General features: G+C 45.8%; 3 protein-coding genes and 1 long non-coding RNA gene across 7 annotated transcripts; 1 reads left to right on the forward strand and 3 right to left on the reverse strand.

The window, feature by feature from the left end:
• Positions 1 to 2,684: 2,684 nt before the first annotated feature.
• LOC115205598 (coagulation factor VIII-like) lies at positions 2,685 to 36,613 on the reverse strand. The gene is made up of 26 exons (XM_029771741.1): positions 36,264 to 36,613; positions 35,924 to 36,024; positions 35,087 to 35,209; positions 30,256 to 30,468; positions 29,042 to 29,218; positions 28,815 to 28,918; positions 28,506 to 28,626; positions 28,023 to 28,284; positions 23,416 to 23,581; positions 23,243 to 23,330; positions 22,720 to 22,937; positions 22,061 to 22,211; positions 21,733 to 21,942; positions 20,321 to 21,536; positions 19,259 to 19,424; positions 18,704 to 18,934; positions 18,289 to 18,517; positions 17,935 to 18,117; positions 17,617 to 17,733; positions 15,707 to 15,778; positions 15,212 to 15,297; positions 14,846 to 15,007; positions 14,372 to 14,516; positions 13,911 to 14,059; positions 3,612 to 3,794; positions 2,685 to 3,358 (listed from the first exon to the last, which is right to left on the reverse strand). The coding sequence occupies exons 1-26, from the start codon at positions 36,425 to 36,427 to the stop codon at positions 3,203 to 3,205; spliced, it is 5,193 nt and encodes a 1,730-aa protein (XP_029627601.1). The 5' UTR covers positions 36,428 to 36,613; the 3' UTR covers positions 2,685 to 3,202.
• On the reverse strand, positions 27,050 to 28,015 carry LOC115205600 (uncharacterized). Its single transcript, XR_003880643.1, has 2 exons — positions 27,605 to 28,015; positions 27,050 to 27,573 (listed from the first exon to the last, which is right to left on the reverse strand). It is a non-coding gene; the product is annotated as an uncharacterized LOC115205600 (long non-coding RNA).
• Positions 36,614 to 36,912: 299 nt separating the features above from the next.
• On the reverse strand, positions 36,913 to 49,150 carry LOC115205599 (MORC family CW-type zinc finger protein 3). Of its 4 annotated transcripts, none has more exons than XM_029771745.1 (16): positions 49,041 to 49,150; positions 48,837 to 48,909; positions 46,279 to 46,411; positions 45,629 to 45,849; positions 45,209 to 45,356; positions 44,621 to 44,783; positions 44,210 to 44,338; positions 43,856 to 43,975; positions 43,440 to 43,543; positions 43,182 to 43,319; positions 42,839 to 42,955; positions 42,402 to 42,479; positions 39,387 to 39,806; positions 38,233 to 38,749; positions 37,845 to 38,014; positions 36,913 to 37,722 (listed from the first exon to the last, which is right to left on the reverse strand). In XM_029771745.1, the coding sequence occupies exons 1-16, from the start codon at positions 49,077 to 49,079 to the stop codon at positions 37,563 to 37,565; spliced, it is 2,730 nt and encodes a 909-aa protein (XP_029627605.1). In that variant the 5' UTR covers positions 49,080 to 49,150; the 3' UTR covers positions 36,913 to 37,562. The 4 variants fall into 4 exon arrangements, with proteins under 4 accessions (XP_029627605.1, XP_029627604.1, XP_029627603.1 ...); XM_029771744.1 differs by having other exon boundaries at positions 38,233 to 38,752; XM_029771743.1 differs by having other exon boundaries at positions 39,342 to 39,806.
• Positions 49,151 to 54,430: 5,280 nt separating this feature from the next.
• LOC115205601 (synaptonemal complex central element protein 3-like) lies at positions 54,431 to 55,211 on the forward strand. The gene is made up of 2 exons (XM_029771746.1): positions 54,431 to 54,546; positions 54,821 to 55,211. The coding sequence occupies exons 1-2, from the start codon at positions 54,438 to 54,440 to the stop codon at positions 54,997 to 54,999; spliced, it is 288 nt and encodes a 95-aa protein (XP_029627606.1). The 5' UTR covers positions 54,431 to 54,437; the 3' UTR covers positions 55,000 to 55,211.
• The last annotated feature ends 11,888 nt before the right edge of the window (positions 55,212 to 67,099 follow it).

Consider the following 67,099-nt stretch of genomic DNA (forward strand, 5'->3'; position numbering starts at 1 on the left):
ATATAGCCAATTGAAATTTTGCACTAGTGAGTTTGAGCATTTCATTTAGGATGCCATCAGGTCCGCAGGCTTTTTTAAATTTGAGAGCCTGAAGTTTCTTATAGAGCTCCTGGTCAGTAATTGGGGAGTCCAATGGGTTTTGATTGTCCTTTATAGCTTTTTCTAATCCATTCAACTTCTCATGGATTTGGCGTTGTTCTGCGTTTGTGTCAATTTGAACGGTGTTGTAGAGTGTTTTGAAATGGGTTGTCCATATGTCACCATTTTGTATTGCTAATTCCTCTTGTTTAGATTTTTTTAGTTTTTTCCAATTTTGCCAAAAGTTGTTTGTGTTTATGGACTCCTCAATTAGTGTCAGCTGCTTGCTGTTGTACTGTGCTCTCTCTCTCTCTCCCTCTCTCTCATATACACACACTGCTCTCTCTCTCTCTCTCCCTCTCTCTCATATACACACACTGCTCTCTCTCTCTCTCCCTCTCTCTCATATACACACACTGCTCTCTCTCTCTCTCTCCCTCTCTCTCATATACACACACTGCTCTCTCTCTCTCCTAACTGCTCTCTTCTCTCCCCTCTCTCTCATATACACACACTGCTCTCTCTCTCTCTCCCTCTCTCTCATACACACACACACTGCTCTCTCTCTCTCTCCATCTCTCTCATATACACACACTGCTCTCTCTCTCTCTCCCTCTCTCTCATATACACACACTGCTCTCTCTCTCTCTCCATCTCTCTCATATACACACAGCTCTCTCTCTCTCTCTCTCTCATATACACACATGCTATCTCTCTCTCCCATCTCTCTCATATACACACACTGCTCTCTCTCTCTCCATCTCTCTCATATACACACACTGCTCTCTCTCTCTCTCTCCCTCTCTCATATACACACACTGCTCTCTCTCTCTCTCTCTCCCTCTCTCATATACACACACTGCTCTCTCTCTCTCTCTCTCCATCTCTCTCATATACACACACTGCTCTCTCTCTCTCTCCATCTCTCTCATATACACACACATGCTCTCTCTCTCTCCATCTCTCTCATATACACACACTGCTCTCTCTCTCTCTCCATCTCTCTCATATACACACACTGCTCTCTCTCTCTCCATCTCATATACACACACTGCTCTCTCTCTCTCCCTCTCTCTCATATACACACACTGCTCTCTCTCTCTCTCCATCTCATATACACACACTGCTCTCCCTCTCCCCCCCTCTCTCTCATATACACACACTGCTCTCTCTCTCTCTCCCATCTCATATACACCCACCTCTCTCCTCTCTCTCTCTCTCTCTCTCTCATATACACACACTGCTCTCTCTCTCTCTCTCCTCTCTCTCATATACACACACTGCTCTCTCTCTCTCTCCCTCTCTCTCATATACACACACTGCTCTCTCTCTCTCCCTCTCTCTCATATACACACACTGCTCTCTATCTCTCTCTCCCATCTCATATACACACACTGCTCTCTCTCTCTCTCTCTCCCTCTCTCTCATATACACACACTGCTCTCTCTCTCTCTCCATCTCTCTCATATACACACACTGCTCTCTCTCTCTCTCCCCTCTCTCTCATATACACACACTGCTCTCTCTCTCTCTCCCTCTCTCTCATATACACACACTGCTCTCTCTCTCTCTCCATCTCTCTCATATACACACACTGCTCTCTCTCTCTCTCCATCTCTCTCATATACACACACTGCTCTCTATCTCTCTCCCTCTCTCTCATATACACACACTGCTCTCTCTCTCTCTCCATCTCTCTCATATACACACACTGCTCTCTCTCTCTCTCCATCTCTCTCATATACACACACTGCTCTCTCTCTCTCTCCATCTCTCTCATATACACACAGTGCTCTCTCTCTCTCTCCATCTCTCTCATATACACACACTGCTCTCTCTCTCTCTCCATCTCATATACACACACTGCTCTCTCTCTCTCTCCCTCTCTCTCATATACACACACTGCTCTCTCTCTCTCTCCCTCTCTCTCATATACACACACTGCTCTCTCTCTCTCTCCATCTCATATACACACACTGCTCTCTCTCTCTCTCCATCTCTCTCATATACACACACTGCTCTCTATCTCTCTCTCCATCTCATATACACACACTGCTCTCTCTCTCTCTCTCCATCTCATATACACACACTGCTCTCTCTCTCTCTCCCTCTCTCTCATATACACACACTGCTCTCTCTCTCTCTCCATCTCATATACACACACTGCTCTCTCTCTCTCTCCATCTCATATACACACACTGCTCTCTCTCTCTCTCCCTCTCTCTCATATACACACACTGCTCTCTCTCTCTCTCTCTCATATACACACACTGCTCTCCATCTCATATACACACACTGCTGTCTTCCTCTCTCCGTGTCTGTTTTTATACCAAATCAATCGCACTTGCCAATGGCTTGAGAGACTGTGAGAAGTGGATAAGACTGAATAACAGTCTGGAGAGACAGGAATGAGGTAAAGGAATGTGAAACAACCCTCCCTAATCATAGAGAAACACCGAGCCACTGCCAATATCCCCCTTCCTGGAGCAAAGACAAAACTGCTTCCTGTCACGGAAGGGAGATGGTGAACAGGACATGATGAGAAAGCATGGGAGGATGTGTGTGCATGCAGGGGAGTGTCGCAACACTGACCTCTGGGACCAGGCTTGATATAATTCACATTTTTATTTAACAATATAAACTCTATCCCTCTCCCCTCAGTGCATATGATACATTGCATATACATACAGTACTGTACAGATTACTGTAGTCACAGTCACATCCAGATAGAAATAATTGTTATACTGTACTATTTACATGTATTTGATCACATCTGGAATGTCTGAAGTCATAGTGTTTGTAGTAGTATATATTGTACATGAGACAAACCGTCTGTGAGAGTCAGTCTTCATAAACTGACGTAATGTGTTATACTGTTGATAGTGGAGTGACCAGACCTAAGAGCTGTTCTCAGTTCATCAATAGACACTTACTACAACAGCATATCATATATGACTCTGATCCTGGCAAAACAAACCTTTTAAACTTCACTCACTCTGTTCATCCATCAATGACATGACTATTTCATGATCATCACGTCACTGCTATGCTCATTAAATAGAAGAGACAAAGGTGAGGTGGGCCTGAGTGTGGAGCTGCACAGTGAGGCCCCCTGCCCTGTCTCTCAGTGTCTCTGCTGGGTGTCACAGCCCATGAACTCCAGGCGCAGGGCTATGTCGTTGACCCAGCCTTTGGGGTGGATCCGTATGAAGCGGGCAAACAGAGGAGGATCAAAGAGGTTCAGCATCTCCTCATCTGGCTCACTGTTCCCCAAGAACATCTGGGAGGAAGAAGGAGGCAGAGTCAAACAGAGCTGGCTCACAAAACCCAGTTCGTAAACTCGAAAAGTTAAAGATGTTACAGCGTTGTCACTGTTTGTGCTCTTTACAAAATCAGATTTCGTAAATCTGCTTTGGTGGCATTTTCTCTGAGGTTTCGGATTACATTTTCCCCTACATGCTAAGGAAGGTGTGTGTGTACTGAAATGTAGCCTGTGATAAATCTGATGATAATGAGTGATGTGTGTGTGATACCTTCTCTCTTTGCGTTCCCTCGTCAAACACGTTGGACCAGGAGTGGCCGTTGTCGCTAATGGTTACGGAGAACTCTGTCACCACCATCTGAGTCAGAATAGACCACGCCCCTTGAGTGACGACCCCTGTGATGCGTTTCATAACCAGGAAGTCCACCTGCAGCCACTCATGGGGGTTATTGGCCTGGAGGAGGAGGGAGGAAGGGGGAGGGTTATAGGAGGTGTAATACAGTAATATAAACCCTGTGCACAGCGTTTTATATTTAACCTTTATTTAACCTTTATTTAAATAGGCAAGTCAGTTAGGAACAAATTGTTATTTACAATGACGGCCTACCCCGGCCAAACCCTAACGCCGGACGATGCTGGGCCAATTGTGCGCCGCCCTATGGGACTCCCAATCACGGCCAGTTGTAATACAGCCCAGGATACAACCAGGGTCTGTAGTGACGCCTCCAGCACTGAGATGCAGTGTCTTAGACTGCTGCGCCTCTCAGGAGCCCTGCAGCTAGATCCAGATGCTGGTTAACACTGTGCACAGCAGAGCAGCTAGGTCCAGATGCTGGTTAACACGGTGCACAGCAGTGCAGCTAGATCCAGATGCTGGTTAACACGGTGCACAGCAGAGCAGCTAGGTCCAGATGCTGGTTAACACGGTGCACAGCAGTGCAGCTAGATCCAGATGCTGGTTAACACGGTGCACAGCAGAGCAGCTAGGTCCAGATGCTGGTTAACACGGTGCACAGCAGTGCAGCTAGGTCCAGATGCTGGTTAACACTGTGCACAGCAGAGCAGCTAGGTCCAGATGCTGGTTAACACTGTGCACAGCAGAGCAGCTAGGTCCAGATGCTGGTTAACACGGTGCACAGCAGTGCAGCTAGGTCCAGATGCTGGTTAACACTGTGCACAGCAGAGCAGCTAGGTCCAGATGCTGGTTAACACTGTGCACAGCAGAGCAGCTAGGTCCAGATGCTGGTTAACACTGTGCACAGCAGTGCAGCTAGGTCCAGATGCTGGTTAACACTGTGCACAGCAGAGCAGCTAGGTCCAGATGCTGGTTAACACTGTGCACAGCAGTGCAGCTAGGTCCAGATGCTGGTTAACACTGTGCACAGCAGAGCAGCTAGGTCCAGATGCTGGTTAACACTGTGCACAGCAGTGCAGCTAGGTCCAGATGCTGGTTAACACTGTGCACAGCAGAGCAGCTAGGTCCAGATGCTGGTTAACACTGTGCACAGCAGTGCAGCTAGGTCCAGATGCTGGTTAACACTGTGCACAGCAGTGCAGCTAGGTCCAGATGCTGGTTAACACTGTGCACAGCAGAGCAGCTAGGTCCAGATGCTGGTTAACACTGTGCACAGCAGAGCAGCTAGGTCCAGATGCTGGTTAACACTGTGCACAGCAGTGCAGCTAGGTCCAGATGCTGGTTAACACTGTGCACAGCAGAGCAGCTAGGTCCAGATGCTGGTTAACACTGTGCACAGCAGTGCAGCTAGGTCCAGATGCTGGTTAACACTGTGCACAGCAGAGCAGCTAGGTCCAGATGCTGGTTAACACTGTGCACAGCAGAGCAGCTAGGTCCAGATGCTGGTTAACACTGTGCACAGCAGTGCAGCTAGGTCCAGATGCTGGTTAACACTGTGCACAGCAGAGCAGCTAGGTCCAGATGCTGGTTTTGTCAGGAACAAGTATTTAAAAACAAGAATTAAAACAATTGAAACAAAGGATGGCGGTCAATAGAGACTGGGAGACTGACACTGGAACAGAAAAACCCTAACTTACAACACTTCCACCGCAGCATGTGACCATGACAAACAATTGTATCTCTTGATTGATTCCTAGAGTGTCTTCCAGGGAAAGAACATAAAGGTCACTCTCGCAATATACATTTATCACAGATTCTACATGATTTCTCCACCTATCTTTGACTATTCTGTTCCAGAGAACACTTGACACAGTTGACCTTTATCTAGCAATCACAAGTGTTGCTCATATCCTACCAACCCTTAAAAGAAACACACCAATCTGATAAGATGGCAAATCACCATTGTTCAGTGTTTTCTGAGCAAGGCAGTAAATGTGATTAGCTAAAGAACGAGAGATATAATGGAGAGGCCCATGAGAGAGAGTGAGAGAGCGAGTGAGAGAGTCCAAGAACACCTACCTGGAGGTGACAGCATTTCCTCCCCAATATGCCCTGCTCGACACAACTATGACAAAACAACCAACAAAAACAGGTCACGACTCCTGCAGATCTGTCGCACGCTGAGTCTGTACATAGTCACTGATAGGCTTTGAGGGGACTTCTATGGTAGGTACACCTACAGCTCATCTCTTGGCAGTTGTACTGTAGATTCGTTTATCACAGACCTCAACCCAGAGTCTCTCAGAACGTTCACAGTCAACCCACTGACTCCCCTATCAGATCACAGCAAAATCACAATCTACTTGTGACAGGTCAATATTCAATTATGAGGCATCTAAAGCCGAATAAACTGCATACTATTAAGAAACGGTATAGATGGAAAGAAAGTAGTGTAGAAACCATACCAGAAAACTATTGGCAACAAATCCAATTACAATTAGACAACTTGCTGGACAAAACGTTTCACTGTAATAGTGAAGGTGTAAACTTGGCAGTAGAAAGCCTAAACTGTATATCTGATGAATAATGCAAAAATCTAAGAAAGACATTAAGAAAACTATCCAACCAAAAACATAGAGACCCAGAAAACCTGAGCCTACACCTTCACTATGGTGAATCACTAAAACAATACAGAAATACAGTACCAGTCAAAAGTTTCACACACAACTACTCCAGGGCTTTTCTCTATTTTGACTATTTTCTACATTGTAGAATAATAGTGAAGACATCAAAACTATGAAATAACACATATGGCATCATTTAGTAACCAAAAAAGTGTTAAACAAATCAAAATATATTTGAGATTCTTCAAAGTAGCCACCCTATGCCTTGATGACAGCAAAGTCCATATTATGGCAAGAACAGCTGAAATAAGCAAAGAGAAACGACAGTCCATCATTACTTTAAGACATGAAGGTCAGTCAATACTGAACATTTCAAGAACTTTGAACGTGTCTTCATGTGCAGTCGCAAAAACCATCAAGCGCTATGATGAAACTGACTCTCATGAGGACCGACACAGGAAAGGAAGACCTCTGCTGCAGAGGATAAGTTCATTAGAGTTACCAGCCTCAGAAATTGTAGCCAAAATAAATGCTTCACAGAGTTCAAGCAGACACATCTCAACATAAACTGTTCAGAGGAGACTATGTGAATCAGGCCTTCATGGTTGAATTGCTGCAAAGAAACCACAACTAAAGGACACTAATAAGAAGAAGAGACTTGCTTGGGCCAAGAAACATGAAATACAGTACCAGTCAAAAGCTACTTTGAAGAATCTAAAATATATTTGGATTTGTTTATGTCAAGGTTGTCTTCGTCTTCTGACGATAGTGCGAAATCGTCATCGGAAAAGGTAGACCAATACGCAGCAGGTACGTGCATGCTCATTTTGACTTTTATTTAACTATCAAAAGAACACTCCAAAACAACAAAACACGAAAACGAACGAACAACAAACAGTCTGGCAAAGCCTAGGGCTGAACACAGAACAATCACCCCCAAATCACAAACACACCCTTATATATGGGACTCTCAATCAAAGGCAGATAGACAACACCTGCCTTCAACTGAGAGTCCCAACCCCAATTAACCAACATAGAAACACACTCACCAGATTAGACATAGAAATACATAAACATAGACAACTATGAAATAACATATATGGAATCATGTAGTAACCAAAAAAGTGTTAAACTGTCACGTCCTGGCCAGTATATAAGGTTAATTGTTTTGTAGTTTGGTCAGGGCGTGACAGAGGGTATTTGTTTTATGTGGTTCAGGGTGGTGTGTTTGTTCAAAGGGGGGTTTGATTTAGTATTTCCGGGGTTTTGGTTTATAGTCTATGTTTATGTATTTCTATGTCTAATCTGGTGAGTGTGTTTCTATGTTGGTTAATTGGGGTTGGGACTCTCAGTTGAAGGCAGGTGTTGTCTATCTGCCTTTGATTGAGAGTCCCATATATAAGGGTGTGTTTGTGATTTGGGGGTGATTGTTCTGTGTTCAGCCCTAGGCTTTGCCAGACTGTTTGTTGTTCGTTCGTTTTCGTGTTTTGTTGTTTTGGAGTGTTCTTTTGATAGTTAAATAAAAGTCAAAATGAGCATACACGTACCTGCTGCATTTTGGTCCTCTTTCACCGACGACAACCGTGACAGAATCACCCACCACTCAAGGACCAAGCAGCAGAGGAAGGAGCAGACGGCGTTCGAGTTGGACTGGCGGGAGAAGTGGACTTGGGAAGAAATTCTGGACGGGGCCGGACCTTGGCATCAGGCTGGGGATTATCAGCGCCCGCAGTGGGAAATTGAGGCAGCCAAGGCGGAGAGGCGATGGTACGAGGCCAGAGACGCGCTGAGGGAGAAGCACGAGAGGCACCCCCAAGAATTTCTTTTGGGGGGGCACACGGGTAGTTTGGCTAGGCGAAGGAAGAGCCGGAAGCCAGCTACCCGTGGTTATATGGAGGAGCGTATGAGGTGGGGAGCGCCATGTTTTGCTGAGAAGCGCACTCTCACCCATACGCACGCACAGTCCGGTGCGAGTTATTCCAGCCTCTCGCAGGTGCCGTGCTAGAGCGGGCATCCAGCCTGGTAGGAGGATGCCTGCGCAGCGCATCTGGTCGCCGGTACCCCTCCGAGGACCAGGCTACCCAACTCCCGCTCTACGCACGGCTACCATCAGGCCCCTGCACAGCCCAGTCTGCCCTGTACGAGCACTCCGCTCGTACAGGGTTACTAGTTCCATCCAGCCAAGGCGGGTTGTGCAGGAGGTAAGATCTAGACCGGCTGTGCGCCTCCATAGCCCTGGGTTTCCAGCTCCTGTCTCTCGTGCGGACCCGGAAGTGCGTCCACCCAGTCCGACTCGTCCTGTTCCCGCTCCCCGCACTAAACGGCAAGTGCGTAAACCCAGCCTCGCCAGTCAACAGTCGTCGGAGCTGCCCGCCAGTCAACAGTCGTCGGAGCTGCCCGCCAGTCAACAGTCGTCGGAGCTGCCCGCCAGTCAACAGTCGTCGGAGCTGCCCGCCAGTCAACAGTCGTCGGAGCTGCCCGCCAGTCAACAGTCGTCGGAGCTGCCCGCCAGTCAACAGTTGCTGGAGTGGTCAGACTGCGCTGAACTGCCGGAGTGGTCAGACTGCGCTGAACTGCCGGAGTGGTCAGACTGCGCTGAACTGCCGGAGTGGCCAGACTGCGCTGAACTGCCGGAGTGGCCAGACTGCGCTGAACTGCCGGAGTGGCCAGACTGCGCTGAACTGCCGGAGTGGCCAGACTGCGCTGAACTGCCGGAGTGGCCAGGCTGCCCTGAACTGCCGGAGTGGCCAGGCTGCGCTGAACTGCCGGAGTGGCCAGGCTGCGCTGAACTGCCGGAGTGGCCAGGCTGCGCTGAACTGCCGGAGTGGCCAGGCTGCGCTGAACTGCCGGAGTGGCCAGGCTGCCCTGAACTGCCGGAGTGGCCAGGCTGCCCTGAACTGCCGGAGTGGCCAGGCTGCCCTGAACTGCCGGAGTGGCCAGGCTGCCCTGAACTGCCGGAGTGGCCAGGCTGCCCTGAACTGCCGGAGTGGCCAGGCTGCCCTGAACTGCCGGAGTGGCCAGGCTGCCCTGAACTGCCGGAGTGGCCAGGCTGCCCTGAACTGCCGGAGTGGCCAGGCTGCCCTGAACTGCCGGAGTGGCCAGGCTGCCCTGAACTGCCGGAGTGGCCAGGCTGCCCTGAACTGCCGGAGTGGCCAGGCTGCCCTGAACTGCCGGAGTGGCCAGGCTGCCCTGAACTGCCGGAGTGGCCAGGCTGCCCTGAACTGCCGGAGTGGCCAGGCTGCCCTGAACTGCCGGAGTGGCCAGGCTGCCCTGAACTGCCGGAGTGGCCAGGCTGCCCTGAACTGCCGGAGTGGCCAGGCTGCCCTGAACTGCCGGAGTGGCCAGGCTGCCCTGAACTGCCGGAGTGGCCAGGCTGCCCTGAACTGCCGGAGTGGCCAGGCTGCCCTGAACTGCCGGAGTGGCCAGGCTGCCCTGAACTGCCGGAGTGGCCAGGCTGCCCTGAACTGCCGGAGTGGCCAGGCTGCCCTGAACTGCCGGAGTGGCCAGGCTGCCCTGAACTGCCGGAGTGGCCAGGCTGCCCAGACTGTCCCGAGTGGCCAGGCTGCCCAGACTGTCCCGAGTGGCCAGGCTGCCCAGACTGTCCCGAGTGGCCAGACTGCCCAGACTGTCCCGAGTGGCCAGACTGTCCCGAGTGGCCAGACTGTCCCGAGTGGCCAGACTGTCCCGAGTGGCCAGACTGCCCAGACTGTCCCGAGTGGCCAGACTGCCCAGACTGTCCCGAGTGGCCAGACTGCCCAGACTGTCCCGAGTGGCCAGACTGCCCAGACTGTCCCGACTGCCCAGACTGTCCCGAGTGGCCAGACTGTCCCGAGTGGCCAGACTGTCCCGAGTTGCCAGACTGTCCCGAGTTGCCAGACTGCCCAGACTGCCCAGACTGCCCCGAGCTGCCAGACTGCCCAGACTGCCCCGAGCTGCCAGACTGCCCAGACTGTCCCGTGCCGCCAGACTGCCCAGACTGTCCCGAGCTGCCAGACTGCCCAGACTGTCCCGAGCTGCCAGACTGCCCAGACTGTCCCGAGCTGCCAGACTGCCCAGACTGCCCAGACTGTCCCGAGCTGCCAGACTGCCCAGACTGCCCAGACTGTCCCGAGCTGCCAGACTGCCCAGACAGCCTGGAACGGCCTGAGCCGGAGCCACCTCCAAAAATAGGTGGGTTGGGGAGGGGGGGTGTAGCACAGTGCCGTCGTTGACGGCAGCCACCCTCCCTTCCCTCCCTTTAGTAAGGGGGAATTTTTCTTTTGGGTATTGTTTGGGGGTATTTTTTTTTTGTTAAGGTGCTTCCGGGGTAGCACCTTTAAGGGGGGGGTACTGTCACGTCCTGGCCAGTATATAAGGTTAATTTCTTCCCAAGTCCACTTCTCCCGCCAGTCCAACTCGAACGCCGTCTGCTCCTTCCTCTGCTGCTTGGTCCTTGAGTGGTGGGTGATTCTGTCACGGTTGTCGTCGGTGAAAGAGGACCAAAATGCAGCAGGTACGTGTATGCTCATTTTGACTTTTATTTAACTATCAAAAGAACACTCCAAAACAACAAAACACGAAAACGAACGAACAACAAACAGTCTGGCAAAGCCTAGGGCTGAACACAGAACAATCACCCCCAAATCACAAACACACCCTTATATATGGGACTCTCAATCAAAGGCAGATAGACAACACCTGCCTTCAACTGAGAGTCCCAACCCCAATTAACCAACATAGAAACACACTCACCAGATTAGACATAGAAATACATAAACAGACTATAAACCAAAACCCCGGAAATACTAAATCAAACCCCCCTTTGAACAAACACACCACCCTGAACCACATAAAACAAATACCCTCTGTCACGCCCTGACCAAACTACAAAACAATTAACCTTATATACTGGCCAGGACATGACAGTTTAACACTTTTTTGGTTACTACATGATTCCATATATGTTATTTCATAGTTGTGATGTCTTCACTATTATTCTACAGTTTAGAAAATAGTAAAAATACATTTTAAAAACTTGAATGAGTAGGTGTGTCCAAACTTTTGACTGGTACTGTACATTATGGAAAAAGAAGGAACCGGACGTCAGAAATCAGCTCAATGTAATTGAAGAATCTTTAGAATCTAACCACTTCTGGGAAAATTGGAACACACTAAACCAACAACAACACAAAAAGCTACCTATCCAAAATGGAAATGTACGGATAAACCACACCTTTTCAGCTCTATAACAAAGAAAAAACAGCAAAAACGTATTAAAGACTACCAGAACCCACTGGATTCTCCAATTACATTGAATGAACTACAGGACAAAATAAAAACCCTCCAACCCAAAAAGGCCTGTGGTGTTGATGGTATTCTAAATAAAATGATAAAATATACACATCACAAATTCCAATTGGCTATACATAAACGCTTTAACATCATCCTCAGCTCAGACATCTTCTCCAATATTTGGAACCAAGGACCCAATCCATAAAAGTGGAGACAAATTTGACCCCAATAATTACCGTGGAATCTGGGTCAAAACCAATCTCTGAAAAATCCTATGCATTATCATTAACAGCAGACTCTAACATGTCCTCAGTGAAAACAATGTACTGAGCAAATGTTAAAATGGATGCAGTCTGCAGCACACCGGCCTCACCGTACTGGACTCAGAAATCAAATGTGTACTGTTTGCAGATGATCTGGTGCTTCTGTCCCCAACCCAGGAGGGGCTACAGCAGCACCTAGATCTTCTGCACAGATTCTGCCACACCTGGGCCCTGTCAGACCTGGGCCCTGACAGACCTGGGCCCTGACAGACCTGGGCCCTGTCAGACTTGGGCCCTGACAGTAAATCTCAGTGAGACAAAAATAATGGTGTTCCAAAAAAGATCCAGTAGCCCGAACAACAAATACAAATTCTATCTAGACACTGTTGCCCTAGAGCACACAAATATTTACACCTACCTCAGCCTAAACATCAACACCACAGGTGACTTCCACAAGGCTGTGAACGATCTAAGAGACAAGGCAAGAAGGGCCTTCTACGCCATCAAAAGGAACATGAACCTCGACATACCAATTAGGATCTGGCTAAAAATACTTGAATCAGTTATAAAACCCATTGCCCATTATGGTTGTGAGGTCTGGGGTCCGCTCACCAACCAATAATTAAAAAAATATGATAAACATCCAATTGATACTCTGCATGCAGAATTCAGCAAAAATATACTTTGTGTAGAACACAAACCCCCAAACAATGCAGATCAGAATTAGGACTATACTACCTCGTTATGAAAATCCAGAAAAAAGCTGTTAAATCCTTCAACCACCTAAAAGCAAGCGATGCCCACACATTCCACCACAAAGCCCTCACCTACAGAGAGATTAACCTAGAGAAGAGTCCCCTCACAAACACAGACCCCACAGAGCCTCAGAACAGCAACACAATTAGACACAACCAAATTATGAGAAAGCAAAAAGTTAACTATTTAACACTGGAAAGAATCAACCCAAAAACAGAACAAATTAGAACGCTATCTGTCTCTAAACAGAGAGTACACAGTGGCAGAATACCTGAGTCTGTTATTAAATGTGTATGCTTATTGTTTTTCATTAAAACCTACAGATAATATTCTGACCATATGAACACATTTATTTTAGGCCATATAAAGAACAGCTATGCATGATGTCATGAAAAGGATCTAACAGAAACATTGTTTCACATTCTTTAATAAAAGACTCATTCAGAAACAGGCTGTAGAGCTGGCTTCACAGTTTCCCTGCCAAATAGGCCTACAAGGAAACTCAATGTATCTCGACAACATTGAGTGCGTGAGGGGGTCTGTGCGCGGTGTAGTACCTTCCACAAAAAGTCTCTCTACAAAAACAGAGAAGACAGGCTATGTGCACACTGCCCACAAAATGTGGTTGAAACTTAGCTGCACTTCCTAACCTCCTGCCAAATGTACGACCACATTAGAGACACATATTTCCCACAGATTACACAGATCCACAAAGAATTAGAAAACAAATCAAAAATTGTTAAATTGATAAACTCCCATTTCTAATGGGTGAAATACAACAGTGTTCCATCACAGCAGCAATATGTGTGACCTGTTACCATGTGAAAAGAGCAACCAGTGAAGAACAAACACTACTGTAAATACCACCAATATTTATCTGTTTATTTATCTTCCCATAGTATTCGTACCACAAATATTTGCAAAGTGTTAAAACATCAATAGGATATGAACTTTCCACTAGCCTTTTGAAGAAGGCAACATAGCTAATATAACTGATAATATCTGGTATATAACTGATAATATAATACATGAAATGTCTACCTTTTTTAAACCTTCCAACATTTACTGTTAAATTCTTCTCACTTTGTTTATTGTTTATTTCTCTTGCTTTGGCAATGTAAACACATTTCCCAATAAAGACACTTTGAATTGAATTGAATTGAGAGAGAGAGAGAGACTTGACACATCATGGAAAAATAGAAGTGCCGGTAACAGAGGGAGGTGACGGTGTGTGTGGATTGACTTTGGGTGTGTGTTTCTTGTGAGCTTCTGTGTTGTTGTATATGTGTGTGCGTGTGTACCTTGGGGCGCCATGCATTGGCGCTGCCATCCTGGTGGAGGCGTGCGAGGGCGGGGCTCCAGGAGAGCCTCCAAGTCTGCAGAAAGGAGGAGGCTCTGAAGCTGCTGTCTGGAACCAACCTCCTCTGGAGACCCAGGGGGAAGGAGCAGCCTGAGAGACACACACACACACACACACACACACACACACACACACACACAGACATTTTTATTTTCCTTCTTCCTTCTCTCAGGGATTCTATTCACCAGCACCTGAGATCTATCCGTCCCTGCACCGCCTCCCTTCCCCCGGCCCCTGACCCCCGGCCCCTGACCCCGATCACGAACTACCTGATGATGTACCTCTCAACCTCTCAACCTTAGCTACATCACATCATCTAATCACAACATACACCACCACTAAATGTGATCTGAGCTGTTACAAACTATTACAAAGGTGTTCCTAACTGCCACAGGGACTCACTGTTGACGTCACAGCCCAGCAGCTCCATGCGAAGAGCAGGGTTCCTCTGGATGGTGACAGGCTGCAGTCTGATGTAGCGACCCAGGATGGGGGGAGACAGATGGTTCTCCTTCACCTTGGAGCCATCCAGGTTACCGTTAAATATCTGAAATAAACAGAAGTTCTATCATTAACAGTAAGTACAACAGGTAGCATGGTAGTATGGGGGATGTACATGTTAAATGAGCCTTTAAGAGAGATAACAGGAGGTTGAAACAGAACATACAATGTAAGAGTACAGGACACCACAGTATTGCATAGAATTAACCTGAAATATTTTAGGCATTGATGACATTTACAGTAACAAAAAGATAAGTGCACCTGCTCTCTCTGACTGCTGGTTTGTATGGTAAACAATTAAGCTCATGATTTGTGGTTACAGTACTAGCCAGTAGGTACTATTTCAGATGGTTAAGGTACATGTAAGGTACTGACGTAGGCTGGCGTGGTACTGTTCCCCCTGTAGTTAGTCCAGGTCTCCTGGTCTAGGCTGTAGGAGAGGGTGAAGTACATGATGAAGTAGTCCTTCAGGCCCAGAGAGGCTCTTGCACCCTGGGTCTGGATCCCATGGATCAGTGTGGGTCTTTGGAGGTCCACCTGCATATAAGACACAACAGGAGACCAGGGTTGGGGCCAGTTCCATTTCAATTCAGTCAATTCAGGAAGTGAACTGAAATCCCAATTCCAATTTTTCTCATGAGTAAAAAAATCTATTGATTGAATCGAAATTGGGCAGCTAAATCAGAGGGCCTTTCAATCTACAAGATCTTTCATAGGAGAACAGGAATTTTATTGTTGAACCTGGATCCATGATTTCTGATCCGCGCCCATCCAGGCGTTGACAGAACCAGATAGCTCCAGCCTCGCCAGCCTGGCCTCCCAGTTACCTGGAAAACACATATATGCATTCAATCACACTGGCTAACTGTATGCAGGCCTAACACAGAGGAAAGTTTTCATAAACAGTAAGTCACTGATTCATCACGGCAACATGTCTCCATTCTAGAGGCTTACTTATGCGTTTACTGTGTACAAGCCTACTTTCTGCCGTGAAATAACTTCATAATTAGTAATAATAATTTATTGGATTTACATAACGCTTTTCCATGTGCTCAAAGTGCCTTTACATAGTAAGGAGGGAAACTCACCTATTCTACCACCAATGTGAAACACCCTAAGGTAATGAATGGCAACCTTTTTTCTGTCAAAACGCTCACCACACATCAGCTATAATGTTTGAGAGGTTTGTAGTAACATTCTTGTGGTTACATTCTTGCATTGCTGAAGCTTGCTTACCTATGTGGTCTGATGCAGTGATCTGGGAATTGTCTATTCTTCCTGACCTCAACCCCAGAGGCTGGATGCATCCTGCCAGGCAATCACAGGAAATTACATTTTATTATTTATATTGTCCACATTTCACAAAAGAATAGCCAACAATGCCATTCTAAGACATTTCAAAGAACATATTTCACACTTCTGTCTCAGTCTACTGAGTAACGCTGTTGTGAGGTAACTATGTGTGGTACCTACATAGATTGGGAGTTGTGGTACCTACATAAGTTGGGAGTTGTGGTACCTACATGAGTTGTGGTATCTACATAAGTTGGGAGATGTGGTATCTACATAAGTTGGGAGATGTGGTACCTACATAAGTTGGGAGTTGTGGTACCTACATAAGTTGGGAGTTGTGGTACCTACATAAGTTGGGAGATGTGGTATCTACATAAGTTGGGAGATGTGGTACCTACATAAGTTGGGAGTTGTGGTATCTACATAAGTTGGGAGTTGTGGTACTTACATAAGTTGGGAGTTGTGGTACCTACATAAGTTGGGAGTTGTGGTATCTACATAAGTTGGGAGTTGTGGTACCTACATAGATTGGGAGTTGTGGTACCTACATAAGTTGGGAGATGTGGTACCTACATAAGTTGGGAGTTGTGGTATCTACATAAGTTGGGAGTTGTGGTACCTACATAAGTTGGGAGATGTGGTACCTACATAAGTTGGGAGATGTGGTACCTACATAAATTGGGAGTTGTGGTATCTACATAAGTTGGGAGTTGTGGTACCTACATAAGTTGGGAGATGTCGTACCTACATTAGTTAGGAGATGTGGTACCTACATAAGTTGGGAGATGTGGTACCTACATTAGTTAGGAGATGTGGTACCTACATACGTTGGGAGATGTGGTACCTACATTAGTTAGGAGATGTGGTATCTACATAAGTTGGGTGTTGTGGTACCTACATAAGTTGGGAGTTGTGGTACCTACATAAGTTGGGAGATGTGGTATCTACATAAGTTGGGAGTTGTGGTGTCTACATAAGTTGGGAGTTGTGGTATCTACATAAGTTGGGTGTTGTGGTACCTACATAAGTTGGGAGTTGTGGTACCTACATAGATTGGGAGTTGTGGTACCTACATATGTTGGGAGTTGTGGTACCTACATAAGTTGGGAGATGTGGTATCTACATAAGTTGGGAGTTGTGGTACCTACATAAGTTGGGAGTTGTGGTACCTACATAGATTGGGAGTTGTGGTACCTACATAAGTTGGGAGTTGTGGTATCTACATAAGTTGGGAGTTGTGGTATCTACATAAGTTGGGAGTTGTGTTATCTACATAAGTTGGGAGATGTGGTACCTACATAAGTTGGGAGTTGTGGTATCTACATAAGTTGGGAGATGTGGTACCTACATAAGTTGGGAGTTGTGGTACCTACATAAGTTGGGAGTTGTGGTATCTACATAAGTTGGGAGTTGTGGTACCTACATAAGTTGGGAGTTGTGGTACCTACATAAGTTGGGAGTTGTGATATCTACATAAGTTGGGAGTTGTGGTACCTACATAAGTTGGGAGTTGTGGTACCTACATAAGTTGGGAGTTGTGGTACCTACATAAGTTGGGAGATGTGGTACCTACATAAGTTGGGAGATGTGGTATCTACATAAGTTGGGAGTTGTGGTACCTACATAAGTTGGGAGATGTGGTACCTACATAAGTTGGGAGTTGTGGTACCTACATAAGTTGGGAGATGTGGTACCTACATAAGTTGGGAGATGTGGTATCTACATAAGTTGGGAGTTGTGGTACCTACGTAAGTTGGGAGATGTGGTACCTACATAAGTTGGGAGTTGTGGTACCTACATAAGTTGGGATTTGTGGTTCCTACATGGGTTGTGAGGTGTGGTAGGCTACTTACGTGGGTTGTAGACCAGTAGTTTAGCCCTCATGCCGGCCAGCTGGTGCTCTCCTAGTGTACACTCCACCATCCAGGTCCCCACCGTGGCCGGTCTCATCTCTACTGTTCCAAACACACCTGGAGAGGTGGGCAGAGACCAAGGTGGGACAGTTGACATTCTTGATTGACTATTATTTTATTGTGTGGGCATGTGTATGTATGTTTGTGTGTGTGTGTGTTAACTGTGGTTGTGTGTGTGTGTGGTAACTGTGGCTGTGTGTGTGTGTGTGTGTGTGTGTGTGTGTGTGTGTGTGTGTGTGTGTGTGTGTGTGTGTTTACCAGGATAGAGGTTGTACACCCCCATGCGATGCTCTTGCTCCTTGTGAATGCTGAAGGGCAGACCGTGGAAGTGGGCGGTGTGATACTCCCCGTCGCCCCCAACGTTCAGCAGGTGCCACCTGACTTGCTGGTGCTGGGCTACAGTCAGACCAGGAAGTGTCTCTGCCACGTAGCCGTTTATGGCTAAGGTAACATGGAAAGATTTTCCAGATAAATGAATCTCAAACACAAACAATCGATCAGATATGAGTATGAACCTAAACAAACAGAGAAATTCACTAGAAATCTATTTTTATTAATTTATTATGAAACTATTATTGACATTAGGAGGGAGTCTGAATAACTCTACTGTACCTGCAAACTTGTTGCTGAGCTGAAACCAGGGGTCATCTTTCTGGGCCTGGCAGGGCGGGGTGCAGTACTGACGGATGTTCTCGTCCAGGTACCAGCTCTTGGTCTCGTCGAAGGTGTGGAAGAGGAGGGCGTACTCCTGTAGGTTGGGCTGTAGGTTCAGTTGGGGGTGGAGGGTGCCTGGTTTACAGATTACTAAGGGGCCAATCAGACCAGAGTGGAGGTCCTTCTCCTGTTGCAGGGGTGAGAACAGAACACAAAGCCACACAGTCAAATACACACGCCAGAACAATAAGTGCATGCAGGGAAAAGCATGTCACAACACTGATAAGCTATCTAAGGAAAATAAAATACACTTATGAGGCCTAACTATGAGCTAGCTTTGTAATATACAGTAAGTGTTGACAGTGACACTTGCCTTATTCTGTGTAGAGTAGTAGGCCCCGGCCTTACAGTCAAACTCTGCAGCGGTGGGCCCCTGCTTCCTGGTGATCCTCCAGGTGTAGACCCTGACCTCCCCAGGCTGGACTGCCTCCCCAGGGATCCCCGCCACCCTGTCCCCGGAGGATTGACCATCACCCTGGCTCTTATCATACACCCCATGGAGGTGCAGGGAGTAGGGCCTGGACGCCATGTTCTTGAAGGTCACCTGTCAAGATCAAGATAAGGATCAAGATCAGGATCAAGATTAAAAACAGGATCAAGATTAAGATCAGGTCAATGTTTAACAGCAGAACACACACAGAATCTGATATCTGAGTAGATGCCATGAAAATATTATTGCAGTGAATTCAGGGGGTAATGCAACCGGGATTCAAACCAGGGTTCCTGCAACTGTCCAGATCCTTAGCCATTACACCAAGAACTCCGAAACACCTTGACGAGGTTAGTAGTAGTTGAGCTAAGGCCACTAAAATATGAATTGATTTGAAACATCTGTGAATTAATAAGATGATCATTGATCTCCACTCACGGTAAGGAGGTCGTTGACCTCAGCTTTAATGATAGGGCCCATGAGTCCCAGATGTTCTTGCAGCTCTCCTCTGGTGACGGGAATCTGGAAGTCTCTTTCACTGTAGGCCCTGAACACCACCTTCTTATATTCCGCCAGGAACTTCCTCATTCCCCTACGCCTCTCTCTGGGGAGGGAACAGTTGAAAGTTGATTAGCTGATCAATACCCTGATAAAAGACAGCTTGCTGTTGATCAATACCCTGATAAAATACAGCTTGCCGTTGATCGATACCCTGATAAAAGACAGCTTGCCGTTGATCGATACCCTGATAAAAGACAGCTTGCCATTGATCAATACCCTGATAAAATACAGCTTGCCGTTGATCAATACCCTGATAAAAGACAGCTTGCCGTTGATCGATACCCTGATAAAAGACAGCTTGCCGTTGATCAATACCCTGATAAAATACAGCTTGCCGTTGATCAATACCCTGATAAAAGACAGCTTGCCGTTGATCGATACCCTGATAAAGACAGCTTGCCGTTGATCAATACCCTGATAAAATACAGCTTGCCGTTGATCGATACCCTGATAAAAGACAGCTTGCCGTTGATCGATACCCTGATAAAAGACAGCTTGCCGTTGATCAATACCCTGATAAAATACAGCTTGCCGTTGATCGATACCCTGATAAAAGACAGCTTGCCGTTGATCAATACCCTGATAAAATACAGCTTGCAGTTGAAACGTTGGTAAATAAATGATTGCATTGGAGCTACTAGAGAGCAGCTTTTCCTTTACTTTTAAACTGAGCTGATCAATCAGAAACAGGATTTTTTAGAAACCTATCAAAAATGAATAGTCAAACAGATGGGGCCAGATGTTATTTCTTTGTAAAATATTCTGTAACAAGTGTTGTTTTTGTGCTCAATGGTGGATCTATTCATAATTATTTAAGAGATATTAAGCCTAGTTCTAGACTAAAAAGCATATTCAATTGAGATTCTTCATTGAAAGTGCTCCCCAAAGACTAAGCATAAGTGTCCAAGAAACCAGATGCTTACAAAAGCCAAACACTACCTTGTTTTTATGAGCTGATGTGGTTTCCTGATCCCATAGTCCCATGTGATCTCCTGTGCAGCGATGTAGTAGCTGCGGTATTGTCCATCAGTGGTCCTCAGGTCCAGGTTTTCCTCTGTCCCTATGTAGGCTGTCCCAGTGTCTTCCTCACTATAGTCATCATACTCCAAAGACACTGCGTTCCTGGGAGCTGTCTCGTTGTCTTTGGAGACATTGGAGAAGTCTAGATCCAACAAATCCAGTAGAGGGGTGTCCGGCTCTGTGTGAGTGTTATTGCTTAGGGGATGCGCATACCCAGCTTTCTGCTCCTCCCTCTGCTGCTGCACCTTCAGCTGATCCGGGAGAGCTTCCAAAGTTTTGTTCAGGGGGTCCAGATCCATCCATCCGTCTAACTCCAAGAGTAGAGGGTCCTTATCTGCGTGATTGGTGGTTAGGGGATGTGAATCTCGATCCAGCTCCCCCTTTTGCCTCTCCCTCTGCTCCTGCACCTTTAAGAACCCCTCACCCTGCGCCTCCTGCTCCTCCTGCTGATCCAACACCTCCACCTTCTGCTCCTCTCTCTGCTCCTGCTCTAGTTCCTCCCCATACACCCGACCCTTCCACTCCTTCAGCACCTCCTCCTCACAGTTCTCCACCAGCTTGTTGCGCTCTCCATTCTCTCCACCCTCCAACCCGGCCTGGCGTCTCTGTCTCCCGTTCCCCCCCTGCTCCCCACCCAGGTCCCCTCCCTCCTGGTTCTCTGAAGCTTTCCACTCCCCGTCCTTCTCCAGTTGCTCCAGAACATCTGTGGGGATCCCTCCCTGGGAAAGCAGGTTGGCCTCCTCGTCAGTAGACGACACCGTCACATACCTGACCTCACAGATTGACCTCTGATCCCCTGCCTTAAATGTGACATTGTTATCAGACCCGTGGTCCCCTGATTCTCCGATGGCGACTTCGTTATCTGTGTCATTTCCTGTTTGCGGTGTTGTTGTGTTCTGGTTTAAGCCAGGTTGCTTCCTGCAGACTCTGACAGCTACGGTCCTGTTCTGTGGCTGGGGGTGGAGGGATCTGGGTTTGAAGAAGTGGTCTACGTAGTCAGGCAGGACGTCCTCCAGGCCATACTCTACGTCTTCATTGTCCACCAGCAGTTCAACGTTACAAGACAGGACAGAGTAGCGGGCGCTCATGCCACGGCTTTTCAGACTGCCGTCGAATGCACTGATCTCCCACTCACCTGAGGATGAAAAAAACATCAGCTCACAACGCTCCAGAAAACACCTCTCAGGTCAGGGTCAGGTTTTAGTAGGACGCACCGTAGTGAAAACCTGTGTTCTTAATGGACCTGTAGCACCTCCCTGTTTAAAATATGTTCTTCCATTTGATGCCTACTGAATACAACTGCAGTAGGATCATTTGACCTTTGACCTTACCGATTAGCTCGGTCTCCATGGTAACGGTCTCCCCGGACATTGGGAAGAGTGTGAGGACGGACTCGTACACGTTGTCCTTCATGAAGGGGTTTCCTGTGAAGTAGACGGACAAGAAGTCGCTCTGCGTCCCCACGTTGGCCAGGTGCCAGAAGGTCACGTCATCCTTACACACCTGGACCTTCTGCCCGTTGAACATAATCCCGTTCACGTCTGTAAACAAAAACGAGATCAAGATAAAAAACATAGCACACAAAAAGGGTGACAGAGCAGACATTTGTCACCACTTTCATCAAGAACCAAGAGAACCAGGCATGAAAACCTCACTTACTGTAGATGACATTGGAGTTGTAGAAGTCAGGGTCTGTAGGGTTGACCGTGGAGGGGTCTTTGCTGTACTTCTGAATGTTGTCATTGATGTACCAACTCTTGTTCTCATCAAACACAGCAAACATCAACTGCTTCACTTTATCTGGGCCCACCTGCAAGTTGGACATCTTAGGTTATGATAACCACAACATCTCACACTGCCACAAACAACAACAACATGATATGTCATATTGGGCCAGTTTCAGGGACATATCTCTATTCTTCATTGAAAGTTATTTTTATTCCAAGACTAGACTTAATCTGTGTCTGAAAAACCAACCCTATGTGTCATCTACTTTGCACTTTCTTCCACTACAAATCTACTATTCCAGTGTTTTACTTGCTATATTGTATTTACTTTGCCACCATGGCCTTTTTTTGCCTTTACCTCCCTTATCTCACCTCATTTGCTCACATTGTATATATACTTATTTTTGTACTGTATTATTGACTGTATATTTGTTTTACTCCATGTGTAACTCTGTGTTGTTGTATGTGTTGAACTGCTTTGCTTTATCTTGGCCAGGTCGCAATTGTAAATGAGAACTTGTTCTCAACTTGTCTACCTGGTTAAATAAAGGTGAAAAAAAACAAAAAAAAACATTAAGTGTCGATTCTCACCAGCCGCCCCCTGGTGTCCATGGAGTCCTTCTTGCAGATGAGGAGGGGTCCTACGAGGCCAGTGGCCAGATCTCTCTCAGGGTTGATGGTACTCTGGTACAGACGGGTCAGACACTGGGGGTCTCCCTCCAGGGGCCCATCCTCTGCTGTTAGCTTCCACACATACCCATATGTCCCGTTGGGGGGTACAGCCAGGGAGCGTAGGTCCTTTTCACCCTCTATACACACACACACACACACACACACACACACACACACACACACACACACACACACACACACACACACAGGGGGGGACAGGGATGACTAATGATTTAGGAATGACTAAGAGACTAAGAGATTTTATTAGTCTAACAGAATGATTATTACACTAATAAAACTTTTTATGAGTTTCTCCAGACCTCAACATATAAACACACCGGATATGATGACTATTCCATAAAAGATTTAGTTATGATTCCAAACCTAAATGCATAGTCAGTAATATTATCTTGATTCATCTTATCATAATGCCAGTTCTTACCGTTCCCTGTTTTCCTCAGTGGAAAAATCCTGGTGAGGCCGTTTGGATACATGTTGAAAGGACGACTTGCCAGGTTCTTGAACACTATCTGAAGAAACAATTAGAATGATCTTTGCTATCTATTCAGATACATCTTTTTTGTTTGTTTGTTTTGTTGATTGTGGTACACACACCTGGAAGTGTTCGTCCACCTGTCCTCTGAGCAGTGGTCCCAGCAGTCTTTTAACAGGTGATTTCCTCTTGGTGAAGGTCTGGTCAGTGTATTCTACATATACCACTTTCTTATATTCATGACCCAGCTGATGAGGACCCCTGGGGAAGTATTCCGATAACAGTTGACTGGAACACAGAGACAGTAGTATCAGTATTTTTAGGATCATGAACTCTTTCCCTTTCCTGTCCTAGTCTTTTTCTGGCTATACACACTCTCTCTGACCCTCTCCATTTCTCCGTCCTCCTTCCCATCTGAACTCTTATTTTCCATTTCACTCCCACTCTTCCTTTCTCTCACCCCCCCCCCTCCCTCTCTGTCGCCCCTTTACCCTTTTTCCTACCTGTCACCCTGGCTGAGGTGGGGTTTTGTACCTGTCACCCTGGCTGAGGTGGGGTTTCCTACCTGTCACCCTGGCTGAGGTGGGGTTTCCTACCTGTGACCCTGGCTGAGGTGGGGTTTCCTACCTGTCACCCTGGCTGAGGTGGGGTTTCGTACCTGTCACCCTGGCTGAGGTGGGGTTTCCTACCTGTCACCCTGGCTGAGGTGGGGTTTTGTACCTGTCACCCTGGCTGAGGTGGGGTTTCCTACCTGTCACCCTGGCTGAGGTGGGGTTTCGTACCTGTCTCGCTCACTGAGGTGGGGTTTTGTGATAATGTTTTTTTTGAATTGTTTATAATTTATTTTGTACATAATGTTGCTGCTATCATCTCTTATGACCGAAAAGAGCTGCTGGACATCAGAACAGTGATTACTCACCTTGAACTGGACAAAGATTTTTTATTTAATGAGTCCGACGTGAAGGATATACTGCTTTGTCGAGACAAGGCCCAAATCCCCATAATTCGCATGAAGAAAAGACGGAGAAAAAGGGGGTGGAAGGCGGGGTGTAAGAGTTCGCCGACGAGTAGGTAAACCACCACTACCCTCCGTATTCTTGGCCAACATGCAATCATTGGAAAACAAACTGGAAAACCTACAATTAAGACTATCCTACCAATGAGACATAAAAAAACTGTATAGTATAGAGCTGGCTGGCTTTTCCGTGCATCGGCAGGACAGAGCAGCTACGTCTGGTAAAACGAGGGATGGGGGCGTGTCTATTTGTCAATAACTGCTGGTGCGCGATGTCTAATATTAAAGAAGTGTCGAGGTATTGCTTGCCTGAGGTAGAATACCTCATGATAAGCTGTAGACCACACTATCTAACAAAAGAGTTCTCATCTATATTATTCATAGCCGTCTATTTACCACCGCAAACCGATGCGGGCACTAAAACCACACTCAACGAGCTGTGTAAGGCCATAAGCAAACAAGAAAATGTTCATCCAGAAGCGGTGCTCCTAGTGGCCGGGGACTTTAATGCAGGCAAACTTAAATCTGTTTTACCTAATTTCTACCGGCATGTCACATGTGCAACCAGAGGAAAAACATTCTAGACCACCTTTACTCCACACACAGAGACGCATGCTCTCTCACCCCCTCCATTTGGCAAATCTGACCATAAGTCTATCGTCCTGATTCCTGCTTACAAGCAAAAATTAAAGCAGTAAGTTACAGTGACTCCCTCAATACGGAAGTGGTCAGATGACGCAGATGCGACGCCACAGCACTGTTTTGCTACCACAGACTGGAATATGTTCCAGGATTCATCCAATGGCATTGACGAGTGTACTACCTCAGTCACCGGCTTCATCAATAAGTGCATCAACGAAGTCGTCGCCACAGTGACCGTACGTACATATCCCAACCAGAAGCCATGGATTACATGCAACATCCGCACCGAGCTAAAGGCTAGAGCTGCCGCTTTCAAGGAGTGGGACACTAATATAAGAAATCCAGTCAGGCCCTCAGAAGAACCATCAAACAGGCAAAGCGTCAATACAGGAGTAAGATTGAATCCTACTACACCGGCTCTGACGCTCGTCAGATGTGGCAAGGCTTGAAAACTATTATGGACCACAAAGGGAAATCAAGCCGATAGCTGCCCAGTGATGCGAGCCTACCAGATGGGCTAAATGCCTTTTATGCTCGCTTCGAGGCAAGAAACACTGAAGCATGCATGAGAGCACCAGCTATTCCAGACAACTGTGTGATTACGCTCTCCATAGCCGATGTGAGCAGGACCTTAAAACAGGTGAACATTTACAAAGCCGCGGGGCCAGACAGATTACCAGGACGTGTATTCAAAACATGCGCAGTGTCTTCACTGATGGCTCACATCAACACCATCATGCCGGAAACCCTAGACCCACTCCAATTAGCTCACCGCCCCAACAGATCCACAGATGACGCAATCTCAATCGCACTCCACACTGCCCTTTCACACATGGACAAAAGGAACACCTATGTGAGAATGCTGTTCATTCACTACAGCTCAGCGTTCAACACCATATTACCCACAAAGCTCATCACTAAGCTAAGGACCCTGAGACTAAACACCTCCCTCTGCAACTGGATCCTGGACTTGGGTTGGCAAGGGTAGGCAACAACAAATCTGCCATACTGATCCTCAACACTGGGGCCCCTCAGGGGTGCATGCTTAGTCCCCTCCTGTACTCCCTGTCACACACAACTGCGTGGCCAAGCACGCCTCCAACATCACCATTAAGTTTACTGACGACACCACAGTGGTAGGCCTGATCACCAACAACGATGAAACAGCCTATAGGGAGGAAGTCAGAGACCTGGCAGTGTGGTGCCAGGATAACAACCTCTCCCTCAACGTGATCAAGACAAAGGAGTTGATCGTGAACTATAGGAAAAGGAGGGCTGAACAGGCCCCCATTAACATAGATGGGGCTGAAGTGGAGCAGATCGAGAGTTTCAAGTTCCTTGGTGTCCACATCACCAACGAACTACCATGGTCCAAACACACCAAGACAGTTTTGATGAGGGCACGACAACACCTTTTCCCCCTTAGGAGACTGAAAAGATTAGGCATGGGTCCCCAGATCCTCAAAAAGTTCTAAAGCTGCACCATTGAGAGCGTCCTGACCGGTTGCCTGGTATGGCAACTGCTCGGAATCTGACCATAAGGCGCTACAGAGGGTAGTGTGTATGGCCCAGTACATCACTGGAGCCAAGCTTCCTGACATCCAGGACCCATATACTAGGCAGTGTCAGAGACAGGCCCAAACAATTGTCAAAGACTCCAGTCGCCCAAGTCATAGACTGTTCTCTCTGCTACCGCATGGCAAGCGGTAGCGGAGCGCCAAGTCTAGGACCAAAAGACTCCTTAATTAACAGCTTCTACCCCCAATTTTATTACATTTTTTTACTTTCGTTTATTTAGTAAATATTTTCTTAACTCTATTTCTTGAACTGCATTGTTGGTTCAGGGCTTGTAAGTAAGCGGTAATACCTGTTGTATTCGGCGCATGTAACAAATACAATTTTATTTGTACCTGTCTCCCTCACTGAGGTGGGGTTTTGTACCTGGCTCCATAACTGAGGTGGGGTTTCGTACCTGTCTCCTTAATTAAATGAGGTGCGGTATTGTACCTGTCTCCCTCACTGAGGTGGGGTTTTGTACCTGCCTCCTTATCTGAGGTGGGGTTTTGTACCTGTCTCCTTAACTGAGGTGGGATTTCGTACCTGTCTCCATAACTGAGGTGGGGTTTTGTACCTGTCTCCTTAACTGAGGTGGGGTTTTGTACCTGTCTCCTTAACTGAGGTGGGGTTTCATACCTGTCTCTCTCACTGAGGTGGGGTTTCGTACCTGTCTCCTTAACTGAGGTGGGGTTTCGTACCTGTCTCCTTAACTGAGGTGGGGTTTTGTACCTGCCTCCTTAACTGAGGTGGGGTTTCATACCTGTCTCTCTCACTGAGGTGGGGTTTCGTACCTGCCTCCTTAACTGAGGTGGGGTTTCGTACCTGCCTCCTTAACTGAGGTGAGGTTTCGTACCTGCCTCCTTAACTGAGGTGAGGTTTCGTACCTGTGTCTCTCACTGAGGTGGTGTTTCGTACCTGTCTCCTTAACTGAGGTGGGGTTTCGTACCTGCCTCCATAACTGAGGTGAGGTTTCGTACCTGTCTCCATAACTGAGGTGAGGTTTCGTACCTGTCTCTCTCACTGAGTTGGGGTTTTGCACCTGTCTCCTTAAAGTGGGGTTTTGTACCTGTCTCCTTAACTGAGTTGGGGTTTTGTACCTGTCTCCTTAACTGAGTTGGGGTTTTGTACCTGTCTCCTTAACTGAGTTGGGGTTTTGTACCTGTCTCCTTAACTGAGGTGGGGTTTCATACCTGTCTCTCTCACTGAGGTGGGGTTTCGTACCTGTCTCTCTCACTGAGGTGGTGTTTCGTACCTGTCTCCTTAACTGAGGTGGGGTTTCGTACCTGCCTCCATAACTGAGGTGAGGTTTCGTACCTGTCTCTCTCACTGAGTTGGGGTTTTGTACCTGGCTCCTTAAAGTGGGGTTTTGTACCTGTCTCCTTAACTGAGGTGGGGTTTTGTACCTGTCTCCTTAAAGTGGGGTTTTGTACCTGTCTCCTTAACTGAGTTGGGGTTTTGTACCTGTCTCCTTAAAGTGGGGTTTTGTACCTGTCTCCTTAAAGTGGGGTTTTGTACCTGTCTCCCTGGCTGAGGTGGGGTGCGTAATCCCAACTGATCTCCTCAGCAGCAATGTAATGGACCCAGACTTTGCTCTTCCCCCCTCGGGAGCGCCCCACAGCCCGACTTTTCACAGGCTTAAACACAAATGTCTCAAACATGTCATCTCCATATTCATAGTCCTCCTCATTCTCAGACTGCTGGACTTGACGCACGTCAGGGCCGGGCACCGTCACAGGCTCTGGGCAGTCCTCCACCTCAAAGACTGCACTCATGCCCGCTGGAACAAAGTTATACAAAGACATCTTATAGCACCTCATAAGACACCTTATGCCTTATGAACACCTTAGAGCACATTCTCAACAACATAATTATTCATGCAACTCTGGCTCAAATGTATAAGTCTCACTCTGTTACCTTACACAGGAGTGTCAAATCAAATTGGGATCTTTCAAATTGATCAAAACTTTATTTCACAACTTTGAGAGAACATACTCTTACCGTGGCGGTGTGCTTGGATCTGACAGCTGATGAGGAACTTCCCCTGAGTGCTGGGCTTCATCTCCGCTGTGGTGAAGGTCATAGGGGTCATCTCCACAGTAACCTTACGGTGGGCCATCACCTGGAATGACAAGGGTAGAGTTAGGCTCAGACTGAAATGCTGCTGAACTGGTTACACATTCTTACAAATGACTTATAACAACTTAATTGGCAAAACATTCTGAAAAGGAAAATCTTGGTTGACCATTAGTAATGATTTGTTGACCGTTTTAAGTAAGCCCTGATTTAAACTTGAATTATCTGATGTACCTGTAGACTGTGATCCTGAAACAGCATGGAGTGGATCTCTGGAGCCGTTTCCATTCCAATGAGATGCCAGAACACATGATCTCGTCCCTGGCACATCGTCAGACCTAAACACATACCAAACAACCAACCCACACAAAAACATATTTTTGAGTTTTCTATTTGAACATACTTGACAACAAGACTGAACTTTTGACTCTATACAGTAACATGCTAAAGTAGCTCCTGACCTGGTAAAGTTGAGTTGACGTATCCATTGATAGTGTGGTACTGTTTTCTCGCATTGGCCTTCTTAAATCTTTCCCGGAAACTCCCCACCTCTCCGTACCAGCTCTTACTCTCATCAAAAACAGCAAAGAGCAGAATAAACTCTCTGCTTTTCCGAACTCCATTATCTGTAAATGCAGCTGGGAGAACCCAAGGGAAGCAGAGAATACAGGTAACACATTAGTTGATTGCTCTGAATATCACAGGGTACATTTGGTGAATTGACGCATTTGGTGAATTGACGCATTTGGTGAAATTACTCATTTGGTGAATTGACGCATTTGGTGAAATTATGCATTTGGTGAAATTATGCATTTGGTGAAATTATGCATTTGGTGAATTGATGCATTTGGTGAAGTTATGCATTTGGTGAAATTACTCATTTGTTCAAATTACTTATTTGGTCAGATTACTCATTTGTTTAATAGTCAGGCCATGTGGTAGTCTGGGTATTAAGCTTCAAAATGTGCAGTAAACTATTGACAATCCCTACTTAGTAAGGCGTTTATGTGATTCAGACCTCCTTCTATTCACATAGCCTTTCCATTAGGATAGGATATGATCACTGTATGACTGAGAGCAGAGCACATAATAAGTCCCAGTCAGCTATGAGTCCAGCAGCCACATTCGTTTCCTCCTTTACCAGGCAAATATGTGTCACAGTGGGTCTGACTGTACTGTAAGGGGAGTGTGATACGTAGAGAGAAAGTTGTGGAAGGTGTGTGGGATCAACATAGCAGGAATAAAGTTGTGGTGTATCTGGCCGTAAGGTGTGAGGGATCAACATAGCAGGAATAAAGTTGTGGTGTATCTGACCGTAAGGTGTGAGGGAGTAACATAGCAGGAATAAAGTTGTGGTGTATCTGGCCGTAAGGTGTGAGGGAGTAACATAGCAGGAATAAAGTTGTGGTGTATCTGACCGTAAGGTGTGAGGGAGTAACATAGCAGGAATAAAGTTGTGGTGTATCTGACCGTAAGGTGTGAGGGAGTAACATAGCAGGAATAAAGTTGTGGTGTATCTGGCCGTAAGGTGTGAGGGAGTAACATAGCAGGAATAAAGTTGTGGTGTATCTGACCGTAAGGTGTGAGGGATCAACATAGCAGGAATAAAGTTGTGGTGTATCTGGCCGTAAGGTGTGAGGGAGTAACATAGCAGGAATAAAGTTGTGTCTCTAACTTGATTTGCAGATGAGCAGAGCCCCGATGAGCCCAGAGTTGAAGTCCTGTACAGTGTCCACCTGGGAGGAGTAGGAGTAGGTGAGGCATTCTGGGTCTCCCACGGTCGGACCGTCTTTAGGGTTGATGTCCCAGACGTACTTGTAGTATCCTCCTGGAGCAACAGCATCATCCTCCTTCTCCTGGCTAGACGTGGCGTCATCGTATCCGGCCCCTAGAGAGAAAGAGATATATTGCTAGGAATGTACATGTGTACACACAGAGACTGACATAGCAGATACATGCTCGCGGGCACACACACATTGGATACATTTGGCGCCAGAGAGGATGGCTGCTGTTTTATTGGCTCTTAACCAAACGTGCTGTTTTGTTCGTTTTTTTGCATTGTTTGTAATTTATTTTGTACATAATGTCCGTCTCTTATGACCGAAAAGAGCTTCTGGATATCAGAACAGTGATTACTCACCTCAAATTGAACAAATACATTTTCAAGGAGCGGGACTCTAACCCGGAAGCTTATAAGAAATCCTGTTATTCCCTCCGACGAACCATCAAACAGGCAAAGCGTCTACAGGACTAAGATTGAATCGTACTACACCGGCTCCAACGCTCGTCAGATGTGGCAGAGCTTGAAAACTATTACAGACTATAAAGGGCAGCACAGCTGAGAGCTGCCCAGTGACACAAGCCTACCAGACAAGCTCAAAAATTTCTATGCTTGCTTCGAGGCAAGTAACACTAAAATATGCATGAGAGTGTCAGCTGTTTCGGACGACTGTGTGATCACGCTCTCCGTAGCCGATGCGAGTAAGACCGGCCAGACGGATTGCCAGGACGTGTACTCCGAGCATGCGCTGACCAACTGGCAAGTGTCTTCACTGACATTTTCAACCTCTCACTGATCGAGTCTGTAATACCAACATGTTTCAAGCAGACCACCATAGTCCCTGTGCCCAAGAACACTGAGGTAACCTGCCTAAATGACTGTAGCACTCACGTCTGTAGACATTAAATGAAAGGCTGGTCATGGCTCACATCAACACCATTATCCCAGAAACCCTAGACCCACTCCAATTTGCATACCGCCCCAACAGATCCACAGATGATGCAATCTCTATTGCAGTCCGCGCTGCTCTTTCACACCTGGATAAAAGGAACACCTATGTGAGAATGCTATTCATTGACTACAGCTCAGTGTTCAACACCATAGTGCCCTCAAAGCTCATCACTAAGCTAAGGACCCTGGGACTAAACACCTCCCTCTGAAACTGGATCCTGGACTTCCTGACGGGCTGCCCCAGGTGGTAAGGGTAGGTAACAACACATCCGCCACGCTGATCCTCAACACGGGGGCCCCTCAGGGGTGCGTGCTCATCCGATGACATAACAGTGGTAGGCCTGATCACTGACAACGACGAGACAGCCTATAGGGAAGAGGTCAAAGACCTGGCCGTGTGGTGCAAGGACAACAACCTCTCCCTCAAAGTGATCAAGACAAGGAGATGATTGTGGACTACAGGAAAAGGAGGACCGAGCACGCCCCCATTCTCATCGACGGGCTGTAGTGAAGCAGGTTGAGAGCTTCAAGTTCCTAGTCATCCACATCACCAACAAACTAACATGGTCCAAACACACCAAGACAATCGTCAAATTGGCACGACAAAACCTATTCCCCCTCAGGTGACTGAAAACATTTGCCATGGGTCCTCAGCTCCTCAAAAGGTTCTACAGCTGCACCATCGAGAACATCCTGATGGGTTGCATCACTGCCTGGTATGGCAACTGTTCGGCCTCCAACCGCAAGGCACTACAGAGGGTAGAGCGTGCGGCCCAGTACATCACTGGGGCCAAGCTTCCTGCCATCCAGGACCTCTATACCAGACGGTGTCAGAGGAAGGCCCTAAAAATTGTTAAAGACTCCAGCTACCATAGTCATAGACTGTTCTCTCTGCTACTGCACGGCAAGCGGTGCCGAAACGCCAAGTCTTGGTCCAAGAGGCTTCTAAACAGCTTCTACCCCCAAGCCATAAGACTCCTGAACATCTAATCAAATGGCTACCCAGCCCCTTCTACCCCCCCCCCCCCTCTACACTGCTGATACTCTCTGTTATTATCTATGCATGGTCACTTTAATAACTCTACCTACATGTACATATTACCTCAATTACCTTGACACCGGTGCCCCCACACATCAAATCAAATCAAATGTATTTGTCACATACACATGGTTAGCAGGTGTTAATGCAAGTGTAGCGAAATGCTTGTGCTTCTAGTTCCGACATTGACTCTGTACTGGTACACCCTGTATATAGCCTCGCTATTGTAATTTTCCTGTTGCTCTTTAATTATTTGTTACTTTTTTCTCTTGCATTTTCTTAAAACTGCATTGCTGGTTAAGGGCTTGAAAGTAAGCATTTCACTGTAAGGTCTACACCTGTTTTATTCGGAGCATTTGGCAAATAAAATATGATTTGATACACACACACACACACACACACACACACACACACACACACACACACACACACACACACACACACACACACACACACACACACACACACACACACACACACTTAATTCAAGTGTACAACAATGGGGAAGCCCGTTATTGGGTTCAGTATACTTTATAACACTAGTTCTAGGATGTGACAGTGGCTTACAATTTGCGGTAAGTTAGTAGAAAGACACACAGATTTAGTATTTACGGTAAGTTAGTAGATAGACACACAGATTTAGTATTTACGGTAAGTTAGTAGATAGACACACAGATTTAGTATTTACGGTAAGTTAGTAGAAAGACACACAGATATAGTATTTACGGCAAGTTAGTAGATAGACACACAGATTTAGTATTTACGGTAAGTTAGTAGATAGACGCACAGATTTAGTATTTACGGTAAGTTAGTAGATAGACGCACAGATTTAGTATTTACGGTAAGTTAGTAGATAGACACACAGATTTAGTATTTACGGTAAGTTAGTAGATAGACGCACAGATTTAGTATTTACGGTAAGTTAGTAGGTAGACACGCAGATTTAGTATTTACGGGAAGTTAGTAGGTAGACATAAAGACATTACCCTCAGACTGTTTCCAGTAGTAAGTTAGTAGGTAGACATAAAGACATTACCCTCAGACTGTTTCCAGTAGTAAGTTAGTAGGTAGACATAAAGACATTACCCTCAGACTGTTTCCAGTAGTAAATTAGTAGGTAGGCATAAAGACATTACCCTCAGACTGTTTCCAGTAGTAAGTTAGTAGGTAGACATAAAGACATTACCCTCAGACTGTTTCCAGTAGTAAGTTTGTAGGTAGACATAAAGACATTACCCTCAGACTGTTTCCAGTAGTAAGTTAGTAGGTAGGCATAAAGACATTACCCTCAGACTGTTTCCAGTAATAAGTTAGTAGGTAGGCATAAAGACATTACCCTCAGACTGTTTCCAGTAGTAAGTTAGTAGGTAGGCATAAAGACATTACCCTCAGACTGTTTCCAGTAGTAAGTTAGTAGGTAGACATAAAGACATTACCCGCAGACTGTTTCCAGTAATAAGCTAGTAGGTAGACATAAAGACATTACCCTCAGACTGTTTCCAGTAATAAGTTAGTAGGTAGACATAAAGACATTACCCTCAGACTGTTTCCAGTAATAAGTTAGTAGGTAGACATAAAGACATTACCCTCAGACTGTTTCCAGTAATAAGCTAGTAGGTAGACATAAAGACATTACCCGCAGACTGTTTCCAGTAATAAGCTAGTAGGTAGACATAAAGACATTACCCGCAGACTGTTTCCAGTAATAAGTTAGTAGGTAGACATAAAGACATTACCCTCAGACTGTTTCCAGTAGTAAGTTAGTAGGTAGACATAAAGACATTACCCTCAGACTGTTTCCAGTAGTAAGCTAGTAGGTAGACATAAAGACATTACCCTCAGACTGTTTCCAGTAATAAGTTAGTAGGTAGACATAAAGACATTACCCTCAGACTGTTTCCAGTAATAAGTTAGTAGGTAGACATAAAGACATTACCCTCAGACTGTTTCCAGTAATAAGCTAGTAGGTAGACATAAAGACATTACCCTCAGACTGTTTCCAGTAATAAGTTAGTATGTAGACATAAAGACATTACCCTCAGACTGTTTCCAGTAATAAGTTAGTAGGTAGACATAAAGACATTACCCTCAGACTGTTTCCAGTAATAAGTTAGTAGGTAGACATAAAGACATTACCCTCAGACTGTTTCCAGTAATAAGTTAGTAGGTAGACATAAAGACATTACCCTCAGGCTGTTTCCAGTAATAAGTTAGTAGGTAGGCATAAAGACATTACCCTCAGACTGTTTCCAGTAATAAGTTAGTAGGTAGGCATAAAGACATTACCCTCAGACTGTTTCCAGTAGTAAGTTAGTAGGTAGGCATAAAGACATTACCCTCAGACTGTTTCCAGTAATAAGCTAGTAGGTAGACATAAAGACATTACCCGCAGACTGTTTCCAGTAATAAGTTAGTAGGTAGACATAAAGACATTACCCTCAGACTGTTTCCAGTAATAAGCTAGTAGGTAGGCATAAAGACATTACCCTCAGACTGTTTCCAGTAATAAGTTAGTAGGTAGGCATAAAGACATTACCCTCAGACTGTTTCCAGTAGTAAGTTAGTAGGTAGGCATAAAGACATTACCCTCAGACTGTTTCCAGTAATAAGCTAGTAGGTAGACATAAAGACATTACCCTCAAACTGTTTCCAGTAATAAGTTAGTAGGTAGACATAAAGACATTACCCTCAGACTGTTTCCAGTAATAAGTTAGTAGGTAGACATATAGACATTACCCTCAGACTGTTTCCAGTAGCTGACCCCCACAGGGCTGATACTGTAGGGCTGGGACGCCAGGTTCTTAAAGTGCACCACCACCCTGTCACTGGCCTGGGCATGGATCACCGGACCCTGGATACCTGCAACACAAAGCACTCTGTTTCTCTCTCTCTCTCTCTCTCTCTCTGTGTGTGTGTGTATGTGTGTGGTCAGTGGTGGAAAAAGTACTCACTTGTCATACTTGAGTAAAAGTAAAGAAACCTTAATAGAAAATGACTCAAGTAAAAGTAAAATATTACTTGAGTAAAAGTCTAAAAGTATTTGGTTTTAAATATAAGGATCAAAAGTAAATGTAATTGCTAAAATATACTTAAGTATCAAAAGTAAAAGTATAAACCATTTGAAAATCTTATATTAAGCAAACCAGACAGCACCATTGAATTTTTTTTATTTTTATTGACGGATAGCAAGGGGCACACTCCAACACTCAGACATAATTTACAAACAAAGCATTTGTGTTTCGTGAGTCCGCCAGATCAGAGGCAGTAGGGATGACCAGGGATGTTCTCTTGATAAGTGTGTGAATTGGACCATTTTCCCGTCAAAATGTAACAAATACTTTTTGCTGTCAGGGAAAATGTATGGAGTAAAAAGTACATCATTTTCTTTAAGAATGTAGTGAAGTAAAAGTAAAAGTTGGCAAAAATATAAATAGTAAAGTACAGATACCCCAATAAACTATTTAAGTAGTACTCTAAGTAGTTTTACTTAAGTACTTTACACCACTGTGTGTGGTAGCATATATTTTATTTCAAAGACATGTCATAATTAATACATAAAATGAGTACACATACCTGCCCATGTTGGTGTAGGCTTGGGGACTGAATATGTGGAATCAGTGTATTCTCTATAAACAGCTTTTATGTATTTCTGAGCGGGATCCTTGGTCCTCCTCCTAGAAGTTAATAATCAACATGGATAATTACATATTTTTTTTTAAATAATGCAATGATTTAAACATGAAAACAAATAAAATGTCCTAAAAGGTTATATACATCTGCAACTTTTAATTGAATAGAAAAGTCTACTACAATATTGACGTTTAACCCGACATACTTAAAAAACCTAGTCTTCAAAGCAAAAAAACAAACAAATAAGGGATAGATATTAGGTAATGACTTGATAGAACTTCACCTTTGTTCCGACGGGTCACCGCTGCCCCAATAGAGATAGTCCCAACCAATCTCAACCGCGGCGATGTAGAACACTCTCGTGGCAGGTACTCCTACGGTAGGTACGGCCACGGTCTCCTCCACCCCGCCGAGGACCCAGAGGAGTGATATCAACAGCGTTCTCATCGCAAAGCACGAGCACCTGTCCGACTGCACGTAAATTCACTGATGGTAGAGAAGTCGGATAGCCTGACCGGACGGTAGCAGGCAGCTTACTACCGTTATTTCCCGTTAGGGAGGATATTTAAAGGGAAAGTTCAAAACCAGAGACAGTCACAGGGGGAGAGAAAGACAGTGTGTATGAATGTGAGAGAGGGGGGGAGTGAGTGTGTGTATGTGTAGGGCTTGTAGTGAGTTGGAAATAGTGAACAGACGAGTCTGCTTCAGAGCTGCTCACAGTAAAATATAGGAAAAATGATGATGGCCACTCTGCCTCCCTGTGGTCAATATTGTCTACTGCTGAATTGTAGAAACTTTTGTTAGCTACTTCTCATTGGTTGAACTCAAACACACATAACAACATGCTTCAGACAAGACGAGGGGTAGGGTGTTTAGAACAAAGATGTTGCCTGTTACACTCAAGTCAGACAAAAGACCACAAAATCATGATACCTGGTTGATTTTCTTTAAAAAGAAATGCAAGCAAACAAACGGTAAAACTATAAAACATTGTAATGACAGGGTTGTTTAAGTCCAGCCCTTACAGGATTTTGAATTTTTCAAGGCACATTTTCATATATTAAAATGACAAAATAATTAACAAACGTATTAAAAACAGTAGCAATGATGAAAAGCAAAAAGTAATAGGCTTCTCAGCTTCTCTCACACAAGCCAGGGTCTCCGATTGACAAGTAATAACACATGATGATAAATGAAGCAGAGACTGCTGGTTACTTATGTGGATCCTTTACATATGGTGAAGGTAAAACATACAGCTGATCTGAGTACAGTATTACAACTTTTCAACAACATATCACACTCAACGAGTACAGTATAACGCATCTGAACTTAGGCAGGGTCAATTGGGGATAAAGTATTTACAATGTGACAGTCAGTCAGGCTATTAAGATGGTCAGCCATTACAATGTGAGTCAGTGTGTGGATAATGTGTTGTGGACATTGAACCAGAGCCATAGGGGTTCCAGGTTGGTATGAAAAATAAACAATATGTTACCTACAGTAGAGTGGTGAGCATAAGTACTAGTGGTAAGAGTGAGTTCTAGAGTGCTGAGAGTGGGTTCTAGAGCACTGAGAGTGGGTTCTAGAGCGGAGACAGTGAGTTGGCGTCTATGATCTGCTGCAGGATGCTGTCTACGTCTGGCGTATCCAGGCTGATGCCCTGCAGGTCCAGGTGGGGCAGGATGGCTGACAGCAGAGCCACCACGTTCCCTCGGATTTTGTGGAGGTTCTCCTGCACAATGCTGGGAAATACAGAGAGTAGAAAGTTATAGAGAGAATACAAATCTAAAGAACCGATGGATTATAGGGTGTGTGTGTATTTCTGTCTGTGGGTGTGTTTCTGTCTCTGTGTGGGTAAACATACCGGGAGCTCTGGTCCCTGGTCACTGGGCTGTCAGTCTGTCTCAGCCTGCTCTGGGGGTCAGCCTTCTCCCTCCTCAGCCTGCCCAGCTCAGGCTGCTCTCTCTGGGGCTGGACGCCCTCCACAGCCAGCCCTGGAACCACTGGTATGCCAAGGGACGCTGAGCTCTCACACTGTAGTGAGAAAAGAGGTAATGGGATACATTTCTCTATAAAAGTTTAAATTCAGAAGAATTGACAGCTAGAATACCAGTTTTAACTAATAAGAAGGCTTGGAACTAACCATTTTATAATGTTCTTCATGTTTCCTAATGGGGATAGTGGGTCTTTTGATTTCACTAATCTTGAAAAACATTCAGACCTTTACTAAATTCACAGTTAACCCTACTGACCTCCTTTTGGTCCTGTTTGGTTACAATGGCCACCGTTGTCTCCGCCTCCGCCCCACCAGATGCCTTATCCCCAGAGGCAGCCTCTGTCAGCACCACAGTGTCCTGCGTTGCTGGGGGTGCGTTGGAACCCAGTATCCTCCTCAGCCTCTGAGCCTCCTTCTCCAGTCCAGCCAGTCTCTGGACCAGGGCTCCCCTTTCTGAACCAGCCCCCTCCAGGGTCAGAGCCCGGGGCCAGGGGCCCTCCGGACGACTCAGGGGGGACACCACTACCGTCTGGGCTGAGGTGAGGGAGGGAGGCCAGGCAAGGCTGGAGCTGGGCTGGGAAAGGCCTCCTCTGCTGGCCCCGAGTGGTGCCTTTTCCCCCTTGGTCTTCTCTGTCTGCCCAGTCAGTGGATGTGGTTCGTTGCCGTCTTTCCCAGGTTGTTGCACATCTTGGATCTCGTCAGCGAACGGGTGTGGCCCCGCCCATGGTCTCTTTTCCATGTCCCTGGGTGGCCATATTGACTTCCGCTTGTTTCTGCTGAGACAGAGAGAGAGACTGAGTGTGTGTATCTATCTATATGTGCATTTGTGTGTGTGTGTGTGTAAGTGTGTGTGTTTGAGTAAGCGTGAGTGTATATGTACAGGTAACTGCCAAAATAAAGGAAACACTTGAGTAAATGAGGGATACAAAATATATTGAAAGCAGATACTTCCACACAGGTGTAGTTCCTGAATTAATTAAGCAATAGCATCATGTGTAGGGTGTATAAAAATGCCCAGTTGCCCATTATTTTGGCTATCATGGCTAGAAGAGATCGCAGTGACTTTGAAAGAGGGGTCTCAAAGGAGCATAGAGAGTTTAAAGGGTGTGTGTGTGTGTGTGTGTGTGTCTCAGTCACCAGATCTCAACCCAAATTATGGAAGATTCTGGAACGATGCCTGAAACAGCGTTTTCCAACACCAAATCATGGTCATTTCTCGTAGAACAATGGTGTTGCATCCCTCCACTAGAGTTACAGACACTTGTAGAATCTATGCCACGGTGCATTGAAGCTGTTTTGGCTCGTGGAGGTCCAACGCCCTATTAAGACGCTTTATGTTGGTGTTTCCTTTATTTTGGCAGTTACCTGTATGAGCGTTTGCATGCGCGTGTGGGTGCGCATGTGTCTGACCCAGACTTGGACTGTGCCATGTTGTCCTCGTCATCCTCTAAAGTGGCCACCAGTGGAGCCACTGTCTTATTCAGCTCGCTGTTCTCAGTCTCCTCTGTGAGCAGAGGGAGGGGGGCATCATGGGGTAGAGGGCGGAGGAGGACCGGCTCAGACAGAGGGAGGGGGGCTTCACGGGGTAGAGGGCGGAGGAGGACCGGCTCAGACAGAGGGAGGGGGGCTTCACGGGGTAGAGGGCGGAGGAGGACCGGCTCAGACAGAGGGAGGGGGGCTTCACGGGGTAGAGGGCGGAGGAGGACCGGCTCAGACAGAGGGAGGGGGGCTTCACGGGGTAGAGGGCGGAGGAGGACCGGCTCAGACAGGCCTTGGGGGAGGACATGGTGCTTCCGTGGACGGCCTCGTTTTCTGACCAGGCCTTGTTCCCTTTTTAGACACAGAATGGAAACAGCAGTGAATGGAACAACCGAGATGGCTCAGTACAGTATAGATAAGCATAGTAGAGTAGGCCTAAAGTATAAATATGAAGAAAATATTCAACTGAAGGAGGAAGTCGGGTTTGCTCTGACACTGTGGCTTTTACTGAGAATAACAACGTAAAACTCACAGACGGCAAACCACAAACTGACACATGCACACAGAGAGTGCAAATACATGGCATTGCACACACACACACACACACACACACACACACACACACACACACACACACACACACACACACACATGCACACACGCGTAGCCACTAGCCACACACACAGCCATGCACACACACATCAAACAAAGTGCCAGTACAGATATTAATACATGAAGAGCAGAGTAGGGTGGAGGTGAGAGTAGGGTGGAGGTGAGAGTAGGGTGGAGGAGAGAGGGAGTGAGAGTAGGGTGGTGGAGAGAGTAGAGTGGAGGAGAGAGTAGGGTGGAGGAGAGAGGGAGTGAGAGTAGGGTGGAGGAGAGAGTAGGTGAGAGTAGAGTGGAGGAGAGAGTAGGGAGGAGGAGAGAGTAGGGTGGAGGAGAGAGTAGGGAGGAGGAGAGAGTAGGGTGGAGGAGAGAGGGAGTAAGAGTAGGGTGGAGGAGAGAGGGAGTGAGAGTAGGGTGGAGGAGAGAGGGAGTGAGAGTAGGGTGGAGGAGAGAGTAGGGAGGAGGAGAGAGTAGGGTGGAGGAGAGAGGGAGTAAGAGTAGGGTGGAGGAGAGAGGGAGTAAGAGTAGGGTGGAGGAGAGAGGGAGTGAGAGTAGAGTGGTGAGAGTAGAGTGGAGGAGAGAGTAGGGAGGAGGAGAGAGTAGGGTGGAGAAGAGAGTAGGGAAAAGGAGAGAGTAGGGTGGAGGAGAGAGGGAGTAAGAGTAGGGTGGAGGAGAGAGGGAGTGAGAGTAGGGTGGAGGAGAGAGGGAGTGAGAGTAGGGTGGAGGAGAGAGTAGGGAGGAGGAGAGAGTAGGGTGGAGGAGAGAGTAGGTGAGAGAAGAGTGGAGGAGAGAGTAGGGAGTGAGAGTAGGGTGGAGGAGAGAGGGAGTGAGAGTAGGGTGGAGGAGAGAGTAGGGAGGAGGAGAGAGTCGGTGAGAGTAGAGTGGAGGAGAGAGTAGGGAGGAGGAGAGAGTAGGGTGGAGGAGAGAGGGAGTAAGAGTAGGGTGGAGGAGAGAGGGAGTGAGAGTAGGGTGGAGGAGAGAGGGAGTGAGAGTAGGGTGGAGGAGAGAGTAGGGAGGAGGAGAGAGTAGGGTGGAGGAGAGAGTAGGGAGTGAGAGTAGGGTGGAGGAGAGAGGGAGTGAGAGTAGGGTGGAGGAGAGAGTAGGGTGGAGGAGAGAGTAGGTGAGAGTAGAGTGGAGGAGAGAGTAGGTGAGAGTAGAGTGGAGGAGAGAGGGAGTAAGAGTAGGGTGGAGGAGAGAGGGAGTGAGAGTAGAGTGGAGTGGAGGAGAGAGTAGGGTGGAGGAGAGAGGGAGTGAGAGTAGGGTGGAGGTGAGAGTAGGGTGGAGGAGAGAGGGAGTGAGAGTAGGGTGGAGGTGAGAGTAGGGTGGAGGAGAAAGGGAGTGAGAGTAGGGTGGAGGTGAGAGTAGGGTGGAGGAGAGAGGGAGTGAGAGGGGTGGAGGTGAGAGTAGGGTGGAGGTGAGAGTAGGGTGGATTAGAGAGGGAGTGAGAGTAGGGTGGAGGAGAGAGGGAGTGAGAGTAGGGTGGAGGAGAGAGTAGGGAGGAGGAGAGAGCCGGTGAGAGTAGAGTGGAGGAGAGAGTAGGGAGGAGGAGAGAGTAGGGTGGAGGAGAGAGGGAGTAAGAGTAGGGTGGAGGAGAGAGGGAGTGAGAGTAGGGTGGAGGAGAGAGGGAGTGAGAGTAGGGTGGAGGAGAGAGTAGGGAGGAGGAGAGAGTAGGGTGGAGGAGAGAGGGAGTAAGAGTAGGGTGGAGGAGAGAGGGAGTAAGAGTAGGGTGGAGGAGAGAGGGAGTGAGAGTAGAGTGGTGAGAGTAGAGTGGAGGAGAGAGTAGGGAGGAGGAGAGAGTAGGGTGGAGGAGAGAGTAGGGAAAAGGAGAGAGTAGGGTGGAGGAGAGAGGGAGTGAGAGTAGGGTGGAGGTGAGAGTAGGGTGGAGGAAAAACGGAGTGAGAGTAGGGTGGAGGTGAGAGTAGGGTGGAGGAGAGAGGGAGTGAGAGTGGGGTGGAGGTGAGAGTAGGGTGGAGGTGAGAGTAGGGTGGATTAGAGAGGGAGTGAGAGTAGGGTGGAGGAGAGAGGGAGTGAGAGTAGGGTGGAGGTGAGAGTAGGGTGGATTAGAGAGGGAGTGAGAGTAGGGTGGAGGTGAGAGTAGGGTGGATTCGAGAGGGAAAGAGAGTAATGTGGAGGAGAGAGTAGGGTGGAGGAGAGAGTAGGGTGGATTAGAGAGGGAGTGAGAGTAGGGTGGAGGAGAGAGGGAGTGAGAGTAGGGTGGATTAGAGAGGGAGTGAGAGTAGGGTGGAGGTGAGAGTAGGGTGGATTAGAGAGGGAGAGAGAGTAGGGTGGAGGAGAGAGTAGGGTGGAGGAGAGAGTAGAGGTATGTGGTGGTATATTTACTTCTTGTAGGTCTTCTTCTGGTAGCTTGGCGTTAACTCTTCTTCACTCTCCTCTGCTTCCTCTGGCAAAGAGCAGCTCCTGAAATACACACCACAGGTCAGATGAGGAAGTCCTGAAATACACACCACAGGTCAGATGAGGAAGTCCTGAAATACACACCACAGGTCAGATGAGAAAGTCCTGAAATACACATCACAAGTCAGATGATTAAGTACAGTTGATGAGAACAAAGACCACCTAACATGCAAATACACTCCTGAAAGCTTGAACACATGCACACTTGCTGTCTCTCTCTCTCTCTCTTACTCTCTCTCTCTGGGCTCTATTTTTGTCTGGCATTAAGGCGGCGCTAAGGCGTCATGTAAAACAAGCGCACTGACATTTTCCAGCCCTAACGCCAGGTTAGGTTTGTTAAAATAGAGCCCTCTCTCTGGTACCTGAGCATAGTGTTGGGGTTCTGACTGCAGTTCCAGTGTTCAGGGGTGGAGCTGTAGTGGCCTTCTGGGACACGCCTCCACCTCAGACAGTCCTCACACTGCAGCCACACTGGACTCCTACACACATGTACAAACACACGCATACACACGCACACATACACACCAGGCATATTTTGTTGCTGGCACACAAGTTAAACAAAACACACACTTTTCATTTCCTGTTTCTTAACCACAAGCCATCCATGTTAGCCCTGTACTTGCACTGTGATGTTACGGTAATATTTGACACTCTGTAGCAACAATCATCCAAAATAAATCGAACTAAACAAACATAAAAACTCACTCCTCCTCTTCCTCCTCCTCCTCATCTTCCTCTTCATTCTTCTTCTCCGCTGCCAGGAACTCACGTTCTCTCGCCTTTTTCTCCATCATCTCATTCCAGTAGTCGTTGAGCTTCAGCCCCAGGGACGACAGGGTCAGCCTGTTTCAAACCACACAAATACAGAGAGGATGTTCACATCCAGAACTATAAATAGCATGTCAATCTGATCATCTGCTCATCTGGTTCATGATAATACTGATTCATTTGTGTGTGTTGTACCTGTACTCTTTGGTGTATTCAAAGTCTTGCTTGTTGTGAGCCGGCTTCAGGAAGTTGCACTCAATGACTCCAATAACCCCAACCCCTGCCCTCTGACCGGACGACTGAAACAGGGAGGGGGGGGGGGGGGGGGGGAGAGATATAGAGGTAAAGGAGAAGTAGAGGGAGAGGTGGGAAGAGAGTGAAGTAAATATAGAAGGAGTGAGAGATGGGAGATTTAGCGGGAGAGAGAAGGGAATAGAGATGGAGGAGAGAGTGATTTAAAGGGAGAGAGGAGAGAGAGAAGAGAGCACATTATTGTCTACAGTATAACTATTACACCAAATCCTCACACAATGTCTCATATCATATATCTTGTTTGTGGCCCCAGCTGTTGACAGATAAACTCAACATTACAGTCTTTAATTAATATGTACCTTGATCTGGTAGCCAACCTTCTCATAGGACTTGATGAGGCGGTTCTTGTGGTACATCATGATGCCATAGTGGTCTTTGTTCTTACGGTTGAACCCAAAGGTGACCTTAACTCTGTCTTTCTGATAGAAATGGTTAAGGTTAAGTTAAGTTTTCTGGGCACAGACTGAAGCCTGTACGAGACTGAAGCCTGTACAAGTGACCACAGTACTTTGCATCGTCGCTATGTAAGTTAAGTTAGGTTAAGGTATGTTAAGGTTAAGTTCTATTACTTACAGAAGACTTTGATAAGCGCAATAATCGTTTTTGGATAGAAAAGAATGGACAAACAAAATTCTAGTTCTACAGAAGGATACATTGAATTGGGGTTTATAAACGTCGTTCTCAATCTGCGACAGGCTCTTGGCGACCAGCTTGGTCTGAACCTTCTTCTGTCGCAGGATGATCTGAGTCCGAGGCTTCAGGTACAAGATGCTGAGGTAGGCCTGTGAGAGAATGTGAATGAATGAGACTTTATAGAGGAGGGGACTTCCTGTTCAGAATCCTATTCAAGCCATAAGACCTTCTCACCTTCCTTTATCACTCTGTTTGGCTATGCTGCATTCAAGGTCACAATCCTCTGGTGAATACAGTTGTTGAATAGAGTTCCAAGGAGACTGAAACGTTTACAATGAACTTTCTCTTAACCACCCTGACCTGTCTCTCATCACTCACTCAACACTCACTCTCATTGTAACACATCATCACTCATCTTTTTTATCACTCACTCTCAGGGAGTAGTCCATCTCTGGGATGGTGTGGTCAGTCCTCTGCGGTCCAGGGAAGCTCTTCTTCCTTCCTCTAGTCTTGGTCTCCTCTGAGTGGATCTCTGGCATCCGGATGTCAAACTCATCTGTCTCGAAATCCAGCTCCGGCTTACCATCTTTGTTCCTGTACGTGATATTGTAGAACTCATTACTTGTGTCAGCTTCATTCTTCATAGAATGATAAAATATCCCACTTAACTGTAATGAATCATTAATGGGCCACTGATCCTTTCTGCTTTCAGAGATGATACCCAATACTGTGTCATTACTAACAAATAAGCAGAATGTGTTTGTGTGTAACAGCTTTGCTTCCGTCCCTCTCCTTGCCCCAACCTGGGCTCGAATCAGGGACCCTTTGAACACATCGACAACAGTCACCCTCAAAGCATCCATTACCTGTCGCTTCACAAAAGCCGCAGCCCTTGCAGAGCAAAGGAAACTTCTATTTTGAGGTCTCAGAGCGAGAGACGTCACCGATGGAAACACTAATAGCGCGCACCGCTAACTAGCTAGCCGTCTCACATCGGTTACGTGGGTGTGTTTCCTGACCTGCGTATGTTCCAGATGAGGATCTTGGTGCCCTTCTTGGAGAGGATGGAGTCAAACTGCTGTAGCAGCTCCTTCTGGGTATGGATCAGAGAGTGGGTCAGGATGGCATTCAGACTGGCCTCAGAGTCCTCAGTCACTACCAGCACCTGTAAGACATGGTTAAGGAGAGCAACCAGGACACACATACAGGCAAGCACACGGACACACAAACAGTTTTTCAATCAATCCTTCGAAAACACACGTGCATGTACTCTTGTCTTCCTCTCTGTCTGTCAGTCTTCCTCTCTGTCTGTCTTCCCCTCTGTCTCTCTTCCTCTCTCTCAAATTCAATTGCTTTATTGGCATGACAAACACTTAGGAAACATTTCCAAAGCATCAATGATACTGCATTGGGTCCTATCTCTCTCTGTGTAAGGATATTGGTCTGTTGGTTGAAGGGCACTATGGGGACGATGACTGCCTGTGCCTTTATAGCCTGTAGGTAGCTCTGAGACAGCATGCCGACGGTCAGACAGCCTCCGTTCTTAGTGAAGATCAGAGCGTCACGACCCAGACGCATGGAGCCAGACTTAAAGCCGTTTCCATAGACACCGATGGCCTGGTGGCTGCCCTTACCAGAACCTTTCTCTGTGAAACCAAAACTGAACAGAGAAAGAGTGGGGTGAGATTGCAGCGTTAGTTGGAGACATGTGTCTGTACTGGTGTGGAAGTGAGAGAAATGGGTTTGTATTTGTGTGCAGAGATAGTTTATGTGTAGGATGTGTGTTTGTGTGTATGTGAGAATGAGGGGGAGAAAGAGAGCGATTGTGTGTGTATTCACATGTGTTTACGTGAGAGAGAGAGAGAGGGCATGTCCGCATGAGTGAGAAAAAAGAAGGGTGTGGAACAAAGACAAAATGTTAGTAACTCAACTCAGTTGTTTATGTATGGGTAATTACAGTATAACCTTTCACATAGCAGTGTGTGTGTGTGTGTGTGTGTGTGTGTGTGTGTGTGTGTGTAGAGGCTGCAACATGGATGATCAAACAGCAGTGTGTGTAGCCAAACGTACGTAAGCGTGTGTTTCGCACCTGAGCATCTTGTGCAGTTTGTTGGGGGTCATGCCGCTTCCGTTGTCAGTGAAGGCCAGACAGAGCTGTTGCTGTTCCTCCACCACATCTATCCAGATCTGCCTGGCTGTCACGCCCGGGTCTGACGCATTATCTACACAGCACAAAGTCAGTCAATCAATCAATCAATCAATCAATCAATCAATCAATCATTCAATTCATCTATAAAGCCCTTTTTACATGAAAAATGGTTGTAAAAACTATTGTAGAACAAGTTGAAAAAGTCACACAGCGCTTCATAGTAACCCTGTCTAGACAGCGGGTGCACTGTAATTATTAAAATCAGTTGACCAACTTATCCTGCATAATGTAAAAGTGGTCTCTTGTGACAGACTAGCACACGTGAGATTAACTGGACTGGTTTGAACAGATGTTTTTTCAGACCAAATGTCTGCTCCATTGAGAAATTGCCCCGGGTTTCCAAACTATGTCCTGTGTTTTATATCATATTGTACAACAGTTGAGAACTAACACTGTAAAAGTGTTTAAAAACTTGATCAGTGTTATTTCCTGATAGTTTCTGGTTGAAAATAAAATCTACACAGGACCTTCTAATCAGCAGGTTTGCATGGGCTGGAGTTTAGGCTTTCCATGGTGACATCACCATGCGGTAAATTCGTTAATAGACCAATAACAAATTGTGCGCCAAACCTCTGCCAATAACAGCTAGTTTTCAGTTTTCACTACCACACAGTCCTAGCAAAATTCTTGCTTGAGAAATAGTTTTTTTTCTAAAAAGCTATTTTGCCCATTTGAATGGAAATCTACTACAGTAAGGTACTGTTACCCAGAAAGGATTTGATATTGATATAAAATGTCTGTATTGGGCCTTTAAACAAAGTTACAAAACAATGGTCTTGTTTGAGTCCAGGAGTGAAGTCGGGGGAGGTGCATCTGCAACAGCCGAAAACCGGACATTAATGTGGTTTTCCAACAGGAAGGCTCAGTGCAACATGGCAGTGTTGCCATTGTTTATAAAAGTGTCTTTTTAATGTCAAAATAAACATGTCTCCAACCCCCATATCACACAGTCACAAGTTGTAAATATAGGTGTGTACATTGTACTATCAATTGGTGAAAGAGAGCCTCAAATATCACATTCAATTATACATGAACTGCAGCAAAGTTGGTTTCTGTTTTAGTCACATCTTTGGTCATGTTCATGTGGGTCAAACAAAAACACCCTAATGATTGGTTGACAGCCTCCCACAACGCAGTGATGGCTGCAGGATGAAGTTGGTGAATAGCAACTTCAGAAATTTGCAGTCGACTAGAGTCAAAACTTCATGACCTTTGATCACATGGTTTTTGTAAAGTTCATGCAGTTGTCACGTAGGCGCAAGTCGGACAATTTTTATCCCCATAATGCAACACACTTTGTAAGGTCACCACCTTGACAAAAGTGATCTGCTCGAACGCGCCCAGTATGTATCTTCAGTGCTTGACTTGGACTAAAATAGGTGCTGGTACTCATGTTGGGTGCAGGTACTGTTTATATTTAGGTGCAGGAGCTCCACAATACTTTGAGTTAATATTCTGTAAGAGGAACAGGAGCTCAAGCAGTAGAACATGTAGGGTGCTGGTACTCAGCTAAGGTGAGTTCCTGCCCAAGTCAAGCACTGTGCATCTTAACCAAATGCAAGTCTACAGTGTGCACCACACTCGGGGTTATTCCAAGTATGCAAATCGCAGGCTTTCACAAATTTGAAGGTGACCAACAGACAATGCACAAGGCACGAACCAACTGGTCTATTCCAACCAATAATCATGCACACATAGCTGCGGGAAGTAGTTTGGGGGTGGGGGTGCTGCAATGTTTTTTGTTGCGGGGTTTGCCCGAGCTGCAGATTGTCCTCTAATACAGGACTATTAAAGGCCCAGTGCACTACTTTAAAATAATAATAAAAAGTATGTAGATTTTTCTTTTATTCTGATTTTTCAGGGGGTGCTGAAGCACTCTCGATCAGCACCCTTACTTCCAGTGCCTATGCATGCACAGAGCGGAGGCTTCTCAACTCTGACAACTTGAAACATAAATACCGATTTTAGATGAGAATAAACAACGAACATGAATATGAAACATTTTACGCGCATCGCAAGTAGTGTTACTGCGTTGATATGAATGAGGAACTAAATTCCACCTAAAAAACCTTACTAGTGCGAGAAAAATATGTTGTGTGCATGCCTGGCAAGCGACGTCATAATGCAGTTACTGTAGGCATAACCTTTTCTCCTTTGTAAATTATGGAACTTCATTTGATTATACTAACATGTTATAACTAAAGTATAACTTATACTGTCACATGTGACACATATTGCGATGAAAAAAGAACAGGTGGATGGTAGACTGTCGATGAAGAGCGGGCAACACACACACAGACAAGGCGTCTATTGTATTTTACTATGCGGAAGCCATGCCACCAGTAAATGTTTAGGCACAAACATTTGCAACTTTCCTGCCTTCAGCGGAAGGGGAAATGAAAACAAAGAATATCAAAATGAAAGTTGACTGTTGTTACCTATTAGTTCTGCAACTGCGCTGAAAGGCCACGTATGACTTGTTGAATTACTGTTCAGGAAGGACGGACTCATCTGCAAAAAAACATTTTTCTTTATAATAAAAACAAAACATCAACAACATATCTAGCATATAAGAACGAATGCAAATTACAAACGAAATAGCTTACAACACACAATAAATAACTTATTTGAAAAATACATACGGAACTGAGGCGAATCCCATGCTCGCTAAACCTCGCCATGTTTTACAGTGAAAGCCACTAGCACGCAAACGACACCTACGTCAAAGACAGTACAGAGTTTAAACTCTGTCTACGTAGTGAGTAGCAACAGGCCGTGCGCACAGGTCTGTCTTGCTGCGTTCACGCCTTAGTCGAAACTAGGAAACTCTGAAATGTCCGACTTGCTAACTGGTTGTAGCCTAGTTATACACGTGACGCGATCGACCAGTTAGCGAGTCCGACATTTCAGAGTTTCCTAGTTCCGACTAGTACTTAAACGCCCAGTTAGCAAGTCCGACATTTCAGAGTTTCCTAGTTCCGACTAGCACTTAAACGCGGCATCTGTCGTCACTAGTTTATACACCACAGTCACAAACCCCGCCCATTTCTACAATTGATTTATTGTGTTAAACAAACGCTAACCGTAACCACACTGCTAACCCCTAGTGGTGCACGACTCCATGGTTTTTGGAGTACACTCCGACTTCCGTGGTTGGAGTCGAAGACTCCCAAACACGCTGAAACGGATGCGCACACACGTACACACCACCTCATTGTTTCAGTCATACTAGGAAGACTACATCTGCGTTCTAGAGGACTAACATGAACATGATGCTGCCCATTTGCTTATCAACTTAACCTATAAAAACCTATTTGGTTTGCATATAGAAGGTGATGTGTAGGAACTATAATTTTTATGTCATGTTTATGCTGTGTGCAGCCATGACGGATCCCATGGAATTATGGGGCGCACTCTAAATTGATAAACCTGTTATTGTCCATGTCATAGATAGCCCTATTCGGACGTGTATTACTAGAGACGTTGGTTATGCAATTATTATTCAGGCATGTGGGTATTTCTGAGGACGATTCACACAGGATTCGTTTTTCCAAACCGTCCCCCTGTAATTCTTTGTTTTTCAAATGCAATTGACTCTTATGACGGAAGACTGGAGATTTGTATTCTAGGCGTGAAGATATTTCAATGTCATGTCTAGACAATAATATGCTACACTAATAACTCGTGCTGGACTGCCAAATGTACAGGTGTCCCCATAATATTTAAATTGATGAAGTGTGATCATAATAATTATTTTAGCTATCCATGGTAGACATCCTTCCTAATAACAACACCTCCCATCCTGCTGATTTGAGCTGCTGCTTGAGATCCCGAGGTAGGGTGAGCAGGGGAATCTATCAAATAGTGCACCTCTAATTTTGTACAGTACTACTGCAATTAGTCAAATGAGTCACACTACGAAATGCTACCAAATAAACCACAATTCATTCACAATACTGTGAATATATAGTTTCACAGACATATTGTTGCATTTTTTTCTGGTTCGTGCGAAATCGTTAAGAATAATATAAAACCAGTCTGCACACCACCAAGGTGAATTGGTTTAGTCTTGACTCTTGGTTGACGGTGTTGGGGGATGGGTAAACGTATCGATGCTCGAGTGCCAACACACATTTGTTTATATTTGTCTTTGTTACTTTTTTATATTTATGAGTCTTATTTTTGTATATATTTTTTTAAATGTTATGATTATTTATTTGTGTTGTTCCAAATGTCAGAATAAAAATGACAGTTAGTGTAGAATGGGGCTTTTTTGTTATTGTTGGCGGGGGGCGCTGAAGGGGGGTTCGCCCAGGGAGCCAGACAAGTTAGAACCGCCACTGCCTAGGACATCAACAGTTAGCCTCTCCCATTTCTGTGTCAAGCTTCTCGACTCCTAAGATTTGGTATTTTTGCAACGGAGGAAACTAGTTTACGTAGGCTACTTCCGAGAACACAAACTGTCATGTATTTCACAGCAAAGAAAGAGCGAGCTAGCGAGAGAGGAAGAGATAGGTCGAGGGGTACAGTCAGGCATGTTGGCCACCAGGCAGACAGTTAGAACTGCATCGGTAATCAAATATGTATAGGCTATCGCAGTGCTGTATTTTATACTTTTGGTGAGGCAGATTACCAAAGATATAGCCGACTGTCTGCCTGCCCTGATCCACTCTCTCCCTCGCCTGCTCTTTCTCTTCGCTATGAAAAACGTTAGTGTGTGTTTGGTCCTCGGTCCGCTGCGTGTAGAAAATATCGTCCTACTTCGACACACAGAAATTGGAGTCGACGGCAAGGAGTCGAGGAATCGATTGTTTTGGATTCAACTCCCCACCAGTTGCAAGTTGGTGAACCTGTGGTTTCAAAGTTCAGAGAAGCCTTTAGTGGCTGCCATTTCGCAGAACAACAACTTCTATCGACAGAGTGCCAAAGTAGGAAGTGCTGCTATGGTCTAAAACTCATAGTGTAGTAAAGGAAACGCCACAATAGCCCCAGTGAGCACAGAAGTAGCTTATTTCTCTGCCTGTTTGAAAAAGCAAAAACAGGACTGTGTGTTCTAGTCCAGTGTACATTGAACCTTCACCTTGACCTTACAGGCTTATCTCCTGGGTATTGAAACAGACCACAGAATGTTGCACTATTCAGCCATACAAACAACTTCCTCTAGTCCAGTGATGTGCACAACAAGTCGGAACCCCCTATAGGACCCCCAGGGGCCTCAGATAAGTTTCAGGGAGTCCCTGAAAAAGCAGGGTTTCTGGATAAAGCGAACACTGAAAATAATAGCAGTAAGGCCAAAATACCTCACATTTAATGGAATAACTGTTTGACAGACGTTAAAACATTGGGCAATTGCGTATGTAACCGGTGTGAAATGGTTAGCTAGTTAGTGGGGTGTGCACTAATAGCGTTTCAATTGGTGACGTCACTCGTTCTGAAACCTTGAAGTAGTTATTTCTTGCTCTATAATGGCCACGGCTTTTGTGGAGCGATGGATAACTATGCTTCGTGGGAGGCAGTTGTTGATGTGTGCAGAGGGTCCATGGTTCGAGCCCAGGTAGCGGTGAGGAGAGGGATGGAAACAGAACTGCTACACATATATGAGTCATTCCATGTCATTTCAGCAAGCCATGACACCCACCATCTCAGACTGTTCTTAAATTGTTTCTGTAGTTAGAAACAGGTAAGATTGGCATTCCTGAAAAATTATTTAGTTGAAATCTATTTTGATCTCAGGGGAAATTAAGCTATTTTATTGCTCCCAAATTGGTCATTTTAATTTATAGGGTTCAGGGTAATATCAAATAAATATAGTTTTAACGTCCAATTTGGACCAAACTTCTTCCTACAAATGAGTATGAAGAATCCCCCCAAAATGGTAAAAAGCCACCCACGGACCCCCTACGCCCCATGCCAATCCAACCCCAACAACCAATACACAGTATAAGTTCTCTATGTTTGACAAGTATTATGAAGCTGCGGCTTGGAATATAGCTTCTCCATACTATATAATGTATTCTCTGTGAATCTGGTAATGTTTTTTTCCCCCCTGTTCAAAGAAATAAGTAATTGAAATCACTTGCGTTATTTACCATGAAGTAGTGTGAAAGTACCACGTTTTGACCACTAGATGTCACTGTTCTTGCTATACCGCCACAGTCTTCTATCCATTTTGCTGGGCCCAGTTTCCCAATAGCATTTTAAGGCTAAGTTCATCTTATAACCACACGATCCCATGGTTCTAATGATGAATTTAGCCTTAAGATTATGCTTTTGGGAAAACGTTGTCCTGGTCTCTTGTGTTTATTAAATAGATCACAACATTTCCTTTGCAACTTTAGGTAGAAAACCAATAGATTTGGCTCATGATGAAAATAAATTGTGTGGTCATCCTCAAGCCAGTCCTCCATGAAAGCAATTCAGTTTGCACTTCTTTTATGCTTCATCTGTGTCCAAGAACCCCCCCCCCCCCCCGTGTGAAATGTATTTCCTTCAAAAAAGGTCTGGATTAGTTGCTGTTGGATCATTCTTGGTGAACAAGCATACCACGCATGCTTCCCAGTCAAAACAGTTTGCTCATATATTATGATGACATTTTTGTGACATTTTTGTTTGTTTTGGTGTTTGGAAGGTTTTTTTCCTGCAGTTGAAGTTCGCTACACGAAGTCTACTACCCTTAGTCGCTGATTGGTCAATAGTACTACTCATAGTAGTAGTGGGAACTATGGATGGGATTCTTTAATGAAGTGTTTGTTGTCGTTCAACAAGAGACGACTAGTTTTCATGCAGCTTGGCATTAATTAAAGATGTATTTATTTATCTTATAAGGGAATATGCGAGGCACAGACATTCACTTCGCCTAGCCGAGTTCTGCTAGGAGCAAACCCAACCTGGTATGTTGGCAGCTTTAGGATACAGCAGTTCTAATGGTTTCAATGTTTTATATTTAACTAGGCAAGTCAGTTAAGAACAAATTCTTATGTACAATGATGGCCTACACCGCCCAAAGTCCAACAATGCTGGGCCAATTGTGCACCACCCTATGGGACTCTCAATCACAGCCGGTTGTGATACAACCTGGATTCAAACCAGGGTGTCTGTAGTGATGCCTCTAGCACTGAGATGCAGTGCCTTAGACCGCTGCACCACTCGGGAGGCCATGTTATGGTCTTTAATGGTGAAAGTCCCAAACACACACTGTATAGTGTTTTGCAATGGTAAGGGCATTGGGTTCTATTAGGGTTCTCACAACATTTTAGTCCCTAGCCCATTTCTCCATCAACGTTTTGGGCTTGTAGGAAAAGTCTTCACATGAGAATTATACCATTGGGATAGCCCTCTCAGAGAGCGGCCACTTGTTGGACTATTCAAGGAGAGTTGGGTTGAAGTATTAGGTTGCTAGGAGATGGAGAAACTGAGTTGCTTTCATGGAGGACTGGCATGAATTGTGAGGATGACCACACAATTTATTTTCATAATGAGCCAAAACCTGGTACTTTCACACTACTTTACGGTTAATAATGCAATCAACTTCAATTACTAATTTCTCTGAGCCACAAATGTGTTCCTCAGTATGCGTGCACCTTCTGCTAACAAACAATTTACCAAGATAAAAGGAAGAGACTGCTAGCTAGAGGATCCTAAGTATTATTTCCTTGACTTTTAAATATTCATAAATAAGAAGGTGCTTATTTTATTAAGGTACTCTAAATTGTGTTATTTAAACCAAGCTTATACGACAAGCTCACAGACTGTTTCATTTGTTTGGATACATTTTAGCAACGGTTAGCCAGCCAGCTAGCTACGTGAACCTGTCAATCAAAAGTCACAAAAATAAAACGTTTGAAATTGTATAAACCAGTTCATCCACGTCCATACCTTATGCTTATTTACCGTCTCGTATTCATCACAATCAGTTAGGTACATTCATTAATAATTTACAGTGTTGGTTGGAACCATTAATGTTAACTAGCTAATTAACTAGCTATTAACTAGCTAATGTTAGTGATTGGAATCTTGATGAAAATATATGGGGTTTGTAGATGGCCGGTTCTCTTTCATCCTGCGACCATCAAGAGGACTGTGGCGAAGAGATGATGGAGTTTAACAAGGATTTAGAGAGAATGATTGAAGACGTGGAAAATATATCAGGTATGGTATGTAGCATTATTAAGCATCTGTATGATGTAGCTAGTGTTATTCTTAGAAAAAATTGCTGACACTGTCTTTTTACTTTGCCAATTCCTAACTCTCTACTGTCATTTAATTTACTACCCACCCTTTTTTTTTATTGCATTTATAAAAGTTAATGGGTGTGTGTAATTCAATACAAATTCTGCCATGTGTTTTAAATCATACTCTGTATGGCCCACTACTGTCTGACTCTGACAGCCATGTCCCTCTTGTCTCCCCTGTGGTTTCCCAGTGCAACTGACATGGATGGCCTATGACATGGTGGTGCAGCAGATCAGTCCTGATCTGGAGGACTCCCTATGGCAGCTGGAGGAAGAGTTCAACCCCTGTCCCCTGGGGAACAGGAGCCAAACCAGAGGCTGGAAAAAGACCAGGGGATGGGGATGGTATAGGAACTGGGACAGGGACTGAACCAGGGGATGGGGATGGTATAGGAACTGGGACAGGGGCTGAACCAGGAGATGGGGATGGTATAGGAACTGGGACAGGGCCTGAACCAGGGCATGGGGATGGTATAGGAACTGGGACAGGGGCTGAACCAGGGCATGGGGATGGTATAGGAACTGGGACAGGGGCTGAACCAGGGCATGGGGATGGTATAGGAACTGGGACAGGGGATGAACCAGGAGATGGGGATGGTATAGGAACTGGGACAGGGACTGAACCAGGGGATGGGGATGGTATAGGAACTGGGACAGGGGCTGAACCAGGGCATGGGGATGGTATAGGAACTGGGACAGGGGATGAACCAGGAGATGGGGATGGTATAGGAACTGGGACAGGGGCTGAACCAGGGCATGGGGATGGTATAGGAACTGGGACAGGGGCTGAACCAGGAGATGGGGATGGTATAGAAACTGGGACAGGGGCTGAACCAGGAGATGGGGATGGTATAGGAACTGGGACAGGAGCTGAACCAGGAGATGGGGATGGTATAGGAACTGGGACAGGGGCTGAACCAGGGGATGGGGATGGTATAGGAACTGGGACAGGGGCTGAACCAGGGCATGGGGATGGTATAGAAACTGGGACAAGGGCTGAACCAGGGCATGGGGATGGTATAGGAACTGGGACAGGGGCTGAACCAGGGGATGGGGATGGTATAGGAACTGGGACAGGGGCTGAACCAGGCGATGGGGATGGTATAGGAACTGGGACAGGGGCTGAACCAGGGCATGGGGATGGTATAGGAACTGGGACAGGGGCTGAACCAGGAGATGGGGATGGTATAGGAACTGGGACAGGGGCTGAACCAGGAGATGGGGATGGTATAGGAACTGGGACAGGGGCTGAACCAGGAGATGGGGATGGTATAGGAACTGGGACAGGGGCTGAACCAGGAGATGGGGATGGTATAGGAACTGGGACAGGGGCTGAACCAGGAGATGGGGATTGTATAGGAACTGGGACAGGGGCTGAACCAGGGATGGGGATGGTATAGGAACTGGGACAGGGGCTGAACCAGGAGATGGGGATGGTATAGGAACTGGGACAGGGGCTGAACCAGGAGATGGGGATGGTATAGGAACTGGGACAGGGGCTGAACCAGGAGATGGGGATGGTATAGGAACTGGGACAGGGGCTGAACCAGGAGATGGGGATGGTATAGGAACTGGGACAGGGGCTGAACCAGGGCATGGGGATGGTATAGGAACTGGGACAGGGGCTGAACCAGGGCATGGGGATGGTATAGGAACTGGGACAGGGGCTGAACCAGGAGATGGGGATGGTATAGGAACTGGGACAGGGGATGAACCAGGAGATGGGGATGGTATAGAAACTGGGACAGGGGCTAAACCAGGGGATGGGGATGGTATAGGAACTGGGACAGGGGATAAACCAGGGGATGGGGATGAGGATGGTATAGGAACTGGGACAGGGGATAAACCAGGGGATGGGGATGGTATAGGAACTGGGACAGGGACTAAACCAGGGGATGGGGATGGAGTGTCCTAGACCTGTACATACCACCTCCATCCCACTGACAAAGATGTGATTGTCTGTGATTCACCAGGAATGTCTGCTGTTCTGAAATGGACCTGAATCCAAAGCTAGTAGCCCGTGCTCTGTATGCTTGTCTACAATGTTGTTGCAGTTGTATGTACAGTAGACTAGAGTCTCATATCTGCAGCAGCAGTCTCTCTCTCTCTCTGACAGAAGCAGAAACCACTGGAGATAGGTGATAGAGATGTCTCCTGCCCCATACTGTATGCTGTCTAAGCTGAGCAGCCGGCTGTTTTATGTAGGTTATCATTGTGTGTTATGTACCTGTGAACAGGGTTTTAATTGACTTTAGTGTTGTGTTATGAATTTGGGGTTTGGTCAAATAAAAAGATAAAACTTGAATAGAGAATATTGACTGATAGATTGTTTATTGGGATGCCAAAAGGAGTTGGTAAAATGTGCATACACGTGTTGACATTCCATTTATTCTTGGTCACATCCCAGTCATACCCCCAGCAGTCGTAGTACTGTAGAGTTTGTACTTAATGCTTACAGTTTCTAAAGCCTTTACCACATTCCTCAGAGTAGTATGTACACTGAACAAAAACATAAATGCAAAATGCAACAATTTCAAAGATTTTACTGTGTTACAGTTCATATAAGGAAATCAGTCAATTGAAATAAATAAATTAGGCCCAAATCTATACATTTCACATGCCTGGGAATACAGATACATCTATTGGTCACAGATACTGTACCTTAAAGAAAGGTAGGGGTGTGGATCAAAAAACCAGTCAGAAGCTGTGTTCGAATACCTATACTAACATAATGTACACTACATACGCAATGAGTGTATATACTACATAGTATATACTATTAGTCCATTTTAGTATACTGTAAACGAATGGTATCCTTTCAGTTGAGTGTACTAGCACTTCACCAGTCTGCCCGGAAGTTGATGCTGTTGCTATGCAACTTCTTGCTAGCTTGTTTGCATAGCTAACAAATTACTAGCTAGACATCTTACGACTTCATTAAAACTTCTTAAGGCTAGGGGGCAGTATTCGGAGGTTTGGATGACTGAGGTGCCCAAAGTAAACGGCCTGTTACTCAGGCCCAGAAGCTAGGATATGCATAGAATTGGTAGTATTGGATAGAAAACACTCTAAAGTATCTAAAACAGTTAAAATAATGTCTGTGAGTATAACAGAACTGATATGGCAGGCGAAAACCCGAGGAGAATCCATCTGGGAAAATCAAAGGAATACCTCCCAGATTGCAGTTCCTAGGGCTTCCACTAGATGTAAACAGTCTTTGGAAAGCGTTTCAGGCTTGTTTTTTGAAAAATGAGCTAGAATTTGTAGTTTTTCCAGGTGGCTCCCATTTTGACTGTAGTATTGTGGCGCACGTGGATGAGGGCGTGCATTTCGTTATTTATCTCTGGTAATGAACATACTATTCTCCGTCTTAAATTGTATTGTTTATTTACATATTAGGGTACCTGAGGATTGATTAGAAACACTGTTTGACTTGTTTGGACGAAGTTTATTGGTAACTTTTGGGATTCCTTTGTATGCATTTTGAACGAGGGAAACAGGTGGATTACTGAATCAAGCGCGCCAACTTAACTTACTTTTTTGGGATATTAAGAAGGACTTTATCGAACAAAATAACCATTTGTGATGTAGCTGGGGCCCTTGGGATTGCAGACAGAGGAAGATCTTCAAAGGTAAGTGATTTAGACACGAGCTAAATCACTTCTATGCTCGCTTCGAGACAAGCAACACTGATGCATGCATGAGAGCATCAGCTGATCTGGACGACTGTGTGATTACGCTTTCCGTAGCCGACGTGAGTAAGACCTTTAAACAGGTCAACATTCACAAAGCCGCTGGGCCAGACGGATTACCAGGACATGTGGTCCGGGCATGTGCTGACCAACTGGCAGGTCTCTTCACTGACATTTTCAACATGTCCCTGATTGAGTCTGTAATACCAACATGCTTCAAGTAGACCACCATAGTCCATGTGCCCAAGAAGTAAGCATATGCTGATTAAAACAGCTGGTTTTCTCAATATTTTGAATGATTAGAATATGTAAACACCATAATCGGTGTTCCAGCAGTGAACTTGATCTGCACATGTGCTAGCTAGCAACAGCTGAGCGAGCCTCCCTCTTTAGTGCAAGTGAAGTGAGTTTGGAACAACTGAATGTATTCATAGTATTATTAGTTTTCACATACAAATGTTATATGTCCGAACTCAGAATCAAATATGCTTCCCAAAAATAACATGTTCGCTGCTATGATGGGCAATTTTCTGCATTTATCAAAGTGCCAACAGGTAGCCTGATTTCAGATGTTATTGTGTGCATGTAACTACTCCATGGATGTGCGAAGTTGCTGGATATTGACTGGAACTGGAAAACGCTGTCCAGAAGTCAATCCAAAGCATCCCAAACATGCTCTATGGGTGACATGTCTGGTGAGTATGCAGGCCATGGAAGAACTGGGACATTTTCAGGTTCCAGGATTTGTGTACAGATCCTTGTGACACGGGGCCGTGCATTATCATGCTGAAACATGAGGTGACGGTGGCGGATGAATGGCACGACAATGGACCTCAGGATCTCGTCACAGTATCTTTGGCATTCAAGTTGGCATCGATTAAATGGAATTGTGTTTGTTCTCAGTAGCTTCTGCCTGCCCATACCATAACCCCAACACCACCATGGGGCACTCTGTTCACAACGTTGACATCAGCAATCTGCTCGCCCACACAACGCCATACATGCTGTCGTTTACGACGCCGAACTTCAGTCAGGTGAAGACTAGGGTTGCACATAATGGGGAATATTCAGAGGTGGAAACTTTCCATGGGAATTAACGGGAATATATTGGAATTACCAGGAATATATGGGATTTAATGGAAATATATGCAAATTAATATTAATACCATTTAAATGTAGATGTTTTTTGCATTGGATATATTTACCATATCATATGGAGACAGAAACATAAACCTTTTACCTTATCATAAGTAGACATAATTGCAAATTATTAAACCCTTCCAATAGAAATAAAAAAAAATATTTAGTTACGAATTGAACTTTAATTAAATGAGTTGACTCTTCACATGGGATGATTTCACTGAACAACAAAAGAAAGGGAATATTGAATGATCCCCAATGATCCATCGCATCTCCAAAAAACGTTTTCATAATACATCTGTAAAAACTATAAACTAAAGCTTTGGTTGTCTTCCTCTCAGGCTTCCATGTCTTCTCCCTGGACATCCTCAATGTCCACCTCTTGAACATCAGACTCTGAAGCCTCATCTTCACTGTCACTTTCCAACCTTATTGAGGATGGCTTGTTGTCAGGCTCAAAAAAACTCAAATTTGCCTGGATGGCCACCAATTTTTCAACCCTTGTATTGGTCAGCCTGTTGCGTGCTTTGGTGTGTGTGTGTTTCCAAACAAAGGCCAGTTGCGCTCTGAGGCAGCTGATGTTGGTGGGATTTGAAGGATGATGAAGGCAACAGGGGAAAGAGCCTCAGATCCACAAAGTCCTTCCACCAGGTGGCTGATGAGATATGTTGGCATGACTGCCATGTTGCATCTCCATCCCAAAGCCCTTGCTTGGAAGTGTACTTTGCCAGACTGCAAATAACCTTGCCCTCATCCAGGTTAAGGTGGCGAGACATGGCTGTGATGACATCATAGGCCTTGTAGATCTCTGCACCAGACAGGATGCTCTTGCCAGCATACTTGGGGTCCAACATGTATGCTGCGGCGTATATGGGCTTCAGGCAGAAGTCTTCACGCTTTTTTATGTATTCAGAACTGCAGTTTCCTCTGCTTGGAGCAACAGTGAAGTGGGCAGGGCAGTACAGATTTCTTCTCTTACATCTGCAAGCAGAGTCTGAACATCAGACATGATGGCATTGTCTCCTTCAATCTGTGCGATGGCTACTGCTATAGGTTTCAGGAGTTTCAGGCTGCTTACCACTCTCTCCGAAAATACATAATTCAGGAGGATCCTCTTGATGGGGCTGTCCATATCGGCAGACTGTGATATGGCCATTTCTTGGAGAGACTCCTTCCCCTCCAGGAGACTGTCAAACATGATGACAACACCACCCCAACGGGTGTTGCTAGACAGCTTCAATGTGGTGCTCTTATTCTTCTCACTTTGTTTGGTGAGGTAGATTGCTGCTATACCTTGACGACCCTTCACATCCCTAAACCTTTCCTTGGCTCTCGTAGAGTGTTGTCACGTCCTGACCATAGTAAGTTGTTATTTTCTATGGTAGAGTAGGTCAGGGCGTGACAGGGGGTGTTTGTCCGTTTTTGTATTTCTATGTTTAGTTTCTAGTTTTGTATTTCTAGGTTGGCTTTTGTTTGGTATGACCTCCAATTAGAGGCAGCCGGTTGTCGTTGTCTCCAATTGGAGGTCATATTTAAGTTGATGTTTGTCCCACTTGTGTTTTATGGGTGATTATACTTTGTGAGTAGTGTTTGTTCCTCCTGCGTCACGGTTTGTTGTTTTGTTCTTAAGTTTATGTTTGTATTGCATTAAGTTTCACAGTCCAATAAATATGTGGAACAAAACCGACGCTGCATTTTGGTCCGATCATTCTGACAGCCGTGACAAGTGTATCCATTGTTTTCAGTGCCATGATGTCCTTGAGGAGCAGATTCAATGTATGAGCAGCACAGCCAATGGGTGTGATGTGAGGGTAGGACTCCTCCACTTTAGACCAAGCAGCCTTCATGTTCGCAGCATTGTCTGTCGCTAGTGCAAATACCTTCTGTGGTCCAAGGTTATTGATGACTACCTTCAGCTCATCTGCAATGTAGGGACCAGTGTGTCTGTTGTCCCTTGTGTCTGTGCTCTTGTAGAATACTGGTTGAGGGGTGGAGATGATGTAGTTAATTATTCCTTGCCCACGAACATTCGACCACCCATCAGAGATGAGTGCAATACAGTCTGCTTTCTCTATGATTTGCTTGACCTTCACTTGAACTCTGAACTCTGCATCCAGCAAATGAGTAGATAAAGCATGTCTGGTTGGAGGGGTGTATGCTGGGTGAAGAACATTCAGAAATCTCTTCCGATACACATTGCCTCTGAGCATCAGAGGTGAACCAGTTGCATACATACCTCGAGCAAGACATTCATCAGCATTTCTCTGACTACGTTCCTCCATTGAGTCAAAAAACCTTCTGATTCCAGGAGGACCATGAGCTGTTGCTATCTATAAGGTGTCTGATTCATCATTTTCACCTCGAATAGAAGTAGAGGGACTTTTGCCAGAGGTTGCTTGTTGTGAGCGCTGAGGGAACTTTATGCACTTGGCCAGATGATTCTGCATCTTTGTTGCATTCTTCACATATGATTTGGCACAGTATTTGCAAATGTATGCAGCCTTTCCTTCTACAGTAGCTGCAGTGAAATGTCTCCACACATCAGATAGTGCCTGTGGCATTTTCCTGTAAAGATGAGAAAAAAATGAGTAAAAACCTCCCAAATCAATTCCATGTACAGATAAATAGTTAAGCAGTTAGATTAAACAACTCCTTTGTAAGAAATGTTTTAAAATGAAACAGGTGAATTAACACTCATCAGTTTGCAGGCTCAAGCAAGCTAAAACCCACAGGTAGCAAAAACTAACTAGCAGAAATTGTTAACAAGTAAGAAATTATTTAAACACACTTTGCTGTAGGCTACTATTTACTAGTTAACAGAAAATAATGTATGTCATATAAAATATATTCACCCCACCCAGTATTGTATTCAAAACTTACCAGAAAGCATGTAGTCCTTGGCTCAAACAGTGTAGTAGTGTGGGCTCAGTAGCATCTCATTAGTGTGCAAGATCTTGAGTATCAGCTGTACATGTGATGGAAGAATGCACTGTGCATGCCGAGGGTTGCAATTCCATTGAATTGGGGATAGTTTAACCAAAATATGCCACAAGACCTAGAATTGACTTAGGTGTATCCCACTAAAAAAAGGTTCACTGTTATAAGCTAACTTTTTTAATGAATTCAAGCAAAATTCCCCAAATTACCGGGCTTAACTTTCCATGAAAAATGTACGGAAAAATTCCTGAAATTTACCGGAAAGTTTCTGACCCTTTGCAACCCTAGTCAAGACCCTGTGAGTGTGACCAGCATGCAGATGAGCTTCCTTGAAACGGTTTCTGATTGTTTGTGCAGAAATTCTTCGGTAGTTTAAATTCACAGTTTCATCAGATGTCCGGGTGGCTGGTCTCGCAGGTGAAGAAGCTGGATGTGGAGGTCCTGGGCTGGCGTGGTTACACGTGGTCTACGGTTGTGAGGCTGGTTGGACTTACTGCCAAATTCTCTAAAACAAGTTTGGAGGCAGCTTATGGTAGAGAAATTAACATTCAATTCTCTGGCAACAGCTCAAATGGACATTCCTGCAGTCAGCATGCCAATTGCACACCCTCAAAACTTGAGTCATCTGTGGCATTGTGTTGTGTGACAAAACTGCAAATTTTAGAGCGGCCTTTTACTGTCCCCAGCACAAGATTCTTGATATGCCACACTTGTCAGGTGGATGGATTATCTTGGCCAAGAAAAATGCTGACAAACAGGGATGTAAACAAATTTGTGGCTGAGTGTCTGGACAGACTGTATCTCTCTACCTCGCTGGGCCCCCCCATTTATCTACTAGAGTGTTCCCCAACCCTCTCCTTTATCTGCTACAGCGTTCCCAACCCTCTCCTTTATCTACTACAGTGTTCCCAACCCTATCATTTTGCTAATACAGTTATCCAACCCACTCCTTTATCTACTACAGTGTTCCCAACCCTCTCCTGTATCTACTACAGTGTCCCCAACCCTCTCTTTTATCTACTACAGTGTCCCCAACCCTCTCCTTTATCTACTACAGTGTCCCCAACCCTCTCCTTTATCTACTACAGTGTCCCCAACCCTCTCCTTTATCTACTACAGTGTCCCCAACCCTCTCCTTTATATACTACAGTGTTCCCAAACCTCTCCTGTATCTACTACAGTGTCCCCAACCCTCTCTTTTATCTACTACAGTGTCCCCAACCCTCTCCTTTATCTACTACAGTGTCCCCAACCCTCTCCTTTATATACTACAGTGTCCCCAACCCTCTCCTGTATCTACTACAGTGTCCCCAACCCTCTCCTTTATCTACTACAGTGTTCCCAACCCTCTCCTGTATCTACTACAGTGTCCCCAACCCTCTCCTGTATCTACTCCCAACCCTCTCCTTTATCTATTACAGTGTTCCCCGACCCTCTCCTGTATCTACTACAGTGTTCCCCAACCCTCTCCTTTATCTACTACAGTGTCCCTAACCCTCTCCTGTATGTACTACAGTGTCCCCCAACCCTCTCCTGTATCTACTACAGTGTTCCCCAACCCTCTCCTGTATCTACTACAGTGTTCCCCAACCCTCTCCTGTATCTACTACAGTGTCCCCAACCCTCTCCTGTATCTACTACAGTGTTCCCAACCCTCTCCTGTATCTACTACAGTTTTCCCAACCCTCTCCTTTATCTACTACAGTGTCCCCCAACCCTCTCCTGTATCTACTACAGTGTTCCCCAACCCTCTCCTTTATCTACTAAGGTGTTCCCAACCCTCTCCTTTATCTACTACAGTGTCCCCCAACCCTCTCCTGTATCTACTACAGTGTCCCCAACCCTCTCCTTTATCTACTGCAGTGTTCCCAACCCTCTCCTGTATCTACTAGTGTCCCCAACCCTCTCCTGTATCTACTCCCAACCCTTTCCTTTATCTACTACAGTGTTCCCCGACCCTCTCCTGTATCTACTACAATGTTCCCCAACCCTCTCCTTTATCTACTACAGTGTCCCCAACCCTCTCCTGTATCTACTACAGTGTCCCCCAACCCTCTCCTGTATCTACTACAGTGTTCCCCAACCCTCTCCTGTATCTACTACAGTGTTCCCCAACCCTCTCCTTTATCTACTACAGTGTCCCCAACCCTCTCCTGTATCTACTACAGTGTTCCAAACCCTCTCCTGTATCTACTACAGTTTCCCCAACCCTCTCCTTTATCTACTACAGTGTCCCCCAACCCTCTCCTGTATGTACTACAGTGTCCCCAACCCTCTCCTTTGTCTACTACAGTGTCCCCCAACCCTCTCTTGTATCTACTACAGTGTTCCCCAACCCTCTCCTTTATCTGCTACAGTGTTCCCAACCTTCTCCTTTATCTACTACAGTGTTCCCCGACCCTCTCCTGTATCTACTACAGTGTTCCCCAACCATCTCCTGTATCTACTACAGTGTCCCCAACCCTCTCCTTTATCTACTACAGTGTCCACCAACCCTCTCCTGTATCTACCACAGTGTCCCCCAACCCTCTCCTGTATCTACTGCAGTGTTCCCAACCGTCTCCTGTATCTACTACAGTGTCCCCAACCCTCTCCTGTATCTACTACAGTGTTCCCAACACTCTCCTGTATCTACTACAGTGTTCCCCAACCCTCTCCTTTATCTTCTACAGTGTTCCCAAGTCTCTCCTTTATCTACTACAGTGTCCCCCAACCCTCTCCTGTATCTACTACAGTGTCCCCAACCCTCTCCTTTATCTACTACAGTTTTCCCAACACTCTCCTGTATCTACTACAGTGTCCCCAACCCACTCCTGTATCTACTCCCAACCCTCTCCTTTATCTACTACAGTGTTCCCCGACCCTCTCCTGTATCTACAACAGTGTTCCCCAACCCTCTCCTTTATCTACTACAGTGTCCCTAACCCTCTCCTGTATCTACTACAGTGTCCCCCAACCCTCTCCTGTATCTACTACAGTGTTCCCCAACCCTCTCCTGTATCTACTACAGTGTTCCCCAACCCTCTCCTTTATCTACTACAGTGTCCCCAACCCTCTCCTGTATCTGCTACAGTGTTCCCAACCCTCTCCTGTATCTACTACAGTTTCCCCAACCCTCTCTCCTTTATCTACTACAGTGTCCCCCAACCCTCTCGTGTATCTACTACAGTGTCCCCAACCCTCTCCTTTATCTACTGCAGTGTTCCCAACACTCTCCTGTATCTACTACAGTGTCCCCAACACTCTCCTGTATCTACTCCCAACCCTCTCCTTTATCTACTACAGTGTTCCCGAACCTCTCCTGTATCTACTACAGTGTTCCCCTACCCTCTCCTTTATCTGCTACAGTGTTCCCAACCCTCTCCTTTATCTGCTACAGTGTTCCCAACCCTCTCCTGTATCTATTACAGTGTTCCCCAACCCTCACCTGTATCTACTACAGTGTTCCCCAACCCTCTCCTGTATCTACTACAGTGTTCCCCAACCCTCTCCTGTATCTACTACAGTGTCCCCAACCCTCTCCTTTATCTACTACAGTGTCCCCAACCCTGTCCTTTATCTACTACAGTGTTCCCCAACCCTCTCCTTTATCTACTACAGTGTCCCCAACCCTCTCCTTTATATACTACAGTGTCCCCAAACCTCTCATTTATCTGCTACAGTGTTCCCCAACCCTCTCCTTTATATACTACAGTGTTCCCAAACCTCTCCTGTATCTACTACAGTGTCCCCAACCCTCTCCTGTATCTACTACAGTGTCCCCAACCCTCTCCTTTATCTACTACAGTGTTCCCAACCCTCTCCTGTATCTACTACAGTGTCCCCAACCCTCTCCTGTATCTACTCCCAACCCTCTCCTTTATCTATTACCGTGTTCCCCGACCCTCTCCTGTATCTACTACAGTGTTCCCCAACCCTCTCCTTTATCTACTACAGTGTCCCTAACCCTCTCCTGTATGTACTACAGTGTCCCCCAACCCTCTCCTGTATCTACTAGAGTGTTCCCCAACCCTCTCCTGTATCTACTACAGTGTTCCCCAACCCTCTCCTGTATCTACTACAGTGTCCCCAACCCTCTCCTGTATCTACTACAGTGTTCCCAACCCTCTCCTGTATCTACTACAGTTTTCCCAACCCTCTCCTTTATCTACTACAGTGTCCCCCAACCCTCTCCTGTATCTACTACAGTGTTCCCCAACCCTCTCCTTTATCTACTAAGGTGTTCCCAACCCTCTCCTTTATCTACTACAGTGTCCCCCAACCCTCTCCTGTATCTACTACAGTGTCCCCAACCCTCTCCTTTATCTACTACAGTGTTCCCCAACCCTCTCCTGTATCTATCACAGTGTTCCCCAACCCTCTCCTTTATCTACTACAGTGTTCCCAACCCTCTCCTGTATCTACTACAGTGTTCCCCAACCCTCTCCTTTATCTACTACAGTGTTCCCCAACCCTCTCCGTCATCTACTACAGTGTTCCCCAACCCTCTCCTTTATCTACTACAGTGTTCCCCAACCCTCTCCTTTATCTACTACAGTGTTCCCCAACCCTCTCTTGTATCTACTACAGTGTTCCCCAAACCTCTCCTTTATCTACTACAGTGTCCCCCAACCCTCTCCTGTATCTACTACAGTCTTCCCAACCGTCTCCTGTATCTACTACAGTGTTCCCCAACCCTCTCCTTTATCTACTACAGTGTCC

The sequence above is a fragment of the Salmo trutta genome, chromosome 13 (assembly GCF_901001165.1).
Source record: "Salmo trutta chromosome 13, fSalTru1.1, whole genome shotgun sequence".
Classification (NCBI taxonomy): Eukaryota; Metazoa; Chordata; class Actinopteri; order Salmoniformes; family Salmonidae; genus Salmo; species Salmo trutta.

What these genes read in the sequence shown, in the direction of transcription:
- LOC115205601 (XM_029771746.1), top strand. Translation starts at nt 54,438, where the DNA reads ATGGCCGGTTCTCTTTCATCCTGCGACCATCAAGAGGACTGTGGCGAA. An exon ending in AGACGTGGAAAATATATCAG is followed by an intron (nt 54,547 to 54,820) that starts GTATGGTATGTA and finishes GTGGTTTCCCAG; the next exon opens with TGCAACTGACATGGATGGCC.
- LOC115205599 (XM_029771742.1), bottom strand. Translation starts at nt 49,079, where the DNA reads ATGGCGAGGTTTAGCGAGCATGGGATTCGCCTCAGTTCC. An exon ending in AGGTTGGCTACCAGATCAAG is followed by an intron (nt 43,544 to 43,855) that starts GTACATATTAAT and finishes TCCCTGTTTCAG; the next exon opens with TCGTCCGGTCAGAGGGCAGG. An exon ending in CCAAACAGGACCAAAAGGAG is followed by an intron (nt 38,015 to 38,232) that starts GTCAGTAGGGTT and finishes TTCTCACTACAG; the next exon opens with TGTGAGAGCTCAGCGTCCCT.
- LOC115205598 (XM_029771741.1), bottom strand. Translation starts at nt 36,427, where the DNA reads ATGAGAACGCTGTTGATATCACTCCTCTGGGTCCTCGGCGGGGTGGAG. An exon ending in TTCAGGATCACAGTCTACAG is followed by an intron (nt 28,627 to 28,814) that starts GTACATCAGATA and finishes TTGTCATTCCAG; the next exon opens with GTGATGGCCCACCGTAAGGT. An exon ending in GATCCAAGCACACCGCCACG is followed by an intron (nt 28,285 to 28,505) that starts GTAAGAGTATGT and finishes ACTTTGTTCCAG; the next exon opens with CGGGCATGAGTGCAGTCTTT.